Source organism: Pseudophryne corroboree, chromosome 8 (genome assembly GCF_028390025.1).
Source record: "Pseudophryne corroboree isolate aPseCor3 chromosome 8, aPseCor3.hap2, whole genome shotgun sequence".
Classification (NCBI taxonomy): domain Eukaryota; kingdom Metazoa; phylum Chordata; class Amphibia; order Anura; family Myobatrachidae; genus Pseudophryne; species Pseudophryne corroboree.
Genome location: NC_086451.1, coordinates 31,977,555 through 32,049,643, shown reverse-complemented (window position 1 = coordinate 32,049,643; position 72,089 = coordinate 31,977,555). Strand labels below are relative to the sequence as shown.

The 72,089-nt window shown below is 48.0% G+C and overlaps 2 protein-coding genes and 1 long non-coding RNA gene across 5 annotated transcripts in view; 2 read left to right on the top strand and 1 right to left on the bottom strand.

Moving 5' to 3' along the window:
- PNPLA7 (patatin like phospholipase domain containing 7) overlaps nt 1-25,463 on the top strand; it is a 258,686-nt gene extending 233,223 nt beyond the window's left edge. For all 3 annotated transcript variants that reach the window (XM_063936182.1, XM_063936180.1, XM_063936181.1), the window contains 4 exons: nt 3,945-4,055; nt 6,683-6,770; nt 21,924-22,033; nt 23,325-25,463. In XM_063936182.1, coding sequence (XP_063792252.1) covers nt 3,945-4,055; nt 6,683-6,770; nt 21,924-22,033; nt 23,325-23,408 — 393 coding nt within the window. In that variant the 3' untranslated portion in view covers nt 23,409-25,463. The remainder of the gene's footprint in view (nt 1-3,944; nt 4,056-6,682; nt 6,771-21,923; nt 22,034-23,324) is intronic.
- A 25,510-nt stretch (nt 25,464-50,973) lies between these two features.
- LOC134947450 (uncharacterized) lies at nt 50,974-51,978 on the top strand. The gene is made up of 3 exons (XR_010182558.1): nt 50,974-51,221; nt 51,316-51,687; nt 51,769-51,978. It is a non-coding gene; the product is annotated as an uncharacterized LOC134947450 (long non-coding RNA).
- A 2,606-nt stretch (nt 51,979-54,584) lies between these two features.
- Nucleotides 54,585-59,658, bottom strand: LOC134948284 (serine/arginine repetitive matrix protein 1-like). Its single transcript, XM_063936179.1, has 6 exons — nt 59,310-59,658; nt 57,245-57,423; nt 56,558-57,077; nt 55,939-56,478; nt 55,725-55,850; nt 54,585-55,649 (listed from the first exon to the last, which is right to left on the bottom strand). The coding sequence occupies exons 2-6, from the start codon at nt 57,419-57,421 to the stop codon at nt 54,964-54,966; spliced, it is 2,049 nt and encodes a 682-aa protein (XP_063792249.1). The 5' UTR covers nt 57,422-57,423; nt 59,310-59,658; the 3' UTR covers nt 54,585-54,963.
- Between the last annotated feature and the right edge of the window lie 12,431 nt (nt 59,659-72,089).

Below are 72,089 nucleotides of genomic sequence, written 5' to 3'. Positions count from 1 at the left end.
AAGGAAGAAGTAATGGGATAAGGACTTATAATGAAGAAGAGGCGTGTCTTGGGGCATGAGCGCCGCCAGTGGGCTACTGAGGACTAGAAGGAGGTCTTACGGCCGCTGGATCAAAATTTTAAATCATTGGTTCATCAGTTAGGGTCTCTGTGCACCAGAGAACGGATCTTGGGGGTCATTCCGAGTTGTTCGCTCGTTGTTATTTTTTTTCCGCTACGGAGCGATTAGTCGCAAACTGCGCATGCGCAATGTACGCAGGGCGCCTGCGCCAAGTAAATTAGCACAAAAGTTTGGTATTTTACTCACGGCGTAACAAAGTTTTTTCATCGTTCTGCTGATCGTAGTGTGATTGACAGGAAGTGGGTGTTTCTGGGCGGAAACTGACCGTTTTCTGGGAGTGTGCGGAAAAACGCAGGCGTTTCAGGGAAAAACGTGGGAATGTCTGGAGAAACGGGGGAGTGGCTAGCCGAACGCTGGGCGTGTGTGTGACGTCAAACCAGGAACGAAACTGACTGAACTGATTGCTATTTGTGAGTAGGTCTCGAGCTACTCAGAAACTGCTAAGAAATTTCTATTCGCAATTCTGCTAATCTTTCGTTCGCAATTCTGCTAAGCTAAAATACACTCCCAGAGGGCGGCGGCTTAGCGTGTGCAATGCTGCTAAAAGCAGCTAGCGAGCGAACAACTCGGAATCACCCCCCTTGTTCAAGCATATTTACTAAGTGGCACCTTGCAAAACCAGTCACATCCTGGCGTGTTTAAGCACCAGATCTTAAAAGTGCAATGCTTTCAACTGCAAAACCCTCGTCACCTCAACTTTCACACAGGGGGGCGGAAGTGTGATAGTTTGGGGATCTTTTGCTGGATCCCAAGTCAGCAGCTTGCACAGAGTGACTGGCTGCACAGTCCCCAGACTTACACCCCAGCCAGCTGGTTAGGGGTGAACTGGACAGAAGAGTGACAGCAGAACGACATACGGTAAACATGCAGCACACCTGATGACTCAAACAGTAACATTCAAATTTATTCTGATCTTCAAATATATATAAATAGTATTATGCCTGACGACGGTTGAAATAAAATTACCGAAACGTTGCAAACTATTGATGGGCTGAGGACCCATTCTTTATTATAGTCCTGAGAGTGCCGCTCAATTCTACGTGTATATACAGTGGTTTATTCTGCACGAGAAGGCACCAGGCGTTACATTTAATCTGGAGTGCCGACTGCTTGGACATCTATATATATATATATATATATATATATATATATATATATATATATATATATATATATATATATATATATATATATATACACATATATATACAATAGGAAAGAACAGGTGGCACTCAGTCTTGTAAATGGTGAAAAACGACCTCCACGCCGTGGAGTCTTTATTGAAACAAACAGGTGACGTTTCGGGGACGTGTCCCCTTCCTCAGACACGTCCCCGAAACGTCACCTGTTTGTTTCAATAAAGACTCCACGGCGTGGAGGTCGTTTTTCACCATTTACAAGACTGTGAGTGCCACCTGTTCTTTCCTATTGCATGTGGGTGGACCAGCATGTCCACAAGGAAGGGCACCTCAGCAAGTTATTAGGAGGAGTGCCGGGGCAAAATTTTGGATATATATATATATATATAATATATTTGTTTTTTTGGAAGTGGGGCATACAGATGGAGCCCTCATCTGTCCCTTTAATGGGATTAATTGAGCCAGGGCAGTCAGACTTAATCCCCTGCTGTATTGTGCTCTCTGTATTGTATTGCAGCTGAGAACAATAGATGAAAGGCTTATGCTAATAAGCCTTGGTGCACCTAGGTGCAGCAGAGAAGGCTAGAGAAGCGTAGCTCTATCTGTATATAATGTGTGTTTTACAGAAAGAGATTAATAGTCATGTCCCCGCCGTTACTTGATAGCGGGGTTTGGGGCGGTGTATCGGGCATTGCCCGCATTAAGCGCTGTTGCGCGTTGCTTCGTGTGATCTGTACACATGTTTGATCAGACGTTTAGTGATGTGCCAGCCTTTGATCTAGTGAAATCTTCTGGCTCTTCAGCCGAGTGGATGTGACAGTCTTCCCTCCCCTCATTATTATAACAATGTCTGGCTTATTGCATGAGGAAGCTTAATTACAGTTTTAGGCAATACGAAGGCTAATGACCATCATCCGTTTTACAGCCCAGACAGTTACGGTTGTCAACGACTACGGATCCTGAAGCGACGTATTCCTCAGCTCTCTGTAACCCACAAAGCACTTAATACAATCACTTTGCCGGCTCGAGTGGTATTTGAATTTCCAATGAGAGTTGTGCAGCCATTTATCAGCCCGGGGGTCTGTGCATTATGCCTGTGTCTTCCCACATAGAATCCTTATACAGTGTCTTATGCGGAATGACTTCCCAAAATCTCAATTAGCATAAAATACATATTGTCCTTGGACGACCGACCCCCGTCGTCACCCGCGGCAGCAACAGCCTCATCCCTGACAGCGGCCATTGCCCTCCCATAACTCAGAGCAGCCAGGACATAGCCTGTAGTACAGCTGTCTGTATTAATTACACTTTGCCTGTAATGTCAGGGATACAGCACACAGTATTTCAGCAGTAGTGAGACACACCTGTCACCACAAATATACCTGTTTTTATTTTTAGGGTTCATAATTATGTAAGAAATGCCCGATATATGACTTTATTCACGTTCTGACCAGTTTCTCCCTGAAGTGCAGTAAGTTGGGGCAAAGAAGAAAGAGACTGCGAGTAATATGACCTAGAACGATTAGGGGGGGGTGCACAAAACAGGGCCAGAATCTCAGTATTCGCTGTTCAGGCCACTGTTATAGACCGACAAGATGGAAAACACTCGTTTTGGCAAATACAGACAAAAAAAATTCACCAAAACCCTGCAGCTTACGCCAGCCGGTAACCGGATGGTAGGTCGACAGCTAATAGAACGACCCCATATGGCTGACCATGCGTGCGGTCGACAGGTTCAAAAGGTCAACATGTAAAAGGTAGACGGTGTTTAAGGTCGACAGATTCAAATGGTCGACATGACAATGATCAACACATATATGGTTGACACAATTTTTTTTATTATTACCTTTTCCGTCATTTCCCATCCATGTGGACAACGATTGGGAACCTGTGGTGACGCAGCAGTAGTGGAGCGAGGGACCTTTGCCCGCGAGGGTACACGTTTCCACTAGTTTGGCTTGTACTTGGTTCAACATACAAAATGACACCCAAAAAAAAAAATGTGTTGACCATTTCCATGTCGGCCTGTTCACTATGTTGACCTTTTGTACACGTCAATCTTTTCAGGCGTCTACCTTTTACATGTCGCCCAATTGACACTGTTGACCTTTTGACCCTCTCCATCATGTGCATGTCAACCGTATGATGATTTACACCCAAGCCATCCGCCTGTGTTTGCTCATTGCAGTCTCCCCCAGGCTGTATTTATTGGGTGGTATTCATGTGACCGGCGGTCTGCTGACCGACAGTCACATGACCTCCTCCATCGTCCCGAAGGCTCACTATCCCGATGGTCGGCATGCCGGCCAACAGGGACTATTTCCACTCGTGGGTGTCCACGACACCCATAGAGTGGGAATAGAACCCGTGGCGACAGCAGGTCGCCACCGAGCCCGCAGCGTGGCGAGCGCAGCGAGCACGCAAGGGGCTTGCTGCACTCGCCCCTCCCCGCCGGGATCCCGGCGTCGGTATGCTGCCGGGATCCTGGCGTCGGTAAGCTGACCGGCGGTCAGGAGACCGCTGGTCAGCCATACTACACCCGTATTTATTATACGTTTAATATATGAATGTCTCATTGTATTTGTTCCAAGATCTGATCTGGAGAAGCGCCAGTGCAGACCGGTAACATACTCTCGCTATGCTTGGCCGTCATTAACCCCTTTTCTCCCTCCCCCCTGACTGCAGGATGTGGGCTACCAGCACGGTAAGACCGTATTCAACGTCTGGGGCCGCAGCGGTGTCATTGAGAAGATGCTGAAGGACCGCCAAGACACGGGCAAGTCCAAAACCTCTGATGTAAGTACCTGCTTGCACATTGCATTGTTCCTGATGTTGGCTGTGATTCCAGCTTATTCCTCTGCTGTAAAACTGTATGATATGTATGAATGTATCCTGTGATCCCAGATACAGAGTAGTGGTTTTGGGAGCTGTAGCAGAGGTCGGAAAGTCTCTGTGGTACTAGCCGTCAGCTTCCCCCCCAGCTCAGCAGCTGCATCCTCTGTACACGGCTGCTATAATCTACGTGGAGCGGTATAAACGCACAGGGAGATACTGGGATCACTGAGTGAGATAATTAGATGTCGGGCTGAGTGCGCTCGCATCCGCCTTCCCAGGGACGATCCTCCGGCAGTGCGCGCTGCTGTGACAATGCGAGGGTAATGACCCCTGTGACTGGTTTGGGATTATCTCTCTGCACTGTGTAATTATGAAGGAGATTGAATGTAAATGAAGGTCCCGCTGTACAATGTGTAACAGAGACGCCTTCCTAATGGTGAGATCTCTGATCCTAGATAGACTTCTCTCCCGACTGTGCTTGGGGACCGATGACTTCAGAGCTTCGTACGTTCACGGAATTCTGTGCTCCAAGCGCCGACGTCCTTTTATCCAGTACTAATATAGACGTGGCTCTGCCACCATATGTTTCTGTTCTGTACTGGTTGCTCCAATGGAGGTTCTGCACCAGTATGTGCGAGATTGCAGTTGGTCGGCTCACTAGGAACCAGTGACATGACTGAGGCTTCTCCGCACCCTGGCAGTGTGCCGCACAGGTACTGCTGGCCATTCATCGGAGTGGTGGGAGACTTCCATATTTGCTGTAAACAATTGTACGCTGCATGCAAAAGCCGGCAGCATATACCGTACGTGCCAACACAATAAGTATACGGTATCTGCACCCCTGGCATTACGGCATGGTTTATCCAGGTACAAAGTAAATTCCGGATTTCTTCAACAGGGTACATAGGGTTCCACAGGGAACATCGGGGTTGTAGTGATGGATATGGAATCTGGGCACCAAACAGTTAAAGCTTTTTTAAGCGTTAACCACATTGGGAGGTATATATCCGGGGCTTATTCTATAAAAGTTTGTCATCTTTGAACGCCATACTCTGTAACCTTATTTTGCCATTTTCTTCCCACTTCTCCTACCGCTCATGTAGATTAGCTTCTACGTAATGATGATAAATGAGCCCTGTTGACTTCTACGTTGAGGGAGCAAAGTAAATTGTGCCTTGATGAAGTCACTGAAGGAATTGATAGTCTGCATTCTGGCACAGAGACTTCCTCCGCTGTGTGTGGGTGACAGGTGCCCTGTAACGCTCTATTTACAGCGCAGAGCGGGATATGAAAGCAGGTGGCAGAGTCCTGGGGGGTCCGAATCGTAACGGGAAACTCACTTCTGGTTTGGAACAGAGATCTTAATGCAGAGTTAAAAGCAAATCGATTTTCTGTGTGTTAGAGGATAAGAACGCAGGGAAAGGTTAAATAGAAGCCATTCTCCGCTTTGTAAGGAAGTGTATTTATTTTGGCTTCGCTTTAAAGGGGCCTCGTCAGTGCTTTAGCTGAGAGCTGCGGAACGGCATTTTGTATTTAGAAAGAAAATAGACTTGGAGACGAAATGTCAGGACTTGGCCCACCCGCAGCCTCCGTGTGCGGAACCAGGGACAGAGATATTGTGCTTGGTGGGCGTTCATGCTGCGTTTGTCACACGTGCTGCGCTTACAGCCTTGCCCCTAAAATAGGTCTATAGGACAGAGCGACCTTGATCTAGCGCAGTCCGTGTTTGCTTAAGAGACAGCCGTTCTGCAGGCTGAAACACTCTGCACTGTTCGTCGCTGGTGACTGATAGCCCACACGCAGCGATGTGGAACAAGCAAAGATCGGAAGGGAAACTAAATCCTCAGTCTAAAACTTTTTACTGAACCAGATGGCTGATTAGGAGTCTCGCACCCCTGCGCCCGCTTTAGCGTCTTTTGCTGTAGTTTTGGCTGTGACTTTATGCAAATGCTAATATTAGCCCTTACCTAAAATATTCCAACTCCTATACATTTATTTTGTGTAGCATTTCATAGGAGCAATGGCTCCCAATCCATCTGAGGAATAGGGGGGGACACAGGTTACCCTAATCTTAGGACCCTTGGCTATTATTGCAAGAACTTAACACTATGACAAAAAAAACTTCATTAATGGGGGGATGCCGTGACTCGCCTTTAGCCAGATGTATCCTGAAGCGTGGCAGCCGCACGTCACCTGACCATCGTCATGGCCTGCCTGCGGCTCATAGAGAACGTACCATTGCTCCTGTTGCGTGCTTGGCGCACCAAACCAAAAAACTGATTTGCCTGAGCCAGTGGGCGGGGATATATGGCCGAGCCCATTGCATCCCGGGAGGACTGAAAGCTTGTGATCGTTTGGTGCCAATCCGCTGCCGCTCCATCATATCCCATTGTTATCCTGTGGATAACCTGTGGACCCTGCCGGAGAATTTTTCCTACACCTGTTGGTCTCTTACTGGGAACTAGATGGTAGATGAACAGGCAAATCTCTACCCTCTCATTCACTGCCACACCGATGGTAAAACCGATGACGTTTGTCTTTCTTCCACAACCCAACCCTGTTACTCCTCTCTCTCTTCTTGCCCACAGCTGAACACTTGCCCTAATGCCTCTTTCACGGACCTGGCGGAAATCGTGTCCAGAATTGAACCCGTGAAAACAGCTGTTGTGGATGGAGGTAAGTGGCAAGTGCTGATGAATCTTTCAAGATTATGAATAACGAGCGTATGTCTGGCTCCGCCCATCTAGGGGCTGTATGTGCTATAAGGTGCATTGTGCATGTTTTAATGAGATCACAGACCAAATACTTAGATTGTACTGTTGGAAGGGAATGAGGTTTCTTATCTTTCATAGGGAAAACCCCAATTTCCAATTGGCAGAAAGAAGACGGACAAAAAACCTTCTAGAAGTTGGGGCTATAAAAATGGTCTACAGATGACATCAGGAAAGACGGGGGGTGGGGTCCCCAAAAATGACTGAGTCTTAACTAATAGAGATGATGAGAACAGATTAGCGGTGTTGCACTTCCATAGCCAGTGATATCACAGCAATTGAAATATATCTAACTGACATTTAGTGCTTTACTGTTTCAGCTTTTTATGCATGTATCAGCCCTATATTTCTTCTCCTGTGTCTCCGTACTCACTAATTCTCTACTTCACTAAGGAAATTGTTTTTCTCTGACGTCCTAGTGGATGCTGGGAACTCCGTAAGGACCATGGGGAATAGCGGCTCCGCAGGAGACTGGGCACAAAAAGTAAAAGCTTTAGACTAGCTGGTGTGCACTGGCTCCTCCCCCTATGACCCTCCTCCAAGCCTCAGTTAGATTTTTGTGCCCGAACGAGAAGGGTGCAAGCTAGGTGGCTCTCCTGAGCTGCTTAGAAGTAAAAGTTTAAATAGGTTTTTTATTTTCAGTGAGTCCTGCTGGCAACAGGCTCACTGCATCGTGGGACTAAGGGGAGAAGAAGTGAACTCACCTGACTGCAGAGTGGATTGGGCTTCTTGGCTACTGGACATTAGCTCCAGAGGGACGATCACAGGTTCAGCCTGGATGGGTCCCGGAGCCGCGCCGCCGGCCCCCTTACAGAGCCAGAAGAGCGAAGAGGTCCGGAGAAAGCGGCGGCAGAAGACGTTCCTGTCTTCAAATAAGGTAGCGCACAGCACTGCAGCTGTGCGCCATTGCTCTCAGCACACTTCACACTCCGGTCACTGAGGGTGCAGGGCGCTGGGGGGGAGCGCCCTGAGACGCAATAAAAACGATATAAAAACCTTATATGGCTAAAAAAAAAAAATGCATCACATATAGCTCCTGGGCTATATGGATGCATTTATCCCCTGCCAGTTTCCTGAAAAAAGCGGGAGAAAAGGCCGCCGTGAAGGGGGCGGAGCCTTTCTCCTCAGCACACAAGCGCCATTTTCTTTCACAGCTCCGCTGGAAGGACGGCTCCCTGACTCTCCCCTGCAGTCCTGCACTACAGAAACAGGGTAAAACAGAGAGGGGGGCACTATTGGCAGCTAATATATAAATACAGCAGCTATAACAGGGAGTAACACTTATATAAGGTTATCCCTGTATATATATAGCGCTCTGGTGTGTGCTGGCAAACTCTCCCTCTGTCTCCCCAAAGGGCTAGTTGGGTCCTGTCCTCTATCAGAGCATTCCCTGTGTGTGTGCTGGGTGTCGGTACGATTGTGTCGACATGTATGAGGAGGAAAATGATGTGGAAGCAGAGCAATTGCCTGTGTTAGTGATGTCACCCCCTAGGGAGTCGACACCTGACTGGATGGTGGTAATTAAAGAATCACGTGACAATGTCAGCACTTTGCAAAAAACTGTTGACGACATGAGACAGCCGACAAATCAATTAGTGCCTGTTCAGGCGTCTCAGACACCGTCAGGGGCGCTAAAACGCCCGTTACCTCAGATGGTCGACACAGACCCTGACACGGATACTGAATCCAGTGTCGACGGTGACGAGACAAACGTAATGTCCAGTAGGGCCACACGTTACATGATCACGGCAATGAAGGAGGCATTGAACATTTCTGACACTACAAGTACCACAAAAAAGGGTATTATGTGGGGTGTGAAAAAACTACCAGTGGTTTTTCCTGAGTCAGATGAATTAAATGAGGTGTGTGATAAAGCGTGGGTTTCCCCCGATAAAAAACTGCTGATTTCTAATAAATTATTGGCACTATACCCTTTCCCGCCAGAGGTTAGGGCACGTTGGGAAACACCCCCTAGGGTAGATAAGGCGCTCACACGCTTATCAAAACAAGTGGCGTTACCGTCTCCTGATACGGCCGCTCTCAAGGAACCAGCTGATAGAAGGCTGGAAAATATCTTAAAAGGTATATACACACATACCGGTGTTATACTGCGACCAGCGATCGCCTCAGCCTGGATGTGCAGCGCTGGAGTGGCTTGGTCGGATTCCCTGACTGAAAATATTGATACCCTGGATAGGGACAGTATATTATTAACTATAGAGCATTTAAAGGATGCATTACTATATATGCGAGATGCACAGAGGGATATTTGCACCCTGGCATCTAGAGTAAGTGCGATGTCCATTTCTGCCAGAAGAACGTTATGGACGCGACAGTGGTCAGGTGATGCGGATTCCAAACGACATATGGAAGTATTGTCGTATAAAGGGGAGGAGTTATTTGGGGTCGGTCTATCGGACCTGGTGGCCACGGCAACGGCTGGAAAATCCACCTTTTTACCCCAGGTCACCTCTCAGCAGAAAAAGACACCGTCTTTTCAAACCCAGTCCTTTCGTCCCTATAAGGGCAAGAGGGAAAAAGGCCGCTCGTTCCTGCCCCGGGGCAGAGGAAGGGGAAAAAGACTGCACCATGCAGCCTCTTCCCAAGAGCAGAAGCCCTCTCCCGCTTCTGCCAAGTCCTCAGCATGACGCTGGGGCTCTGCAAGCAGACTCGGGCACGGTGGGGGGCCGTCTCAAGAATTTCAGCGCGCAGTGGGCTCACTCGCAAGTCGACCCCTGGATCCTGCAGGTAGTATCACAGGGGTACAAATTGGAATTCGAGACGTCTCCCCCTCGCCGGTTCCTGAAGTCTGCTCTACCAACGTCTCCCTCCGACAGGGAGGCAGTATTGGAAGCTATTCACAAGCTGTATTCCCAGCACGTGATAATCAAGGTACCCCTCCTACAACAGGGAAAGGGGTATTATTCCACGCTGTTTGTGGTACCGAAGCCGGACGGCTCGGTGAGACCAATTTTAAATCTAAAATCTTTGAACACTTACATAAAAAGGTTCAAATTCAAGATGGAGTCACTCAGAGCAGTGATAGCGAACCTGGAAGAAGGGGACTATATGGTATCTCTAGACATCAAGGATGCTTATCTCCATGTCCCAATCTACCCTTCTCACCAAGGGTACCTCAGGTTTGTGATACAAAACTGTCATTATCAGTTTCAGACGCTGCCGTTTGGATTGTCCACGGCACCACGGGTCTTTACCAAGGTAATGGCCGAAATGATGATTCTTCTTCGAAGAAAAGGCGTATTAATTATCCCTTACTTGGACGATCTCCTGATAAGGGCAAGGTCCAGGGAACAGTTAGAAGTCGGAGTAGCACTATCTCAGGTAGTGCTACGTCAGCACGGGTGGATTCTAAATATCCCAAAATCACAGCTGATTCCAACAACACGTCTGCTGTTCCTAGGGATGATTCTGGACACAGTCCAGAAAAAGGTGTTTCTCCCGGAGGAGAAGGCCAGGGAGTTATCCGAGCTAGTCAGGAACCTCCTAAAACCAGGACAAGTGTCAGTGCATCAGTGCACGAGAGTCCTGGGAAAAATGGTGGCTTCTTACGAAGCGATTCCATTCGGAAGATTCCATGCAAGAACCTTTCAGTGGGATCTGCTGGACAAATGGTCTGGATCGCATCTTCAGATGCATCAGCGGATAACCCTATCTCCAAGGACAAGGGTATCTCTCCTGTGGTGGTTACAGAAGGCTCATCTTCTAGAGGGCCGCAGATTCGGCATTCAGGATTGGATGCTGGTAACCACGGATGCCAGCCTGAGAGGCTGGGGAGCAGTCACACAGGGAAGAAATTTCCAGGGCTTGTGGTCAAGCATGGAAACGTCTCTTCACATAAATATCCTAGAGCTAAGGGCCATTTACAATGCCCTAAGTCAAGCAAGGCCTCTGCTTCAGGGTCAATCGGTATTGATCCAGTCGGACAACATCACGGCGGTCGCCCACGTAAACAGACAGGGCGGCACAAGAAGCAGGAGGGCAATGGCAGAAGCTGCAAGGATTCTCCGCTGGGCGGAAAATCATGTGATAGCACTGTCAGCAGTGTTCATTCCGGGAGTGGACAACTGGGAAGCAGACTTCCTCAGCAGACACGACCTCCACCCGGGGGAGTGGGGACTTCATCCAGAAGTCTTCCAAGTGATTGTAAACCGTTGGGAAAAACCAAAGGTGGACATGATGGCGTCCCGTCTCAACAAGAAGCTGGACAGATATTGCGCCAGGTCAAGGGACCCTCAGGCAATAGCGGTGGACGCTCTGGTAACTCCGTGGGTGTTCCAGTCGGTATATGTGTTCCCTCCTCTTCCTCTCATACCAAAAGTACTGAGAATCATAAGAAGGAGAGGAGTAAGAACGATACTCGTGGCTCCGGATTGGCCAAGAAGAACTTGGTACCCGGAGCTGCAAGAGATGCTCACGGAGGACCCGTGGCCTCTACCTCTAAGGAAGGACCTGCTCCAGCAGGGACCTTGTCTGTTCCAAGACTTACCGCGGCTGCGTTTGACGGCATGGCGGTTGAACGCCGGATCCTGAAGGAAAAAGGCATTCCAGATGAAGTCATCCCTACCCTGATCAAGGCCAGGAAGGATGTAACTGCAAAACATTATCATCGCATTTGGCGAAAATATGTTGCGTGGTGTGAGGCCAAGAAGGCCCCTACGGAGGAATTTCAACTGGGTCGTTTCCTACATTTCCTGCAAGCAGGATTGTCTATGGGCCTAAAATTAGGATCCATTAAGGTTCAAATTTCGGCCCTCTCGATCTTCTTCCAGAAAGAACTGGCTTCAGTGCCTGAAGTTCAGACGTTTGTCAAAGGGGTACTGCATATACAGCCTCCTTTTGTGCCTCCAGTGGCACCTTGGGATCTCAATGTAGTTTTAGGGTTCCTAAAATCACATTGGTTTGAACCACTTGCCACAGTGGATTTGAAATATCTCACATGGAAAGTGGTAATGTTGTTGGCCCTGGCTTCAGCCAGGCGCGTATCAGAATTGGCGGCTTTATCCTATAAAAGCCCTTACCTGATATTTCATTCGGATAGGGCGGAATTGAGGACTCGTCCTCAATTTCTCCCTAAGGTGGTTTTCAGCGTTTCACATGAATCAACCTATTGTGGTACCTGTGGCTACTAGGGACTTGGAGGACTCCAAGTTGCTGGACGTAGTCAGGGCCCTAAAAATATGTTTCCAGGACGGCTGGAGTCAGAAAATCTGACTCGCTGTTTATACTGTATGCACCCAACAAGCTGGGTGCTCCTGCTTCTAAGCAGACGATTGCTCGTTGGATTTGTAGTACAATTCAACTTGCACATTCTGTGGCAGGCCTGCCACAGCCAAAATCTGTAAAAGCCCATTCCACAAGGAAGGTGGGCTTATCTTGGGCGGCTGCCCGAGGGGTCTCGGCTTTACAACTTTGCCGAGCAGCTACTTGGTCAGGGGCAAACACGTTTGCTAAATTCTACAAATTTGATACCCTGGCTGAGGAGGACCTGGAGTTCTCTCATTCGGTGCTGCAGAGTCATCCGCACTCTCCCGCCCGTTTGGGAGCTTTGGTATAATCCCCATGGTCCTTACGGAGTTCCCAGCATCCACTAGGAAGTCAGAGAAAATAAGAATTTACTTACCGATAATTCTATTTCTCATAGTCCGTAGTGGATGCTGGGCGCCCATCCCAAGTGCGGATTGTCTGCAATACTTGTATATAGTTATTGTTACAAACAAATCGGGTTGTTTATTGTTGGAAGCCATCTTTTCAGAGGCTCCTACGGTTATCATACTGTTAACTGGGTTCAGATCACGAGTTGTACGGTGTGATTGGTGTGGCTGGTATGAGTCTTACCCGGGATTCAAGATCCTTCCTTATTATGTACGCTCGTCCGGGCACAGTATCTTAACTGAGGCTTGGAGGAGGGTCATAGGGGGAGGAGCCAGTGCACACCAGCTAGTCTAAAGCTTTTACTTTTTGTGCCCAGTCCCCTGCGGAGCCGCTATTCCCCATGGTCCTTACGGAGTTCCCAGCATCCACTACGGACTATGAGAAATAGAATTATCGGTAAGTAAATTCTTATTTTTTTAACCTAATGTGGAAACAGTGGGGCAAGCAAGGCAGAGGTGCGCGTAAGTCTGACGCTATTACACGTGCGCACCATTAAATGCGAATTAGCTTCCACATGCAGAGCTGCCCCCATCTCTGCCACCTCACTGCCCGTCTGTACACTCGTCACTAGTGCCCATCGTTATCGGCGCGCACCAGCCCTATCCCTGGTGGAAGAGATTTCAGCCAGATATGTGCATTGCCCGCAACTCCCGTATACACGCCATCACTAAACCTAGGCCATTCATTGGAGCTTTCCCTGCACTTCCGAGCCCCAAAGCCAGGCCTGGATGGGGTATCCACCCCCCTCGTCCAGGTACCCCTTGGCCTAACTACCGTCATGCCAGCAATTGCGCCTCCTCAGATGCCGGAACCCTTCACATTTCAGATTATTTGAGCCGATTGTCCTATATCAGGAATTGTGGCATTTGTGATCACGAAAGAGCAGGGGAGGGGGGAGGGGGAGGGAGTGCTCCACCACACTATGGTTTTTGGCTTCATTAGAAAGCCAGGGGAAGGCTGAACGATGCATTGTACCTTTGTGCACATTTTGTGGGTTAAGTGTTGCAGAGATGGTAAGGAGTAGGGACTGTACAATTGGGGGAGGTCAGTTTCACCCCCCTGCTCTCTCTTCTGGCTCTAACTGAACATTCTGAGTTGTACATAACGGTTGTGCTCCCCGGCGAGATATCCGGCTGGGCCACGTTCTCCCATCAATATTACTAGATTCCAGTAAATGGCTACATGATTCTGTACACTCCCACTGAGAGCACGTAGCGTCCTCTTTATCCATTAATTCCTCCAGTGATTTCCATTGGTTATCTCATGTGCTCCGAGCTGCCCAGGGCTCAGCGTCGCAGCCGCTCTATTTCTCTTCCCAAAACCTATTAAACTCCGACGTCTGTTAAGCCAAACATATTCATTAAGCAATTGGAGGAGACCATCAATTAGTTTGTATGAAAGGAAGAGGGGACATCTGGAGCTGCGCTCATTGGCTCAGATCCATCTTATCCTGTAATAGAAATCTCTACTGTGAACGGTGTTCCAGCTCCGGTACCGCGTCCTGGCTGCAGAGTCGCCGGTGCACGGCACCACATGTGTTCCATCTGACTGTATATCCAGCGGTGTATGGAGATCTGCCGTAATGGGGTAACTCACCGCTGGGGGGACGGGGATGCATAAATCAGGGATAAGTCTTTTTAATTTAAACACACAGCTGTGATCTTTTTTAAAAGAGAAACATCATTTTGGGGGTAATTCAGACCTGATCGCTAGGCTGCGTTTTCTCACAGCCTGCGATCAGGTCCGAACTGCGCATGCGTGTGCACCGCAGTGCGCAGGGGCGTCGGACGACTGCACCGGGCATCGGTGCATAGCGACGGGATGGTGCGTAAAAAGCGATCGCAAGGAGAGTGACAGGAAGAGGGCCTTTGTGGGTGGCAACTGACCGTTTTAAAGGAGGGTCCGGGAAAACGCAGGAGGGACCAGCCGTTTGGAGGGAGGGTTTCTGACATCAGCTCCGGCCCCGATCATCGCAGCAGCTGAGTAAACTGATGTTTGTGCACTTCTGCTACACATGCGTTCGCACACCTGCACACAGCCAATACCCTCCCCCTGTAGGCGGCGACTACCTGATCGCAGGGACGTAAAAAATGCACCCTAGCGATCGGTCTGAATTAGGACCTTTATGTTTTATTTTTGCAATTTCAAATGACATTTTTTCCTGTTGTGTGTTTTTTGTTTTTTTTTTTAGATTTAATTTTTAATCCCTATGTTAATTAAGCCCTGCTTCCCTTTTCCTGCTGATTCCTGGCAGTGCTGCTCTGACGGAAAGAGCCGTTATGTCTCATATACGTGACTTCATTCAGCCCTAATCACCTCCGTCCTCCCACTGGGGAAGTGGGGGGAGTTCAGTGGGCAAAAGGGTAGAAGAGAAAAAAGTGTTCCCTGCAGGTACAGTAATTGTGCACAACCGTTAGGCCACGTTCTTGTGCCACTTTTAACTATCTACAATTTCTGTAGCAGGGTACATAGGGTTCCACAGGGAACAATGGGGTGTAGTGGTGCTTGTGATATGCTGCAAAGTAACAATTCATGGGTTGTAGCGCTCAACCTATGTGGGTATGTAAATGATGATGCTGTGAAACTAAAATTTCAGAAAAATAAATCAAAGTTTTATTGTTAGTAAAGGACACAAACGTATAGTTCGTGTACATGCATTGATAAATATATATATTAATGAAAAAATATGAAAAAGATTATAAATATATATATGTGTTGCTTGGGAAAACTGAATATATATATATATATATATATATATATATATATATCAGGGACGTGCAGTCAGGGGAGGCAGGGGAGGCAGTGCCTCCCCTGTCATTACTGAGTGAAACAATACAAGGAAGATACTTATGACACATATACTGTGTCATAAGTATCTTTGTTATATTTTTGTATTCATTTTTAGACATTTAAATCGTTTTGGAGGCACTGATAACAGTGCCTCCCGTTGTCAATGGGAATGGAGATAATGCGGGGGGCGGGGCCAAGCACTGGGCTCTAAAAGCCCATTGATAAAGTACATGAAAGCGGCACTAGAATAAGTGCCTCGTTGAGAGGGGCACATGTGATTGGACTAGCGGATCCAGCCCTGGATCCGCTGTCCAATCACACAGGCGCTGCGGTATGAGCGCTCACCTCCCGTCGCTGTAAGCTCCCGTCCCGTCGCTGTAAGCTCCGAGTCCTCGGTGATGTGATGCAGGCGCTTCCGCCCCCCCTCCAGTGTCACATTCTCCCTGCGCCGGACCGAGGCCGTGATGTGATGCGGGCGCTTCCGCCCCCCCTCCCGTGTCACACTCTCCCTGCACCGGACTGAGTGATGCCTCCTATGTCACATTCTCCCTGCGCCGGACCGAGGCCGTGATGTGATGCGGGAGCTTCCGCGCCCCCCTCCCCCCCCCCGCCTCCCGTCCTGTGGCACGCTCTCCCTGCGCCGGACCGATGCCTAAGTGAAGGAGCAGCTGGAGGCCGTGATGTCCCCCCCTCCTGTGGCACACTCTCCCTGCGCCGGGCAGATGCTAAAGAAAAGGAACAGCTGGAGGCCGGCTGCACCTTCATCCAGGTCAGTGTCAGTCTCCCCCCTCTCCCCCCCCCCCCCCCCCCCTCTGTATTTCTGTTGTTCTGATTCTCTCTATTTTTCTGTTTCCCTCTCTGTCAGTCTCTTAAGGTGGGTACACACTGGCCGATATATCGCGGGTCCGTCGGCCAGTGTGTACGGGCGATATTTCTGTGAACTCCGTTGTTCACAGACATATCGCGTCAGCCCTGGAACACAGCCGACGGCCAATAAATCTACCGATATATTGGCGCGTCGTTGTGTGTGTACGGGTGACCAGCCGGCTGCCCGTACACATGCTGCGGCAGCCGGCGGTGATTGACAGCCGAACTGGGCGGGCGTGTGTACACGTCCGCCCAGTTCATGACGTCAGTCCCCGCCGTATCGGGCAGTGTGTATGCACAGCACACTGCCCGATCCGTCCATAGATATATCTGACGATCAATTGATCGGCAGATATATCTATCAGTGTGTACCCACCTTATCGCCTGCTTAGTCTTTCTCTCAGTGTCACTCGGTGTGTGTTTTCTCTCTCTCTATTTTTTTTCTCTCTCTCTTCCCTACAGGTACCCCTATTGGATTCAAGTGGACGTGATTCTCGGCGTAGTATGTAGGTAAGTAATCTCTCTCTCTCTCTCTCTCTCTCTCTCTCTTTCTCTCTCTCATTTTTACAGGTACCCCTAATTGGATTCTACTGGACAAGTGGACGTGATTCTCGGCGTGGGATGTAGGTAAGTAATCTCTCTCATTTTTACAGGTATCGCTAAGTGGATTCTACTGGACAAGTGGACGTGATTCTCGGCGTTGGATGTAGGTAAGTATGTGTGAGTGTGTAAGTGTGTTTTAATAAAGTTTTACTTTCACGGTGTGTGTGTTGTGTTTTTATTTGGGTATTTTTGTTGTTGTAGAACTACGGGTATCAGCGGGCCCGTTATTTTCCCGCATGCTGGTACTTGTTGTTCTCCAAGTATCAGCAAGCGGGGGGGGCTTGCTGGGCCTTGTAGTTCCACAACAAAAAACAATATCTTTTTTTTAAACACTTATGGCTATCAGCCCGGCACCCACCGCCCAGGGGTGCTGGGGACAGCCCCGGGCTTCACCCCTGGCCCTTGGGTGCCTGGAGGGGGGGACCCCTTGATTTAAGGGGTCCCACTCCTCCAGGGAACCCCGGCCAGAGGTGACTAGTTGGGGGGGTAATGCCACGGCCGCAGGGACCAATATAAAAGTGTTCCCCGGCTGTGGCATTATCTCCCTGGCTAGTGGAGCCCGGTGCTGGTTTTAAAAATACGGGGGACCCCTACATCTTTTGTCCCCCATATTTTTGGAACCAGGACCGGACTAAGGGCCTGGTGCTGGTTGTCTAAATACGGGGAACCCTTGTCCAATTTTCTTCCCAGTATTTAAACAACCAGGACCGGCTCAAAGAGCCCGAGGCTGGTTATACTTAGGAGGGGGGACCCCACGCATTTCTTTTTTTTTAAATTTTAACACATTCACAGCCTTTTCCACAGATTCGCATGCACGGATCTCACTGATCCATGCATGACTATCACAACACGCCAGCAAAAAGCAGGTCTATTTGAAAGCTCCATTTTTTTTATGAATTCCATGCTTCCCTGGCAGTGTTTGGCTATTGTCGGCAGTGATTGAGAATACAAATCCTTAGTAAATTACCGAGTACTATTAAATAACAGCCGTGTTTGATCGATGGGTCTATTGATTCGTATTTGTGTGGTCGGCAGTGTATCTCAAGTCAATACGAATAGCCCCAATACTGCCGAGATTTGTGTTTATTAAATTCCTGAGATCACACTTAGAAAAAAAAGCCAACTCGAATGAAATCGGGACCTTAGTAAATATACCCCAGTGAGTTCAGTCTGGCCAGAGAGGGAGCGGGGCCACGATCCCCCGCTTCTCCCCTCTTCTCTCACTCTCTCTCTCTTCCGTCCCCGGATTCCTGTTCAGGCTGCTTTTGTCACCGTCGAGCCCCGCAGTTCTAGGCCCAGGCAGGTCCATGTAAGTAAATACCAATATAATTATCATTCACTGTCTGATCCCATCACCCTTTACTTCTCTCTTTTACACTCTCACCCGCTGCTACTGCTGTTACCCTTTTCCTGGCATCTCCCTGTCACCCACTACAGCCACCGTTTCTCCGGCGTCACCCACTGCTGCCACGCTCTCCCTGGCATCTCCCTCCCCGTCACCTTCTCCTTGGCATCACCCACTGCTGTCACCCTCTCCCTGGTGACTCTCTCCCTGGCATAACGCTTTTCCTGTCACCCTCTCCCTGGCGTCACCCACTCCCTGTCACCCACTGTTGTCACCCTCTCTCTGGCGTCACCCTCTCCCTGTCACCCACTGCTGGTTATTTTGTTGTCCAGGACTTCCATAAACTTAATAGCGCCGCATCCACGGTGCTGTTAAGTTAATGGAAGCCCTGAATAACAAAATTGCATTCATGTCCTCCTTCCACTCCCTTCCCAGTCCCAAACACTAATTTTTATTTATTTTTCTATAAAAATTTACAATATATCACAAGTATAATGAGCAGGCAGGCAGCGGGCAGTGGCGGCATCGGACTGAGATGCAAATTAGTGGCAGAGGGCTGGGTCAGTTGATGGTGGGCGAGTTTGTAGGCAATTGATGGTGGCAGTGGGCATCGGCTCAGGGGCAGTAGCGGGCAGTGGCTCGGCGGCGGTAGGGGTCATCGGCAGGATTCGGTGGACATTATGGCTGCAGTGCCTCACCAGCCACTGACCTCACCGCACGCCACTGATATATATATAAGTCAAGAAAAAATGAAAAAAAGTGAAAAAGATGAAAAAAATGAAAGAAATGGAAAGAAAAGTCTCTTTGGCTGTGACCCAGCTGATTATGTTACTCAAGTGGTTATGCAGCAATAAAAGTCATTTACAGAGTAGTCAGCGGCGTCCCGCTGACTAAACGGCTCGAGCAGCTGATGGTAACTTGCTTACGGTGATTGCGGTGTTTCCCCGGGGTTCAGGGTGCGCCTGGTGCGGGGAGGGTAAGGGGACAGGGAGCACTGGACTGCACAGGCCCCGTGGGAAGGGATGCACTCACCCCTGTCCTGGTTCGGACAGTGATGGGGGATCCAGCCGCCACAGGGACTGAACTAGCGGCGATTAGCAGTGTGGGCTTGTTTAGAGCCGTCACTGCACTTCGTCCGCCGGGACCGGAGCTGCTAACCTGTCTCTCCCCCCTCCTCCGCTGATCGACTCGGCAAAACACCCCACCGGCTTACCTCTCCTCCTTCGGGTATTTCTCCGTCGCTGATGTCTTCTTCCGGGTAGGGGAGTCACGTGACCCCCGCTCGGCAATGTCTTGCAGGATTTCCACGGCCCGTACTGTCAGTACGGTATCGGTGTGAGTGTGGTGGTTTGATAGTATAAGCCCAACGCGTTTCAACCCTCTAGGGGTCTTCTTCCAGGGATTTGTATGTAATGTTCACAGATCGTATCACCCTTAAAAAGGGGAAAGGTTCAGTCTCATTGGTTCACATGCCGGTATACGCCTCCTTGTGGTTTTGTCTGTTTCTTATTGGTCTATCTAGACCTCAATCACGTTGGATAGATATAGAGGGGAGCTTGAAGTGTAATCAATGTGTGGGATGGGAACGAAAATCCTTGGGTATTGTTCTTTGTTAATATGGAATGTTGGTGGTCGTATTATTAAACCTAACTTAGTTAGTGGTGTATTTTGATCTCCCCACTTATCATCATTTTAAAATGAATTTGTTAGTATCATAGGCTCAGGTGTTGATATGCTTCTGTATTGCTTTTTCTGACACATGTTGTATTTTCATAATGATGTCTTGAAAGAATGGGCGATGGGAGTAAAAACTTAATTTCCTGAGATTGGGGTGTGAAATAAATGGAATATATGGTATTGGATATGGTCAGTCTCCTATATCCGTATGTATTTAGTGGAGCTGACTCATGTAGGATTGATGTAGATACGTTGTTTCTAATGTTTTTTGGCCCATAGTGACGGTGTTGGGGGGGGGGGGGGGGGAAGGATGAATTGAGGGGGGGGGGGGGGTATGAGAGGAGTGGTTGTTGTCTAGTATATGTCAGTATGGTAGGGTGTGAATCTCATCACAAATGCGTCATTGATTGCAGATAATGGCCTTCACTTCATTATCTAGGTTATGTCCCTGTGGTGCAAAGGTCTTGAGTTCAAATATCCATCTCAACTCTGTTGTATTCATGTGATGTACAAAGTCTCCACCCCTCCAATTTTGTTGTACTCCTTGTATGCCCATGAATTTCAGAGTATCTGGTTCACTATTGTGTATTTCTTTATAATGTCGTGACAGACTATGATCCTCATAGCCCTTTTTAATGTTCCTTATATGCTCATTTATTCGTATCTTGAGTGGTCTTGTTGTCCTCCCTACATACTGTTTTTTACATGGACATTCTAAGAGATAAATGACCCCTTTGCTGGTGCAGGTCAATCTTTCTTTCACTTGGTACTTCTTGTTAGTGGTATATGATGTGAATTCTGAAATGGGTTTTGTACTTCGCATTTTCGCGTTCCTGCATCCTTGGCAGAACCCGCAAAAATAGAAGCCGCTCTTGGGAATGCTTCCATCTATACTAGTTTGTTTCAAAGCTTGTGGTGGTATGTGGTTGTGAACTAGATTTTTCTTAATGTCTGGTGCTTTTCTGAATACGCAAAGTAAGATCCAGCAGAGGTGTAGCAAGCAGCGCTCGAATGTAGCGCGAGCGCTAAACAGGTCTGCTCATAACAAATTATAAATTTGCCATGTGTAGCTATTGCATTGGGGTCCAGTCAAGTATGGGACAAGAATCCGGGGGGCACCTTCGCATTGTATGACAAGTGGAAGCTATGGCGTCTGACAGGACAGGGCAGGGGGTGGGGGATTTAGAAGCATGGTTGTATTTCTTCTTCAGGGTCCATAGTCTCCACAGGGTTACCATGGGGTGTAGGTGGTTGAAGAGGACCGGGCACCAAACAGTTAAGATGACCACGTTTTGTTGTAGGGGAGGTCTGATAAAGTAATCATTTGGGATTTTGAAGTAAAGAATATACTGTAGGGCCACCGTGAGCTTTCCAAGCCATCCAATCTGATTTGCTTTGACTGGTGGGAACCAGATTCTCTCCTGAGGACAATCATCTATAGGTCAGTTCCTCTGCTACAGATTACCAGTGTACCCACGACACCATGGTTTACACTGGAAGTGGGTTACGTGAGGTGGTTTATGTGAAGTGTGATGGGAATAATTGACATCGGCCATTATTCTTCCAATGGACGCAAGATGGGCAGCTGTGGGGGTGTTCCCTGGTCAGTCGGCGCGGCTGCCATGTCTCTCAATGCACAATGTCTGTTTTATTTATTATTGTGCATTATGCCACGTGATCATACAGGAAGCGGAAGTCACCTTTTTACTGTTGTTGTCATGATCACTTTAAGGTATAGGGGGAGATGTCTCAAGCCTTCTAAAGAATGGAGAAGAGGGGAAACTTCTTTTTTTTTTTTTTTAGAAGGCTTGAGATATCTCCCCCATAATAAATACAACATATTCTAGGATAGAAACTGAAAAGTATAATTTAATGGGGGTGATCCTAAAGTCTATGAAGAAAATAGCAATAGTCCTCCAACAAATGTATGCCCCCCCCCCCCCCCCCCCCATCCCTATTTTCTGGGGCCTCTCCAAGCTGTCGGATTGCTACATAAATGCATTATGTGCCCTCTCACAAGTGTCTGCCCTGCGTTCTGCTGGTGAGATTGCCTGTGACCTATATAACCTGCCTGATATAAGTGAATGTCTCTTTCTCTGACAGATGAGTCGGATTATCAGACTGAATATGAAGAGGAAGATATTTCAGACTTGAAGAAAGAGGATTATCTCAATTTCTTGAGTACCCAAAGTAATGACAACGTCTCGGATAGTGTAAGTAGATGGATCTCTGAACCCAGACAATCAGCCGCCAGGGATCCTGCGGACGTACAAAAGGGTGCAAGGACGATATTAATCGTCTGATGCGTGTGCGTCACAGTCGCATCAATTCACTAATGATGCCGCTCGCAGAGGATTTGCAAAGTAATTGACAGTCGGAGAGCGTTTGTGGGAGGTCTTCTTGTCTGGGCCACATTTCCCCTTTTAGCCCAGCCGTAACCTTGTTATTTGTCCTATTATCACATCGCTCAGTCTGATCGTTTTCTTTTATTTAATTATTGCAAACTCAGCGCATCAAGGTTCCTTCCACGCTGTGGACTAGGAGCGGCTGTGTCCGTCGGCGAGGGGATGAAGCTGTGTGAGCGTCTGCACTGTAATCTCGCGGTTCATGTCAGACAATACCACAGCTGCCCTACATCGCGCACACGCTGCAATTATCCTCCTAGTAGCTATGTGATCAGTCTGATTAAACATGATTGAATTTATTATGTGTGTAGCAGAGCCGTTTACTGAGGACGACTGGACAGAAGCCCAATCGCTCGTGCAGAGATGAAAACAAAATTGTTCTGTAGCCAGATTCAAGGGAGACGATTGGTGGCAGATACAAATGTGTACTTTATCTAGAAATAAATGACTGTTTTTTATAATTAAGACTGCAAAAGATATTCTTGTTGACCTTATGTACATGTCGGCACTCAGAACCTGCCATCTTTCTGACGGGATTCTGTATGGTGTTAGTGTACTGAAATCCTTATTTATTTTATAGGTTCCATAGGGCTACACAGGGATACTATGAGGATATCCTTTCCAACCACCTACACCCCATGGTAGCCCTGTGGACCCTATGGACCTCTAAGTAAGGTAAGTTTTACCCTAGCTCTTCTTTGGGTTCCATAGGGCCCCACAGGGATACCATGGAGTGTAGGTGGTTGAAGAGGACATCCCTATGGTAGCTCTGTGGACCCTATGAACCTCGAAATAAAGGTACGTTTTACCATAACTCTGTTTCCTCTTCGGGTTCCATAGGGCCCCACAGGCTCCCTGTGGACCCTATGGACCTTGAAGACAGAGTTTACAAAGGTAAGTTTTACCATAACTCTCATTTTTCTCTCTGCGGCATATACATCGTCCTTTTTAGGTTATAGCTGTATCCCAGTTCCCGTGTTCCGATGTAGTTGCAAGCAAAACACTTCATTTCATGCAGCATATTGCACCTGTCCCATTCATACAGTATTGATTCAGTACTGAGCCAGCTACTAACAAGATTGTGTTTCCAAATCCACAGGACGAGGAGGCAGATATGGACCTGCGGCAGCGGCTTTCAGTGGCCAGACGCCGCGGCGGAGACAGGACGCAGGAGAACAGCTGAGCCGATTGAGAAACTGGAGAGGTGGTCCGCCTTTACCGTCTGTGCTCCGGGTCCCTCCTCCTCGTACGGTCCTGGCTGTAGTTCTTGTGGGCGCTAACCTCTCCATAGCATGCGGTGACTGGTCGGGGGCCAATAACCGTAGTGGTCAGGTGACCTCTATGCTCGCTTTGTACGGAGGTCACGGAGAACCAAACAAGATAACAAAACTATAAAGCCTTAACTACATTTCATGTTTTGTTTATGGCAGTGGTTTGAGATGATCAATCTATTTCTAAGTTATAATACAAAGGGAGTCATTACATAAGAATAACCAATATGGCTACATTATATTAGGCTTCCGGTGCAGTCACTGTTGGCCATCAATGATCACTGTAGGAGAACACTCATATATTGCTCGTTAGATAATAGAGATCTGTGTTCATTTGTTCGGCTTCCGTTCATTTGTTACCAGGAGTGAGTCTATTGAATAGAAGTGACACCAAATTGGGCTTTTAATCTGAGTGCTTTTGTTAGATGCCGAGTATAAACCAGGAACCCACATGCACCATTAGTAATGGAGTCAGCTCTATTCTGAAGGTGTGCCTAACCCTGTACTCGGTCATGAAAAGGGGCTGAAGTGAGGTCCGTTGTGCTTGGAAGAGAAAAACCGATTTGTGGAACTGGAAAACAGAACAGAATTAGTAAATGTGATTAAGTTGTAGCAGAAACAACCCCTGATGTCTCTCCAAGAACCTGGAACGCCAGCTAGAAAGGCAAGACTTACTTGTAGCGGGGCAAACCCAGGGATGAACACCATTCGGGCTATATAATATAGACATGGATAAACCATTAGCAGCCCGTTACAGAATTTGCAGGAATTTCAGATAAAGTAAAAAACTTTTTAAAAATGTTCACTCTCGGGCTATTTTTTTTTTTTTTTCCAAACTTTATTAACAAAGTTGAAACAGGGCTGATAATACTGGAACTAACAGACACTGGGCCTTATGTAATAGAGAAAGTACAGTAAAGTTGCTGTAACCGGTAGCAGCCAATAAGATTATAGCTTTTTGGGCGTGACCAGACTAGACTGCCAAGTATTGATATCTGATTGGCTGCTGCACATTTGTCTTCACGCCACTTCAGTTGTAGCTAAATTTGGGGGGTTCCTTATGCAATAAAATGATCAGGAAATTACAATACAGTCTCCTCATCTACTAAGCCGTAGGCCAAGCCAATCAACGGGAAGGGAAGTATATAGTTTTCCAGGTTTTCTCCGGCATAGAATTCTAGGTTAAGGTCTTCCTATCATAGAGTGTAAGAAATTATTAATATAGATTGGACCAGTCTCTCGCATACCAACCCCGAATCCTGATCTGCTGATTTGCACACAAAGTCTAAGCGGGTGGCTGATTATAGACAGTAATATTTATTTCTGATAAAAGAGACAGCCCTCCGCCTAATGTGAGTTTTTGCCCAGCCAACCTGTACGTGCCTGCACTTTACCCAGCTGTCTAGCATGGTGGCTGCCATCTTGTTTCAGTCGTTGCCAAAATTTAAGTTTTTTTTGTCCCTGCTCAGCAGTGAACTGTAGAACAGAGTACCTCCCACACACACACACACACACACACACACACACACACACACACACACACACACACACACACACTTCCCCTCCAGCAGTTGTGGAACCACAAGTACCAGAATGCCCTCCCAACACTAGTTGTGCTAGGACTTGTAGTTCAACAACAGTTGGAGAGCCACTGGTGCACATGGCTTGTGCTGCAAATTCTCCACCCTCCTAACCCAACGGCGCGTTTCTCCTAGACAATGGTTCGCGTTCTTTTTGTGCCTTTTTATAGATGGTTTATTGGCTTCCAGATTCCAACGCTGACCCTACTACTGGCCAAATACGGATCTGCCTGACCGGGGAGCTGTAGAGATCACGTGTGGGTGACGCGTCTGGCTGAGTGAGCAGGGTATTTGGCTGTGTAATAGCAGGGGTGTACTGTATATAAGGAATGTGTGTGTCACCTGTGTACAAACACATTTTATAAATAAAAGGCTGTTGGAGATTGATTAACCTTGTCGTGTCACAAATTATTATTAATTGAAGCTGACGTGAGGAACATCCAGTGAGGGAAAGTTTTGTATCTATATACAGTATCTACCTCTCTATATAATATCTCACACATGCTCCGCATTCGCCTGATTACACTCCACGCTGTACTTCATTTCAATTAGGGAATGTTGGGGCAAATGTATTAAGCCTGGAGAAGTGTAAAGCAGTGATAAGTGCCAGGTGATAATGCACCAGCCAATCAGCTCCAGTATGTATATCGACAGTTAAGAGCTGATTGGCTGGTGCGTTATCTCCTTCCTCTTATCACTGGTTTATCACTTCTCCAGGCTTATTACATCTGCCTCATTGTTTCCAATTTATCGCAGTCATTTGTCAAGCCAACCTTCCCTTCCGGCCAGTCCTACAAAGGCATGAGACTTGCCCTGCATTCTTTACCATCAGGTATCAGATCTTATACATGAAGTATTCTCTTTTTCATGGGTTTAGGTCTGCTAACTGATAGGCTTAAAGAGACAGAACCTCCGTCGGGCACCTGGGGAATTCTATGATAAGAATTGGCTTAGATCTGGTAAGATGGGGTGCAAGAGAAAGTGTGACCACAACATGTTATTCTAAACAACAGGCTTTAATCTGCCATCTGCGGTGCCTGAGGTACAGTATGTGGCCGCACCATTTTAAAAAATATATATATACTGTTTATATAGATATAAAATAAAAGGCTAACACTGCTGCTCACCTTTATGATGGGAATTCAGGTGTTTTACGCATTGGCGGCCACTAGATGACGCCCAACAGAGCAATTCAAGTGTTCCTGCGTTCAGATATAATATATATATCTATATATAGATCATGTCCATAGTGGCACTGCTTGCTGGGATGTATAGTTCCACACCCCTAAATAATTGTACATCATCATCAATTCTGCTACACTTATTTTTTAGCATCAACTGAACATTTTATCCTTATGCTACGATATCATTTATTACTTCTTGTTACATTTTATTGACTCTCATTCAGGAGTGTCTGCTTTTTCCTGAAAATAATTAGCATAAACCATTACAATTTACAGACTGTATATTCTGCAAATGTATCCTTTCTCAGAAATCTTTAGGCTGTGATGGAAATAGACGGTCTGCAGGAAAAAAAATGGGCTATCTTTCCTTCTTAAGTAGGAAAAAACACCAATAACCCCTTTATTTTTCAGTAAAAGACAATGCAAAAAGGGGTGATCGGTGCTCAATTAATAGATCCCATGCTATAAGTCGATATATATACGTTTGAACTGAGACTCTATAAAGCCAAATATTGGGAGGAATGACGGGAAAACACATCTAGCGTATAAGAAGAGGGATCAGTACTGTTCTCTGCCACTGAGACATAATATAAAAAGTATGTGCTCTATTTTCAGCACATTTTTGCAGTTCAGACGGGCTGTCTCATCGATAGGATAAATCGTTGATATCAGAGGCTGCTGCTACTTTAAATACCGCCTTGATCTGTCTGGTGGTGTGAAGCGCAGACACTCTGCTGGATATATGAGTAATATGTCCTTTCTCAGCTCCTTAGTGGCTTTGTGTTCAGACCGAATGGGCTGCTCAGTACTTTCATGAAGATCTATAAAACCCTTGCTTAGAGCTATAGGGTCTGGGATGTTGGTGTGTTCGTTTAGCTATTGGCGATCCAGCCAGGTTCTCCATCAAATTATTATTTAGTAAAAAGATACTGAAAATGATTCAATATTTGGTTTCCTGGTCAAAAACTACTACCCATGTACTAAAAGTGGGATATCAGGCTTCCCGTGTTTATTTTTATGGGAATTTGGCAATATTCTTTTCATGTGGCATTAATACAATTAATTACTCTTGAAGAAAATTAAAAAAGTTATGTAAATTTGAAGGAATAAATGGTATGTTCCCAGGAAACAGGGGAGAGGATGGCAGAGGTAAGGGTAAGATGAATTCAGTGCTAATGAGTCTCTATGGACAAATCAGCTCTCACACTCTCCCGGAGTCTTTCTCATTCCTTCTACAAGGACATGTTTTCAAGACTTCAGTCTGTGGAAATTACGAACCCATTCAAATGGAAGACTCATCTGTGCATTTGCATCCTGAAAACATGACCTGTGGGGGCAACCTGATTATTGGATTCACAGCGCTGGTTCCTGTAAGTATGGCAGCACTGGAGTGGGAATTCTCTCTGTAATGTACTTTGGTCCCCAGCATGCTCTCTGTATTGTTTATCGGTCACTAGAAAGTTCTATGTACTGTACAGACACACACTCTTATATCTACAGTCCTGTGACCTTCAGCCTGACCTCTACAAAGCAACCACCTCTATGACTTGGCATCCTGGCATTGACAATGCCAACAGGGGACGGGGTAATTGTTTTACCCCTCCGCTGTCCTCTATCCCTAACCTGCCTGGGGTGGCAGCTAGTGCTAAGACTCCAGGGGTGGAAGCTAGGGCAAAGACTCCGGGGGTGGAAACTAGGGCTGAATCGGAGGGTGGTGGCTATGGTTAACCCCCTCCCCCTTCCTGGGCCCTAACTGTAACCCCAGTACTTACCTTCGGTATGTCTGCATTCTGTTTTTCCGGCACTGGGATTCCGGTGTTGCGATATCTCGACTGCCAGGATGGTAAACGCATACCCTAACAGGAGCAGCAAGAACTTTCAAGAAGACAGTGCTTCAAAACTGTAAAGCTCTCAGGGCATGCTGGGACTGGTAGTTCTGCAACAGCGGGAGAGCCACATGACGCCTGACTCGTATATGAATGTGTCTCCGCAGCCAGTTGGTATCTTGGCATTAGCGTACAGACGCTGCGGAGAAAGACATGTCTGCAGGCACCTCTGGACCAGGCCCATAACGGTTCCTCACCCTTTTGGACTTTTAAGAAGTTTTCAACTCAGACCAGAGATTGTTGCGGTTCTCAGTAAGAGGCTATGAATAAGCAATGAGGTCATTTTCCAATCAGAATTCTCATTCTATACTTTTCAAAGCCATTTACCAATATCCCCTAATTCTATTCCAAAGATAAATACCAAGCCTGAATCTATTCCCAGCCCAGAGCACTTTAATCAGGGCTGAGGCGTGTATGCATACATTAAATATATCTGTGATTACACCACAATCACAGTTTAATTGCCAATACCACTGACGCAGAAACCATTTTACATTTAATTAAAGTATTTAAAGAAGCCTTATGTAATGTGCCAGAACTTATACTACAATATATAATAAAAGTGAACTTATTTCATCCACTGAGCTAAAAAGGGGGTGAACGGGGGACAATTTAATGTGAACTTCTCAAATCTATTAAATAGCTTTTATATTGCTGGGACTTAAAGGACCGTATGAGCTATTTAGATAACATAGAATGTCCAGCGTTAAGTCGACGTTCGGCTGCTCTGTTGTAAAACTGACGTTTCCTCCCCACTCCATTACTGATACCTGAAGCTCCTCCCACATTGCCCTAACACACAGGTTCTCAAACTCGACCCACACAGTGCATGTTTTGCAGGTAACCCAGCAGGTGCACAGGTGTAGTCATTACTCACTGGCACATTTTAAAAGGTCCGCAGGTGGAGCTAATGAATTCACTTGTGATTCTGTGAGGAGACCTGCAAAACATGCACCGTGTGGGGTCCTGAGGATCGAGTTTGAGAACCTGTGCCCTAACAGGATCTATTATAGCCTAGGACAGAAGTTCCCAAACATGGTCCTCAAGGCACCCCCAACAGTCCAGGTTTTAGGTATATCCATGACTCAACACAGATGGTTAAATCAAATTGACTGAGGTGCTAATTACATCACCTGTTGCCAAGAATGGATCAACTAAAAACCTGGACCGTTGGGGTGCCTTGAGGAACGCGTTTGAGAACCTCTGTCTAAGGTCGATTTAAAAACACAGGTTCTCAAGCTCGTTTCTTAGGACACCACACAGTGCATGTTTTCCAGGTATCCTCACTAGTGAAACAATTAGCTCCACCGGTGGATTTTTTAAGTAATTAATACACCTGTGCACCTGCTGGGTGACCTGGCATACGTGAACTGTTTGGGGTACTGAGGATAGAGTTTGAGAACCTCTGACCTAAAAGATCAATTGGACCCTTCGTTCGTCCCTCCCACTATAGCTCACAAATATGAGGCTGCAGTTATTTGAGCTGCTGTGGCATCACTGACCCCGCCCCTGGGGATGCATCAACCAATCCACACAGTGCATTTCTGCAAACCAAGTCTGCCTCGCATGATTTCTGTACATACCTCCTCCCTCTCTCCATTTACTAAGTCAGGAAGTGTAAGATGCAAAGTTCATCGGAACGAGGAATTTATGGCGCCAAAAAAATACCATCGAGGCTGCTAAAATAAATCAGCTTTTACTTTAATTACTGAGGTCTTTGGGTATCTGGAAGATTATTATTGTGCAAAAGAAACCAATGAGTCATTAGCACCTACACTGTTCTCTCAGATGATGGAAAATCTGATGGTAGTGGGTCTATTTATTAAAGAGAGGGTGGTAAATCGCACTCCCTTGCAAATTATGGAAACCTATTCAACAATCACAGTGGAACGTCTCACGAGTTACTTTTTTTGCAATTTAGAAATCTTTGTTTTTATGATTTTTCTAAACTTGTTTCTCTTTTTGGTAGGGACGGGGGGGTGACGGGGGTCTCCTGGGCTTTCAGTTCCACCACGCAGGCGGGCACCGGCGCAAATGCTCAGTGACTGGCCTTACTGTTTCAATATCACAAACTGATAGCTGAGTATCTGGCGATATTGTATTGATAAACCATGGCGATAGCTGGTTCTCTGCCGCTACGGTAAGCGGTGATAGAAAACCAACCCCGTCGCCGTGTCTAATACCGCTTTCACGTCGCAGATGCCGGGTCGAACCCAGGAATTGGAAACGGGTCCTTCCCGGCATTCAACCATTTTCAACTGGCTTCCCGCCCTGGCATATTGAGGGCGTGGTCTGCGGCGGCTTCGGTAATGGAGGTCGTGCTGCGAGATGAGATCAGACGCTAACCCTAACTGGATGGATGCACTATAAGTATAGGACTGTGTAGATCGATATATATCCGTCTAATTATGTAGATTTGTGCCTGCGTATTTCTGTCGTGTAAGAACCAAACAGCCGGCTCTTCCATCTGTCACTCCATTAACTCCTAGTGTACCAAACTGCTGCCATACTTACAGCACAAAGCAAATCTGCCCCCCAAATTCCTGGTATCAATAGCCCCCTGTAAGACCAAACTGTAGGCCTGGTATTTTGTAGTGCAGATTTTCATTATTGGGAATAAAGATTATAAAATAACAGGATGTAAAACTATGTAGACTGATCAACAACAGGCAGGAACTGCCCGGACATGCAGACAAACACACATCAGTATTTATTCATACGATAATAGGATATCTCTATAATGCCCAACACTGAAGAGGGGGCAACATTAGGAAAGCATCGGAACTATACTGAGGGAGGGAAGGAAGTTACGGATGAAAGGGAAAACCAGGTTTGGGGGGGGGGGGGGGGGGGTAGTAGGGGTCAGTGACCGGTCTATCTATGACAGAGGAAGACTTGAAGATACAACTGTGAGAATGGTGACTCCATTCCTAGTATGAGAGATGAGACATCCATGGATCCCGGTTGCTGAGGGCGTGTGGCCAAATCTAGGAGGTATGGGCCCCCCTTCCTTTTAAAACAACCACAGTAAAATACTTTGTGCGGTGCTGCAAAGTGATTCTGTGAGCTGCAATGGGGGACATTTATTCCCCTCTGCAGCTGGCATGGGCCTCCAACAGGACCGGGCCTGAATAATTAGCAACCGGACCACCCTCCTCTCAGTGCTCCTGTGGACAGATAAGGGTCAAGTGTCGGCCTAGCGACATTACGGCTGAAAGAGGCAGACTCATTAAAGTGAAGCCAGCAGAACCAAGTATCCTGAAAGGATTGATAAGTCAGGGGACGTCACATCTTCCATAGCCATAAACAAATCCATTTTGGAGAACCACTCCAATACGGCTGGAGTGGAGAAGGTGTTAGTGGACAGGGATAATCGCCATTTCTCCAGAGACATTTTCTTAGTACTTTGAGGTAGGTATTGTTGACCAATGGAAAAGCCAGAGCAGGGGATCAGACGGGACCTCTTCTCCAAGAATCTCAGCGGATAAGATCATTGCAAAGACAGTAAGATCTGTGAGCAAATTTCCCACTAATTCGCACAAGACACAACTCCCAAGTCTACTGCATGCTGGGAAATATGGTCAGGTGGTCAGAAGAAGATGGATGGATGGGGCTGGTCAGAAATTGTGGTTCACTAGTCCTGAGGTGGGAATACCCCTCCACCTCCCCCATGGAATCAACGCCCAGCACACAGTATAGGGTTGTGGCCTGTGAAAGGGTAGTGACCAAGGTGTTGTCTGGCGGTGTGGTCTGTGAAAGGAAAGTGTCCAGTTCTGGCCAAGCTGTGGCTTGTGTTGTGAAAGGGGAGCAGGGTTGGACTGGCCCACAGTGGCACAGGGGAAACCCCTGGTGGGCCCCATTGCTTGGGGAAGGGGGGTCAGATTCCAGACTGTGCACTTTAATTATGCATATGTTACCTGACAGTGCACAGGACTATGGTATATTTTCTAGAGTGCACTATTGTTATTAATCTGGTACACTATCATGCATGCACTAGCAGTTTTTACTATAAATATTTGTCAAGGGGTCCAGACCATGCACTCAGTATGGTTTGCCAAGTCTCTGTGGCAGCTGGCCACACCCCCTCTGGAGACTGCCACACCCCTAAATAGGGACCCCCACCACTGACCACTACCCCGGTTGGCCCTTCCTGCCCCACTCCGACACTGAAGGGGAGTGAAGAATTCTGACCAATGTGTGGTTTGGGGGTGTTTCCTTGGAAAGGGGAGGGACCAGTTCTGACCAATGTGTGGTTTGGGGGGTGTTTCTTGAGAAAGGGGAGGGGCCAGTTCTGACCAATGTGTGGTTTGGGGGTATTTCCTTAGAAAGGGGAGGGACCAGTTCTGAACAATGTGTGATTTGGGGGTGTTCCTTAGAAAGGGGAGTGACCAGTTCTGACCAAGGTGTGGTTTGGGGGTGTTTCCTGAGAAAGGGAAGTGACCAGTTCTGACCAAGGTGTGGTTTGGGGGTGTTTCCTGAGAAAGGGGAGTGACCAGTTCTGACCAAGGTGTGGATTTGCGTGTGGCCTGCTAAAGGTGAGTGACCAGTTGTGATCACGTTGTGTTGTGGTATGGGAATGTGTAGCCTGGTTTATCCTAGCTCCACATTTTGGAATGTTGTGAGATATAAAACATTGACTTAGGTGGAACATTTCTAGGATTGGCAGAGATGAGGTTCCCGTAGTCCCAGAACCCAACCTTACCTCCCCTTGTAGAATCGTGAGGATTCAGGATTCCCTCCTAAAAACATATAGTTAATTTCATTCTATTTCATTTCTTCTTGGAATAGCACCTTCAGTGTACTAGGAGAAGCTGTTTAATTTCCTACATATAGCAACGGTTCGGCTGACCACTAGAGGAAGACATCTTTTTGGCTTAACCTTGTATTTGGTACTTCATGCCTCAGTAATGTAAATTGATAAGATTGATTGATTGATTGATTGATTAATGTAAATTGATAAGATGCATTCTCATGAATATTGGCCCTCATTCCGAGTTGTTCGCTCGGTAAAAATCTTCGCATCACAGCGATTTTCTGCTTAATGCGCATGCGCAATGTCCGCACTGCGACTGCGCCAAGTAAATTTGCTATGCAGTTAGGAATTTTACTCACGGCTTTTTCATCGTTCTGGCGATCGTAATGTGATTGACAGGAAATGGGTGTTACTGGGCGGAAACAGGCCGTTTTATGGGCGTGTGGGAAAAAACGCTACCGTTTCCGGAAAAAACGCAGGAGTGGCCGGAGAAACGGGGGAGTGTCTGGGCGAACGCTGGGTGTGTTTGTGACGTCAAACCAGGAACGACAAGCACTGAACTGATCGCAGATGCCGAGTAAGTCTGGAGCTACTCAGAAACTGCTACGAGGTGTGTAATCGCAATATTGCGAATACATCGTTCGCAATTTTAAGATGCTAAGATTCAATCCCAGTAGGCGGCGGCTTAGCATGAGCAAATCTGCTAAAATCCGCTTGCGAGCGAACAACTCGGAATGACCCCCATTGGCTCAAACCACACAATACAACATTACAGAAAAGTTAACAAATAAAATGTATAAAGATATAGGATATGTGAAAATGTTATTCACCAGCAATCAACAATTGTTTTATTCCAAGCCATCTCCCACCACAGAGAATCCCCCCAGTGCCACGGCGCCACCTCCCCTACCCCACACTCACCCACCCACACCGGCTCCCTCCATCTTCTGGGAATCAACACCTTGGTTCCAGCACAGTGTGTATCATTTATCTACTGTGTAACTATCACAGGAGGAAACCCACACAATGCCTCCTATTGTGCCCGCAGATACTGACTCAACAATAGTGAATTATTTATTATGTATAAGTGGCGTCCAGGAATCGAACATCGCGTTCTAACCTCCCAGACTGCGCAATCACATGGGTGCAAGCAAATAATGATCTTCCGAGCCCCATCAGCCCCATGAAGTCTGTGGGTACTAATTATTTTCCCCAATTCTAAGATGCTACATATATTAACAGTTATTTATATAGCGCACACATATTCTGTAGCGCTGTACAGAGAATATTTCATTCATTCATTCACCAGTCCCTCCGTAAACTGCAGGGGGAAGTTAGGATTAGGATGTCGGGGGGGGGGGGGGGGGGGTTAGGGTTAGGCTGTGGGAACGGGATTTAGGGTTAGGCACCCCTGGGGAAAGATAGGGTTAGGCTGTGGGGGGGAGTGTTAGATTTAGGCTTAAGGGGGGTACTCATGGAGCGATCACTGCTTAAAATCTAAGCAATCTGACTAGTTTGCTTAGATTTTAAGCAGCGATCACTCCGTGTGTACCCCTCACAGTGATAGCGATGCGCAGCCCCGCGCATCGCTATCGCTGGTGCTAGATTTTCCTGCATGCAGGCCAATCTAGCAGGTCGCTCACTTCACCCGCTGGGTGAAACGAGCGCCCCCCCCCCCCCCCGTCTCCCCCTGCACGCTCAGCACACATCTCTCCCCAAATCGGCCCGTGAATATGGGCCTTTAGGATAAACCATGCTGCAATGTGAGAGGGGCAAACAGTTTTTTGCATGCAGGGTAAATACTGGCTGCTTCTGCATGTAGCCCACAAATGCTGGTCAGATTTATTGTTACACTGCGGTTTAGATTTAAGTTTGGACACGCAGGGTCCCAGCAAGACGGAGTATATAATCCCTGATAGTGAAAGGTTTGCAGTTTACAACACACGTGGAACGGTCCTAAAATATACTGCAGAACATTGAATTCTCTGATTATTGGCTCGGGTGAGGTACACAAACCTTCAGTAGTAACCAATATGTAACAGGGCTGACACAGAAGAGAAACCGCTAATGAACAACCTGTTCCTATGAATGCTATGTACTGCCAGCCAGGCGCTGCCAACAGAGCTTCATGCCAGATTACAGAACGGCTTATTATGGCATTACCAGTAGAATCATTATTCTCATAATATACAAATTTATCAGGTTTACTGTATTGGCGCTGAACCCACAAAACAGTATAACTGAGGCTCCGGAGGGTCATTTATGTTTTCTAACACAGCGTGTGATATGACAGAAGCTGATTGGTTTGTACTTTGGGGGTAATTCAGTTACGGGCGATATCTTCGCCCGGCTCATTCAGCACGGCAATAGCTGCACTTTACGGCAGCCCGATCTTGCACAAATCTGCTCGGCCCCCCGTAGGTTTGCAGGCAGTTTTGTGCGGGTGAGTGGTGCGGCAACAGCAACTCGCACCCTTCGCCCACAACTGACTTCCCACTGTATCTCTGGCAACTTTATCTCTCTCCAAGGTTTGAGACATCTACCCTGGGTCATTTCTGTGCCATACATGCCGACTTTCTGGCTGCCCCCTCCGCCTCACCGCTTTGATAGAGGTGGCGGGCGACCTGATGCTGAATGGGACCGGAACCAGGGGCGTGACAGCTTGGACACATCATCATGGCCCCGCATAATAGGTTATAATATAACAGGAGGTTACCGCTATTGCTAGGCAGAGTCCGGGGCCACAGTGACGCAAACCACGTTAACGGACCACTTGGACCGCGACAGCTACGGGAGTATGTGCTGGGTAATGCAGTGGGTTGCGACAGGCTGCAGGTGGGGGGGGCAAAATTGTTTCAACTGGAAATATGAATTCTTCCTATTTATCAATCCCCACAGACGGGTAATGCCGCGGTAGCCTTTGTCTGGGACCCCAAGCAATGACTTCCCCATGCAAAGCAGCACAGCAGCGGTACCTGTAAATGTATTAATATCTCAGACTGGCAATAGCAGATGTGGGGAAAATAAAATGCTTTTATTCAAATAAAAGTATTATTTTAACTGTACTCAAATATTGATTTTATTTTTTATATATATATATATATATATATAATTTATTTATTTATTTTACAATTCTGCACCTGGAAGCCCGGTATATCACACTGACTAACTGTCCTGGTTTTTCGGGAACTGTCCGCACATTGGGGGTCATTCTGACCCGTACGCACGCAGCGGTTTGTCGCTGCGGTGCGAATGGGTCTGGAATGCGCATGCGCGGCGGCCACAATGCACGTGCACCCCATTGCTCGGCGACAGGGGCGCCGGGTTACGTTGTGACCTATGAAGGAAGCGGTCGCAGAGCCAACCGCAAAGAAGATTGACAGAAAGAAGGTGTACCTGGGCGGATCCGGAGCGTTGTAGACCGTTTTCGGGGAGTGGAGAAGAAAATGCAGGCGTGTCCAGCAGAACGGAGGGCGGATGTCGGACGTCAAAGCCGGCCCCAGCATCGCAGAGATCGTCGCACAGGGTAAGTATGTCCAGGGCTAGTCTAGTTTCGCTTGAATTTTTTTTTAGCTTAGCAGGGCTGCACAAGCGATCGCAGCCCTGCTAAGATAAAATAAACTCCCCCATAGGCGTGGACTAGTTGATCAAAGCAGCAGCAAAAATGTTGCTGGCTGCGATCAACTCAGAATGACCACCATTGAGATTTTTGTCCCAACAGCTAGGGCAGTCAGGGGGGGTGTCCCGCCTAACACAGAGTGACGTAAAGTGGGCATCCTGCCCACCTAACACTGGGGCGAGCAGAATTTCCAGTCTAAACAGATGGGGTGGGAGTCGGACAGTAGACCACCATTCCGTGTCGCTGCCCCTCCGGAGCAGTGTTAATTTTGACTATGAAAATGTTGACTAAAAGTAAAAGTTGTCAACAGTTTTATTTCAGGAATAGAATTAGACTAAAATGAAAACTGACATTCACTGACTAAATCTTGACTAAAACAAAGCAACAACAACAAAAAAGTGACTAAAACTAAATTTAAAATCCTTGTCAAACACCAGCAGTCGGGTTGTACATTTTTAAAGAACAATTATGTGTTCTAGATATTTGCAGAAAATAAAAATGACCTGCTGTGAGGGAAATAGTATTGTGTACTGTACTTATTTGTTCTAACAAACCTAAGGCATTGATTTGTATATGCTATGGGAGTACTACGTTAAGTAAGACACAGTATGTAACACATTCTCAGCCTACTGAGCCTAGATTACTAATGATATATGGGAGCACTATGGTAAGTCAGACTCAGTATGTAACACATTCTCAATCTCAGTCTACTGAGACTAGATTACTAATGATATATGGGATCACTATGGTAAGTCAGACTCTGTATGTAACACATTCTCAATCTCAGTCTACTGAGCCTAGATTACTAAGTAATGATATATGGGAGCACTATGGTAAGTCTGACTCAGTATGTAACATATTCTCAGCCTACTGAGCCTAAATTACTAAACACATACTTAAAGGTATGCAAACTTCTCAAAGGAATCCTATATAATAAAAGGCTAAGTGTTCCTTACCTCTATGGGGGGAATAGAAGTGTTTTGTGTGGCGACGGCCACTAGATGGCGACAATTGAGCAATTCAAGTGTTGCTTCATTCGGGTGCGCACAGCCGCTGGTTCTGACATTACTGTTATGTTGTTCCGTCATTTTGACGGGCTGGTAACTAGTTTTAGAGAAATGTTCTTCAGCAAAATCCATTACAGTATCATTAAACTGTTTGCAAAAGTTATGACTAAAACATTGACTAAAATTAGACTAAAATGAAAACTGAGATTCACTGACTAAAACTTGACTTAAACAAAGCAAAAAAAAAAAAAGAGACTAAAACTTGACTTTAAACTAACTACAATTTTAATTTAGCGACTAAGATTAAAACTAAATTTAAAATCCTTGTTTAAATGAACACTGCTCCGGCGGCATGGTGTGGGGGTTTCGATGGAAGCCTCTCCCCGTGGCGCTGTATCAGGCGTGGAATGATGAGGCTATATGGGTCTGTGAGGGCTTACATTATATAAAGATGCAGAAAATGGGACGCGTGCTGCAAGATTTAAGGCATTAAGCCTGGGAACAAGGGCGATGCACAGTGAGATCAGGCTACGTTACACCACCTTGTTACTAGATAAATTTGTGTCTGAAATCCACCAAAAAAAGCAATGAAATGTTATAGGTACCCCCAGCACAGATAGTTATCCGAGCACTGAGCGCAAAATCTCATCGTTTATCCTGCATGTTAAATAAGCCATAATCTCTCTAGCAATAATGTAATTATACACCCATCACTGCCGGATGTGGCAGAAGCCGGATGTTTGGCCTGATGCACCGGAATGTCTGACAAATGGAAGTCGGATTACGAGCAACAGAGCAAAGCGAGAAGCAATATCAAGTTTCAATAGAGCAATCGCAGTTGTTTAACAGTAACGTATTTTCCATCTACAGAAAGCGACCATAAAACTATTTATATCTTCAGTTACTTACAGGCCCGTTAAGCACCGCAGATCCCTGGCCCTCCTTATTGACAATCCACTCTTTAATTACCTTGCACTTTTTATAACACCTTCAGCAGATTGTAAACTCTTTGGGCAACAACAGTTACACTTGATAACGATAAATAAGATTAAAAAAACAACAAAAACACAGAAGGAAGATGGCTTACAGTAACCACGGTTGTTGCCGTGTTAACGTTGCAATGTAAACATCAGTGTCTGTAAACGTGTGTAAAAAAAGATTTATTTCCTAAGAATATTCTCAGATAGACAGGTACTTATCTATCATGCGATACCATCATGCAAGCGTCTGATTGGCTCCAAATTTATTCTGCAGTAGGACAACGACCCCAAACATACAGCCAATGTCATTAAGAACTATCTTAAGCTTAAAGAAGAACAAGGAGTCCTGGAAGTGATGATATGGCCCCCACAGAGCCCTGATCTCAACATCATGGAGTCTGTCAGGGATGACATGAAGAGACAGAAGGATCTGAGCAAAGCTACATCCAAAGAAGATCTGTTGTTAGTTCTCCAAGATGTTTGGAACAACTTCCCTGCCGAGTTCCTTCAAAAACTGTGCGCAAGTGTACCTAGAAGAACTGATGCTTTTTTGAAGGCTAAGGGCGGTCACCCCAAATATTGATTTCGTTTAGATTTCTCTTCTTTTCATTTGCTTTGCATTTTGTTAATTGATAAAAATTAATCTATTAACACTTATTTATGAAAGCATTCTTACTTTGCAACATCTTTTCCACACCTGCCTAAAACTTTTGCACAGTACTGTGTATATCTTTTTTTAAATGTCTCATTGGAAATACCTGTGGGCTTTCAGCTTTTCTAAAGTGGATCATTCTTATCATGGAGATCCTGGGATAATCGGCAGCCAGGCGGAAAGGGACATCCACTGACCGAGGCTTAATCTTTCCCCGCCCCATACTGCACAGTGGCTGCGCTGATCTCTCACCGTACAGCCAGGCGGCACAGGGCTGGGGGGAGGGGGAGGAGGATTCTGTACTCTGGAATATGATGAGACGCCTGTACAGTGCTTTCTGTATGACACACATACAGTGATTCCATCCGGCAGCTTAGGTAACCTGCAGGGGTGATGCTGCTAGTCTGTGGGGGTATGCAGGCCGCATAACGGTCGCCGGGCTCCCGGCTGTCACAGTACCGACGCCAAGATGCCGACTGGGGCACCATACCGCCACCGGTATACCGGTGAGGTAGGTGATTCCCCATCTATGGGTGTTCACGACACCCATGAGGGAGAATAGAACCTGTGGCGAGCGTAGCTCACCACCGAGCTCACAGCGCGGCAATCGCTGGCCCCCCTTCCGGCATTCCACGGCTCGGGATGCCAATGTCGATATACTAACCTTTGGCATCCCGTGCGGCGGGATACCATACCGATCCCGTCTGTGGATGTGATCTCTACAGGTTACTAACGATAATAATTATTTCACCGGGTTGTAACACTGAACACCCGCAGGGACTGGAGCTCCGAAAGGATCCCGACCCGGTGATGCGTTCAGAGTGGTTGCGGGACTCATGCGCGGTTAGCCGATTGCCTGGTATGGTTCCGGGTTACCTTTACGGTTAGTTTTACTTTTACGATCTGTAGCCCATAGGATACAATGGGCTAATGCTATCTTCAGATGGCGTCAGCTGCGGGGGCCAAGCTTAGTAAATCTGTCAGGATCGCAGCCCCTGTAGAAATGTATGGGGGTTGCTGTAGCTGGCAGGAATGGGGGGGATCACAGCCCATATCGGTCCCTCAGTGATACATGGCGGTGTTACTAAATATTATGCAGTTATCCCCCATTTATTATGTATCAGATTTGTCATTCAATAAATAATGAGAGATTGCACATGTGTGAGTTTCCCGTTTATTACACTCTCTTTGATATCTCCTGCACTAGGACCAGTTTGTATGGTGAGGTGTGGGGAGGAAGCGGAAATGACAAGGGCATAAAGGCCCTCATTCCAAGTTGATCGCACGTAGCCACTTTTTGCAGCCCGTGCGATCAACTAGTCGCCGCCTAATGGGGAGTGTATATCTGCATAGCAGGGCTGTGATCGCTTGTGCAGCCCTGCTATGCTAAAAAAGTTTTGTACAGAACTAGACTAGGGTAAGAGTTACATACCCTGTGCGATGAATCCAGCGTTGCAGGTCCCAGTATTGACGTCAGACATCCGCCCTCCAAACGCCTCGACACACCTGCGTTCGGATCTCCACGCTCCGAAAACAGTGAGTTGACACCTGGATCCGCCTTCCTCCTGTCAATCTTCTTGCGGTCCCCACTTCGACCGCTTTCTTTGTTGGAGACAATGCACCTGCACAATGTGGACACCGCGCATGCGCAGTTCCGACCCGATCGCACGGCTGCGAAGAAGTGCAGCGTGCGATCGGGTTGGAATGACCCCCAAGGTACGGTGTGAAGACGCTCAGTGGCGACGCATCTTTGTTCCTTATTCCTCGTACGAGCAACGGATTCCTTAGTGTAATAAGCGCGGATGTGTGTAGCTGGACAGTGCGATTATGTCTGGCGGCACATTGACCTGCGCTGACCCCCTGATATGTGTAATGCATACAGGTTTAAACGCCACATTTGGGCCTTGTGATTGGGCCTGCTGTTGGGGCTTGAATGGCTCAGCCTGTCACTAGACTGGACGTCTAAGAGTTGAGATGCACCAATTATTCCAAAAAATGTTCTCAGACTAGTTTTTGAAACAATAAATTCTAGAGCCTCTGAAAGATAGTCACCAGGACTTACGCCTGGAGTGCGATTCAACATACTGGCAGGAAGCACATACATCGAAAGCAATTATTAGATGGAACAAACTAGATCAATGATGCCTGGTGTGCACAGGCGGACGTCCAGCACATTCTGCTAACGCAGCTGGATTCCTGGTAATGTAGGCCGGACCTTGAACACACCTATTTTAACCTCAAGTGAACCACACACAACTGTGGTCATGGAACCAGCAGCCGGTAGCCCGGGACACTAACACTGACCAAACAGTGACCCGCGTCCTGACCTAGAACAGCGTACAAGCCACAAAGGGCATTATTCCGGTTCAGTAAATGAGCTAATTCGCAAAGCCGATTATCGGTCGTCTGCGCATGCACTGCGAACGCACTACACCTGCACGACCCATGATTTGCGATTCTTCTGCAGTCGCATCTTGCTGGGATGCAATCGCAGGTTGATTGACAAGCGGCGGGCTTTCATTGGCATACACTTGCCGTTTTCAGGGCGTGCATCTGATGTCAGCTGCGATTGCTGCGACTTAAAACATGGCCCCCGATGCGACTGCATTCTCATCATTCTGAGTAGCCCCGGGTCATCTGCAACTGTCGGTGCATGATTTTTGCTATGCATCCGCCATTCTGCGGCTGCATTTGCAGAATGGGCGGCTTGTCCTGTGCTGGGCGGACTTTTAATATGCCGGGCGGCTCTTGCAGGGCGAATCTCAGCAGTTGCAGTGGTATCCGGTCTCTAGGTCGACAGTGTCTAGGTCAACAACTATTGGTCGACAGTAACTAGGTCGGCAGGGTTTCTAGGTCAAAAGGTTGATATGAGTTTTTCACATTTATTGTTCTTTTTTTTTTTACTTTTTCATACTTTACGATCCACGTGGACTATGATTGGGAACGGTAACCTGTGCCGAGTGCCGCGGTAGTCGCGAGCCATGTGAGGGGACACGGTCACTGGGGGTCATTCTGACCGGATCACACGCTGCAGTTGGTCGCAGCGGTGCGATCGGGTCAGAACTGCACATGCGCTGGCACTGCAGTGCGCCGGCGCATGCCAGAGGGCCGAAGGCTGTTGTTGCCTAGCAATCGCCTCTGCCTGATTGACTGGCAAAGGCGGTCACTGGGCGGGAGCGGTCGGCACAGCGGCGTTTGGCTGCTGTTTTTGGGGCGCAGTCCGATCAAAACAGAGGTGTGGCCGGACCATTTGGGGGGTGGGCTGCAGCGGCTGCATGACATCACACGCAGCCGCTGCGAGCCGGGCAGTGACGAGTATCTCCCGGCCAGCTGCAGGAGCTACGCTGGCCGGGAGTTACCCTTCAAGTATAAAAGCATCACCGCTGTGTTATGCTTGTGTGTGCGCGCGGGGAGGGGGGGGGGGGGGGCAGACATGCGAGGCGGACTGGCCCTATGCTAGGCCTCCCCCCCCCCGCATGTCTGTGTCAGTGATCTTAGCTGTGCTAAATTTAGCACAGCTACGATGGGGTCGGAATGACCCACACTGTACGGAGAAAACGACACCAAGAAAACATTACAAAACTCACGTCGACCTTTTGACCTGTTGACCTAGACCCTGTCGACCTAGAATCCCTGTCAACCAATAGTGGTCGACCTACCATACCACACCCAGTTGCAGCTGTGCTACAATCGCAGAACTGCAGCTGAAGCTGAATGGGGCCCAATGTCCAGTATTCAGTGGGTAACAGAAAAGGACCACTTTGCAGTGAGCCAGGCAGGTGCGTATATCCCTTTAACCCTTTGTCACCAGCGCCAGGCTTCCGGTGAGAGGAGAACCATTACTGAGCAGCGGGATTTTCACCAGGGCTCTTGTTAAATGGCATCAGTACGACATTACACTTTGCCGCCGGATACCGCAGGGTCTTGTTATAGAGCCCCCTGACTGAGCTCTCTTAAAGGATGCACAGTATTTCTGTCTACCTATAACAGGCATAAATCCAGGTAATTTGCTCCTGCCGGTAATGCAGGGTGGTGCCGACACAGCGACTGCCTGAAAACTGCATTGTTCCATAGCAAGTTTGTCAGGCAATAGTCATGCATAATACAACAGATTGGATCCCTTGTGGCAGGAGGCGGCAGAGATGCACCGCGTACAGACCCAGCCTGTTATTTTTATCTGCCTTGTGATATCACTGTGACTGAGCTGTAACATGTGCCAGCCCTGAGCCCGGGCTTTCAGTCAGGCAGCTGGGGGGGATTTCATATGACAGAGCGAAATCAGAGAGAGACGCTTGTGGCAACTGCACAAATATGCCAGGCTCTCACATCAGACGCCGCTACAAAATGGCAGCTGCGTCAACTCACTGCGCCCAACCCTTCAGACATCTGTATTTCATCATCTCGATGTGGGCACAACGGCGTGAAAATCGCAGACCGACAAAATTGGGAGCAAAGATTCATAAGTTAACGGCCGGCACTCTGGTCATATATTGGGGCCCATTTATCAATGAGTGATAAAACTCCGTGCGTATGATAAATGGCGCTTCAGCCAATCAGCTTCCAACTGTCATTTTTCAAACACATGACAGGAGCTGAACCATTGGCATATCTGTTATGGGTGTAAGTTGTTCGGTGCACACGGGCCCTTGGGTCCGGGGGGGGGGGGGTGGGGGGGGGATGGGGGAGGGGCCAACACACAGCACGCCTTGCACCCATTTAAGTATACTTATCGCACCATCGGCCCGTCGCTGTCTGCAGAGCTGCGGAAAACTCTCGGAAAATGGCTGCGGCAGGGCATCGGTGGCAACAGCGCCCCCTACCTGTAGCGCTATATGCGGTGCACTCTCCACACACACCTATTTACGCCCCAGGTACTCAGTACGGGTACCAGCTCGCCAGGCAACGACACTGACAGCGGAAAAAGCGATCGCAGCGGCGAACGCAAGAAGATTGACTGCAGGAAGGCATTCTGGGGCGTCAACTGACCGTTGGAGGCCATATTTCGGGGAGTGGTAAGAAAAATGCAGGCGTGTCCAGGCGAACGGAGGGCAGATGTCTGACGTCAAAGCTGAGCCCATCACCGCTGGATCCGTCGTACAGGGTAAGTATGTCTAGGGCTGGTCTTGTTTTGCGGGAAACTTTTTTAGCATAGCAGGGCTGCACAAGAGATCGCAGCCCTGCCATGCAGAAATACACTCCCCCAAAGGCGGGGATTAGTTGATCGCAGCAGCAGCAAAAAGTTGCTACGTGTGATCAACTCGGAATGAGGGCCAGGATGCAAAACACGGCTAAGCTGTTTTTCACAAGTAGCGAGTGGATGGATTTTAAAAATTTTGTTTGCCGTAATAGAATATGTATAAAGTAACATATTAAAGGAGCAAATTAAGAAAAATCACAAGGTACGGCTAAATCTCTGAGTCTATAGCATGCAACACTGTGCCATACATGGCGGGATATAGCAAAGATGTATGTGGACACATCTATTTGCTATTACTACTTTTGCAAGGTTCCACATGTGCTCTGCTATATAATACATATACACATTACAGAAGGAGCAGATATGGGCCAAAGAGTGAGAGTTTCAAAAAGTGAGAGATTTGGGGGGTCATTCCGAGTTGTTCGCTCGCTAGCTAGTTTTAGCAGTCGTGCAAACGCTATGCCGCCGCCCACTGGGAGTGTATTTTAGCTTAGCAGAAGTGAGAACGGTTGTATCGCAGAGCACCTGCAAAAATGTTTTCTGTCGTTTCAGAGTAGCTCTGAACCTACTCAGCGCTTGCAATCACTTCAGACTATTCAGTTCCTGATTTGACGTCACAAACACGCCCTGCGTTCGCCCAGCCATGCCTGCGCTTTTCCTGGCACGCCTGCGTTTTTCCGCACACTCCCTGAAAACGGTCATTTGCCACCCAGAAACGCCCTCTTCCTGTCAATCACTCTGCGGCCAGCAGTGTGACTGAAATGCATCGTTAGACCCTGTGCAAAACGACATCGTTTGTTGTGCCCGTACGTCACGCGTGTGCATTGCGCCGCATACGCATGTGCAGAACTGACGTTTTTTAGCCTGATCGCTGCACTGCAAACAAATTCAGCTAGCGATCAACTCTAAATGAACCCCATGGTAAGGTTTTGCTGGGTTTTTTTTTAAATGGCAATCATTTACGCAGCAAGATCAACCTGTTTTTGCAGTGTAAATGATTGTCACTTAAAAAAAAAAACTGAAAAACCTTACCAAATCTCTCACTTTCTGAAACTCTCACTCTATTACATTTGGCCCATGATGTCATGTGAACAGACATGATGCAACGAATATGTATGTGTATTATTGTCTACCCAGGAGGCCATACAGAGGTTCTGCACCTACTGTAGCATGGGTTCCATCTAAAGACACACCAAACGATATATAAGCAGCTAGCGAAGCTGAAAGTGGGCGCCTCAGTCCTTGCACGTGTAGGCGGACGGCTGTACACCAGGGATCGGATATGTCGGAGCATTTGCAGAAAGTCACAGGCACAATACCGGCAATAGAATTGCACACACGGATGCTGCAGCGCCTGTATGTAACAATGGCGCATAGGACAGTTACTTGCTAAATGCAGGTCTTAGTATTCATGCCCCACATAGAAAAAATGTTAGCACGAGGTTCTTTAAAATAAATTAAATGCGTAATCCCTATTCCGCCATTCTGAAATCATTTAGCAGCGAAAACACAAATTTACCGCGAATCACGAAACGCGCCTCTTCAGGTGTCCCTGAAAACAGATTTGCGGTAATTTTACCACAAATTTCAATTCACCACCTCCGAGCGGGTGAAAAGTTGGGACAGGTATATTGGGGTGCTTATGAGTGGGACAAGTGTTTTTAGACTTGTAGGTGGGAGTAATCGGTCTGTTTCCACTTTTTTTTTTCTTTTACAGTCCCCTAGAATGACGCAAATATATATACGTATACCCATTTTTATTTATCTCCAAATTAATTTTTAGCACTTGTTTGAATGAGAAACAATTGTTTTCTATCATTTTTTCACACACACACAAAAATGCATATAACAGCCATTTGACCCAATTTAAATACCCAAAATACTTTTATTATAACCAATAATAACCTTCAATAGAAGGAAGCTCTAAAGTATGAATGAATGATTGGGCTGGTGCCTCAGTAGTAGCAGGATGGGCAACAAAGTGACCATTTAACCCTTTATACCCCGGGCACTCGCCGCTGTTCAGCACTTCCACAAAATTAGACGCTGATGTACGATCCGAGGTTCCCAAAATCAGGATGTGGCCGTATATTGACGTGCACCAATAACCCTATTTTGAGAGTGTGATGGGTCACCATATTCCGATATGAAGTGGACGCAGCGGCAAGTTTTTTTTTTTTTGCAATTTGCTGTTTACAGATTTGCGCCACTGTAGAGCAGCGTCGTGCAGGTGTAGACAAGAAGCGTTTCAGAAAATGGGGCGTGTCTACCCCATTTTTCTGGGCGTGCGCCGAAGCCAGCGGCTGCGTCTTCTGATGCAGCGTCACTGGCCCCAACAGCGATATTTCTCTGGATGTCCTGCGTAGCCTGTTTACTCAGATGCCCGATGGTCGTGCTGTTTATCCAATGCTGCGTCCTTGGAACGTAGCGGCGGATCTCAGAAGCCGGCAGTCGGTCTCTATAAATTTCAGACGCCTCCTGTGGCTTTTGCATATTGGGGGGTCATTCCGAGTTGATCGCTAGCTGCATCCGTTCGCTGTGCAGCGATGAGGCAAAAAAGGTACTTCTGCGCATGCGGCGCAATGTGCACGCGCGTCGTACTATTACAACGAACGATGTCATTTCACACAGGGTCTAGCGAAGCATTTCAGTCGCACCGCTGACCGCAGAGTGATGGACAGGAAGAGGGCGTTTCTGGGTGGCAACTGACCGTTTTCAGGGAGTGTTCGAAAAAACGCAGGCGTGCCAGGAAAAACGCAGGCGTGGCTGGCCGAATGTAGGGCGTGTTAGTGACGTCAACTCAAAACAGGAACTGAAGTGATCGCAAGCGCTGAGTAGATTTTGAGCTACTCTAAAACTGCACTAAAAAATTTTGCTGCCGCTCTGCGATCCTTTCGTTCGCACTTCTGCTAAGCTAAAATACACTCCCAGTGGGAGGCGGCATAGCGTTTGCACGGCTGCTAAAAACAGCTAGCGAGCGAACAACTCGGAATGACCTCCATTGTCACACTGTCGCTGCTTACCAAGATGCAACGGCGGCGCAGTTAGCGTCGACGTCCCCCCCCCCCCCCCCCCGCCACTGAATCAGCCCCCGAGACACCAGGAGCCTGTACCGTAAGCCACTGACATTGGCTCTCAGCAAGAAAATAATATTCCTCTTCTGACCGTTCTCCACATAGCTATCTTCATCTGTACGAAACTTAATATATTGCTTGAGAAGCTTTGCCATGCTGAACAGAGGCTTCCAAGTGAGCTGCGGCTTAATAAACAATTTTATTTCCGAGAGATGCTGAGCCAGAGAATTCACTCAAGATTAAAACGCAAGGGTCAACCGGAGCACAGCGTCTGTGACAGAAGCTCGCACTGCGGTGTCAGGGGATGTAAATATCTTTACAGAAGATCGTTCGCCTGAACGCTGTACGGTACAGCTCTACCGGTATATGAAAATCCAGTGATACTGCCACTATACCCTCACAAGGACTGGATTAAGATTTATGGGGGAACCAGGGAAACTAATTTGAGGTGTCTCCTACCAATAAAAATTGTAATATGTTATACTGACGATGTTATTACAGGGGGAGATGTATCAAAGCTTGCAGAGAGATAAAGTGGAGATAGATAAAGTTGCAATCTGTGCTCATACATTAACCCAATTATCTGACGTCAGGGTCAGAAGACCCATTCGCCCTGCAAATGGATTCCAGCTCCTCTGTGTTACTGTACGCTGGCACCATTACAGATACAGTACACTGTGTGACGGGAATCCTGGTGGTTTCTAGTTTTGAAGCAATTACCCATATGAGGAATAACATTGATGTTTGACGATGGATCTTAGTGTCCCCTGGAAAGCATGGCAGGGAGGGGCACCACAGAATGCCACCCCCACACTAGTATGCCTGAGGGTAAGACCGGGAAACTATGACAAACACACAATGCCAGCTGTCACCCTGATGGCTGAGAACACCCTCCAGAATATCGTGCTGCCACCTCGGCCCTTCCTGGCAGATAGAATTGCTTCAGATCCCTGGCACAGACTCCTGAGCAGGGCCGTCTTTTCGTATGGGCTCAATGGGCTCTTGCCCAAGGGCCCCAGGAGTATAAGGGCCCTAGGCTGATAGCTGAGAGTCCCCTCTTTCCAGAGGTATCAAATGTTTGAAAATCGGCCATAGGGAACCAGAGATATCCGACTTCAAAGCAGTGGTCTACATCCAAGCCTGTTAATTGCTCTTGCCAGCCAGATATCTCGGGCTCTGTATGATGTAGAGTGTTTCTGAGGGTATACTCCAAAAGCTGGGACTCTCTCCTTTCGGTGGACACTGGCAGCTTGTCTCTACTATGCCCAGAACCAGAGATATCAGCCTTCAAGCAGCTGCTCCCTGCTCCAGCTCCACACGCCTAATATGCAGTTTTATATATTCGTTGTTGGATTGCTCTGGCTCCTGAACTCTGATCCCCAAGTCCCCAGAACCTCCTGAAAGGTGAGACGCTCTAGTTTTTTATCCCATTCAAAGCTAAGAAATCTTTTTCCAGGAACTTGAGATATCTGCAGTCACGCGAGCTGCCTTCTCACCAGAAAACGATGAATATTAAGCCCACTCCACTATCCACCCCTCCCCTGTGTATTAAACACCCCCTACCACCCTGGAAGTGATGTACCAGGGCCCCTTCATTCATCCCAATGCTCTCTTCTACAGTTTAGTGTTCTCCTTCCTTCCCCATCTGTGCAGTAAAGGAGTAATTAGCAGAAATTACTGCTCCAGGTCCTACATGCTGAGCAGAAGATGGTACACCCCCTACCCCACGCGGGACATCAAAGCTGCCGCTGATAGCACCCTCCCTGGAGGATGGGTAGGGGTCCCAGTGCATTGCTGTGCCCAGGGGCCCACACTGCTGTTAAGACGGCCCTGCTCCTGAGACCAGCATACTACCTTGTGTGTTATGCATGCATGAAGCGGGCACCCCCAAACACCCGCCTTACACAGTGCAGGCCGACAGGAACATGGGAACGTGTAAGGAGAAACAGTAATAACCATTAATCACACAGGGAAATCTGCTCCCAGGAATTATATGATGCACAGCGTAACGCAACCAGGTGGTATTGTTTTTGGCATGGGAAACGTGTCAGACTGCTAATTATTCCATAGATGGTGGAGATTGTACAGCTGGCTGCGCGCTTCACTGTCTGTTACATGTTCCTTACCTGAGCCGCACACATCCGTGGCCACCTCCCGGCCCAGCCGCAGCAGCCCTTATGCTAAAGCCAGTTTCTCTAACGTCCTAGTGGATGCTGGGGACTTTGAAAGGACCATGGGGAATAGCGGCTCCGCAGGAGACTGGGCACAAAAGTAAAAAGCTTTAGGACTACCTGGTGTGCACTGGCCCCTCCCCCTATGACCCTCCTCCAAGCCTCAGTTAGATTTTTGTGCCCGAACGAGACGGGTGCAGGCTAAGGGGCTCTCCTGAGCTGCTTAGGGGTATATGCAATTGCGGTCGAATTCCAGAAAAAGTCGAATTCCGGAACGAATTCGCCTCAAAAAAACAATTCGCCTATGCAGTACAGTACTTTATCGCAAAAAAACGGACATTCAAAATTCGACTTTTGGCAATTCGACTTTTTTCGCATTCGACTTTTCTGCAATGGTATAGATGCTGCAATTCGCCCAAAGCATATTCAATTCAAGTTTGGAAATTCGCCTGCAGTGCTTTTCGACCGCAAATTCGCCTATTTTAGTCCGCCTCAGTTGACTGGCGGGATCTAAAAAAAAATTTTTAGTACATGTTTTTTTTGGATATTTGAGGATTGCTAGTAGCATATCTATTTATATTTGAAAGGATTATCTACTTGGTTTGTCTTTTTTTGCTTCACAAGTATTATTTAATTGATTTTTTAAAGGAATATTTTTTTCTTCAATCTCCTGAGGGAAATTTACCCATGATTCCACAGTTTTTCCCAGGATACACTTCTGCAAAGCCCCTCCTATCTCCTCACTCCCAGGTTTGAGACTACAGGGAGAAGGAGCCATTTTACAGTCAGCTCTGTGGAATCGTTTTTTTAGGAAAATTCCTGCGTTTTAAAACACATTCCTATTTTTGTACTGACTACAATGATGGAGCCTTTTTCTGACCAGATTGTGATGTTCATGCTGGCTGCAAGCATGATGGAGGAAGAAAGTGCTGATGAACATCAGGATCCAGGTCAGCAAATGTCTGCATTGGGTGAGCCAGTATTGCGGGTTTCATTTCCACGTCCACGCCAGTATCGCACTAGGCGTGAACTGGAGGATCTCAGCGAGTTCGAGGTGATACAAAATTATCGCTTATCGACTCGCGACATATATTCGCTGTACGCTCTGTTGGAGGCCGACTTGGAACCTCGGGCACGGACAAATCGTGCAATCAGCGGTTTTCAGAAACTGCTGGGGACGTTACATTTTTTGGCGTCAGGCACATTCCAGCCTACACTGTCTCAAACATGCGGTTTTTCACAGTCGACACTGTCGCGCTGTATAACCCAGGTCATTAGGGCTTTCCGCAAATTGACGATCCAGTACATCACATTTCCAGAGACGGACAGCGAATGTCGTGAGATCAAATTAGGCTTTTTCAACAAATACAAATTTCCCAATGTGCTGGGCGCGATTGACTGTACCCACGTGCAGATCAGACCGCCACGGAATTCAGAGGAATGTTTTCGGAACCGAAAACAGTTCCATTCCCTGAACGTGCAGGCGGTCTGTGATGTAAACATGAGATTTTTGAACATTTTTGTGGGATTTCCTGGATCATCTCACGACTCCTTCATCCTAAGCCAGTCATCGCTGTTTGACAAGTTTGAAACAGGAAACATGCCTGGTGGCTGGCTGTTAGGTATGTATTTTCATTTTTTTATTTTTTTATTATTTTATTATTTTTTTTTATTATTTTTTACAAGTACCTAACATTTTTTTTATATTTTCTATAGGCGATGCGGGTTATCCAAACAAACCGTGGCTGTTGACCCCATTGTCTAATCCTGTTGGTAGAGCAGAAAAACGTTACCAAGAGACACACATTGCATCGAGGGGAGTAATTGAGCGTGCCTTCGGTGTACTTAAAAGCCGGTTTCGATGTTTAGACACTTCCGGCGGTGCTCTTTTGTACTCACCGTCGAAGGTTTGCGGCATGGTAAATGCATGTTGTATTTTACACAACATATGTGTCGCAAACCGTTTGCCGGTGACTCTTCGTCGCAGTGCTTTCCGACGCGGGAACCGGTCTTCTGCTCTACCGGTGGGTATGGACGAAGGAGAGGATTCCCGGCGGACATTGATCCAAAATTATTTTGCAGTTGCCTGTGAGTATACTGACATTTGTATTATCGTGTAAACTGACATTGGAATATTTTTAAAAAAACCTCTTCATTTATGTATTTCAGAGTTTTACATCCTGTTGATGTATATCCCCAGGCCATGTTTGTACAGTTCGTTACCCCGTTTTATCCTGTTGTTGGGTTCCCGCAAATATTTGATCCTTTTATCCAACTCTACCATGGGTGAACCTACTGGTGATGTGGACCTGACCCTCCGCCATGTAGCAGACAACCCCCCCTCAGGTGAGATGTATTGCCCAAAACTCCCTTGTCCAAAATCACCCCGGCATGTCCAAAGTGCAGCCCTCCGGCATTTGCAAGACTGCACATCCAAGCATTCCCTGAAACAGCAATGCTAGGGAATGTTTGGATGTGTAGTGATGCAAGTGCAGGAGGGTTGAATTTGGGCCGCTGCAACCCGCTTGTGTTGTGTGGACTGTTGTATGTACCTCTTTTTCCAGCCCCAGGGTGACACTATCACCCATATCTGGATGCTCAAACTTTTCTCTTCCACAGGTCCTGCGATGTATCTTCCCAAGTGGCGTGGATGTGAGGAGACACGACATTTCACCTGATGTTCCATGGGTGACCCTACTGGTGATGTGGACCTGACCCTCCGCCATGTAGCAGACAACCCCCCCTCAGGTGAGATGTATTGCCCAAAACTCCCTTGTCCAAAATCACCCCGGCATGTCCAAAGTGCAGCCCTCCGGCATTTGCAAGACTGCACATCCAAGCATTCCCTGAAACAGCAATGCTAGGGAATGTTTGGATGTGTAGTGATGCAAGTGCAGGAGGGTTGAATTTGGGCCGCTGCAACCCGCTTGTGTTGTGTGGACTGTTGTATGTACCTCTTTTTCCAGCCCCAGGGTGACACTATCACCCATATCTGGATGCTCAAACTTTTCTCTTCCACAGGTCCTGCGATGTATCTTCCCAAGTGGCGTGGATGTGAGGAGACACGACATTTCACCTGATGTTCCATGGGTGACCCTACTGGTGATGTGGACCTGACCCTCCGCCATGTAGCAGACAACCCCCCCTCAGGTGAGATGTATTGCCCAAAACTCCCTTGTCCAAAATCACCCCGGCATGTCCAAAGTGCAGCCCTCCGGCATTTGCAAGACTGCACATCCAAGCATTCCCTGAAACAGCAATGCTAGGGAATGTTTGGATGTGTAGTGACGCAAGTGCAGGAGGGTTGCATTTGGGCCGCTGCAACCCGCTTGTGTTGTGTGGACTGTTGTATGTACCTCTTTTTCCAGCCCCAGGGTGACACTATCACCCATATCTGGAAGCTCATACTTTTCTCTTCCACAGGTCTTCCGGTGTATCCTTCCTAAGTGGTGTGGATGTGAAGAGACAGTTCCCTTGATGTTCCCTGGGCAATCTACTTACGTACAATTCAAATGCATTACAAATTTTAATAAAAACCACAGGAAACTTCTATTTTTAAAAGTTTATTGAAGAAAAAATTTTAATAAAGTTTGAAAGTCAATTAAAACAAAAAAGTAGTTTGTTCTTCTTTACATTCTTTTCTTGTGTATATAGATATCTGTGGGGAAAAGAAAAAAAAGTATATTAAAGTAAAGATACACTAAACTCATGTTCATTTATTTTCACTAAAAATTGGTGGAACAACACAGCCCAGCATGACCCATTGCTGGACTGTGTGGTTCTACAGAGGCATGCGGTTCAAAGTGAAAGAGTGGCGTCAGTGGTCAGCACTTTGACACGCTAACATTTGTGGAACAACACAGCCCAGCATGACCCATTGCTGGACTGTGTGGTTCTACAGAGGCATGCGGTTCAAAGTGAAAGAGTGGCGTCAGTGGTCAGCACTTTGACACGCTAACATTTGTGGAACAACACAGCCCAGCATGACCCATTGCTGGACTGTGTGGTTCTACAGAGGCATGCGGTTCAAAGTGAAAGAGTGGCGTCAGTGGTCAGCACTTTGACACGCTAACATTTGTGGAACAACACAGCCCAGCATGACCCATTGCTGGACTGTGTGGTTCTACAGAGGCATGCGGTTCAAAGTGAAAGAGTGGCGTCAGTGGTCAGCACTTTGACACGCTAACATTTGTGGAACAACACAGCCCAGCATGACCCATTGCTGGACTGTGTGGTTCTACAGAGGCATGCGGTTCAAAGTGAAAGAGTGGCGTCAGTGGTCAGCACTTTGACACGCTAACATTTGTGGAACAACACAGCCCAGCATGACCCATTGCTGGACTGTGTGGTTCTACAGAGGCATGCGGTTCAAAGTGAAAGAGTGGCGTCAGTGGTCAGCACTTTGACACGCTAACATTTGTGGAACAACACAGCCCAGCATGACCCATTGCTGGACTGTGTGGTTCTACAGAGGCATGCGGTTCAAAGTGAAAGAGTGGCGTCAGTGGTCAGCACTTTGACACGCTAACATTTGTGGAACAACACAGCCCAGCATGACCCATTGCTGGACTGTGTGGTTCTACAGAGGCATGCGGTTCAAAGTGAAAGAGTGGCGTAAGTGGTCAGCACTTTGACACGCTAACATTTGTGGAACAACACAGCCCAGCATGACCCATTGCTGGACTGTGTGGTTCTACAGAGGCATGCGGTTCAAAGTGAAAGAGTGGCGTCAGTGGTCAGCACTTTGACACGCTAACATTTGTGGAACAACACAGCCCAGCATGACCCATTGCTGGACTGTGTGGTTCTACAGAGGCATGCGGTTCAAAGTGAAAGAGTGGCGTCAGTGGTCAGCACTTTGACACGCTAACATTTGTGGAACAACACAGCCCAGCATGACCCATTGCTGGACTGTGTGGTTCTACAGAGGCATGCGGTTCAAATTTTCTTGAATGAAACATGGTTCTACTCACCTTGGTACACACAACACAAACTTATGCCGTCCACTTCATTTTTCCCCACCAATCCTATGAAGAAGACAAAAACACAGACTAGTGAATAGTAAATTCACACAATTAAAGCCTACTGTACACCATTACAAAAAGGATTTTTGGAAGAAAAAAGTGGTATCAGAATAGCTCTTTGGCCCATCATACACGTAGCCACAAGGAGCTTTCATCCGTTACCACACGCGCCCGCATACATGCCCGCGCATGTATGCCTACACAAAGCTCCTTGGTAGTACCCGGTCACGGGTGGGGAAGCCCAACACAGAAAACAATAGTAAGAAAAAAAACAAACTAATGGGAGGGGAAGAAAGGGATACACGAAAAACATTTGTAAATAAATAAAATACGACCGGGTTTATGGTGGAAGTCTGTCCGGATCCTCTTCTTCCCCCTGATAGGGCGTGGATGTCCTGGGAGGCTGGGGAGTATGTTGACTGGTCCTCTGTGCCCATGCTGCTGAAGATTGTGTGGCCGGTGGTGGAGGCATCTGGGGGGTGGGGTACATCCCTGTATATCCCTGGTACATCTGTGACTGTCTGTACTGGGATGGGACTTGAGGAAGGGTACGAGGCGTCCTTGTGGCTTGCGACGGCGGATATGGTGGATCACCAGCGTGTTGATTAGCTGTTCCTGGGAGCTTATCATAGATCATCTGCAGTGTGGTTGCGATGACCTGTTGGCTGGATGAGGAGTGTCGATGACTCTCCGACATGTTTTGATTGCTTGCTACCAGACATGCAGTGTTGTCCACGAGCCGGGTCATGGATTCGGCCAGAATGTTAAGTACGGTCATACTCTCCCTATGATCTTGCATTCTGACCTGTAGTATTGTGGCCGTGCTGTCGGAAAGAGTCTTTTGCAGTTCAAGCAGACTGTTTGCCATTTTCTCCATTGTCCTCTCAATGTTGTCCAGTCTGCTTCCCACGACATTTGTGTATGTATCCTGGCGTGTCCCAATCTCTGATGCCAGGGTGTGAACCCTCTGAACAGTTGAGGGATTCTGCCCTTCCTGGATGTCTGCCACAACTTGGATTTGGGCAGCTGAAAAGAAAATTAGACAATATTATACACATTCATCATACATTTTTTTGAAGGCTCACAATTCAATTTACTCACGCAGGGATGTAGTAACTGGAGCCTCCTGCACTTCCACCTCGTCATCCTCTGACGACTCCTGTAGGAGATCCGGCCTGAAGTAGGAACCAATCCCCGAAGCTAGTCCGCTGCTGGTCCGTGGCACCACTGTTTGCAAAATAATTTTTTGGGGAAAGTTAATAAAATTTACACAACTGCTGCCCCCCCCCCCCCCTCCCACAAAATAAATACAAACCTTCTCCATCCTGTGATGCCGCTGCTCCAGGAGCTCCACTTGTCCTCGTTTCGGAAGACTTTTCAAGGGTCTGGCTGGATACGTCTGCACGGCTGTCCTCAAACCCAAGAAAAGTTTCGTCTGTTAACCCTGTAGACTCAAACAGATCGGGTGATGGGTCCACAAGGGTTGTGTCTTGAGGCTCTTCAGTCACAGTCCCAGAGCTCCTGGAGAGACGACGATCTGGTGATGGCCTGCGCGCAGGAGCTGATGTTTGGCGCCCATCTTGTGGTGTGGTCGCCGACGGTGTCTGGCACACAGGTGAAGTTCTGTGCGCTGATGTCTGGCGCACAGGTGATAGTCTGTGCGCTGACGTCGTCTGGTGCACAGGTGACAAACTGCGCGATGACGAACTGTGGCGCACAGGTGACGATCTGCGCGCTCCCGATGCTTGCGGCGCAGGTGATGGTCCGCGCGCTGCTGCCGATGCCTGCTGCACAGGTGATGGTCCGTGCGCTGGCGATGTCCTGCGCGCAGGTGATGTCCTCTGGGCAGGCCTGTCTGAAAAAAAAAAAACAACTCACATTAGCACATACAAAAATTTTAAAGGGAAGTACAGTTCATGTGAATGTATTCTTACCATCAGACCTCCTTTTGGACGGCTTATCTCCCGCCTTCTTCCGTCTTCTGGGCGGTTCTTCCTCCTCGGGAAAGCCAGCAGGACGGCTAGAGTCCACACCTCCGCGAACTCCTTCGACCATGGCAGGGTTCATGCGCCTTCTAATAACATCCTCCCAGGGTAGCCACTTCAGGTTGAGAGCCGGGCCACCTCCCGTAGCTGTCTCATGTCGGCGCTGAATCCCCATCTTCTTCTTGGTCTGTCTGCGGCAATCACTGTACCGCTTCAAGCAATTTCTGGTGCTCCGGCGGTTTCCAGATATTGCAGTGACTTGACTCGCAATGGATTCCCAGATGCTTCGCTTTGTCCTAGCTGCTGTTGTCTGTGCCCTTGGTCCATACAAAACGTCGTAGGACCTGTCGACGCAATCCACTAGGGTACAGTTTTCCGCCTCAGTATATCTGGGTCCACGCGGCTTTTTCGGTCCTGCATCTTCACCAGAGGCTTCCTCCTCCGACTGCTCCTCTGGCTGGCTTCTTGCCTTTAGGGATTAAAAAAAATAAAAAAAAATAATAATAAGATCGGTATGTACCTGTGAGTGTCAGTATCCCTGGCATTGCGCACATATTCCAGTAGGTGTGCATGGCATTGCGCAAACTACAGTAAAGAAAGTTTGATGCTATTTGTGTCTGCAGGTGTGGTTAGTACCTTTCTACTAGGCTTTTTCTTGGACTTCTCATGGGCCCTTGACGACCGCGGCTGGTCACTACATGCCTGGCCGGTCGTATCCGCCTCCTGGGTTGGCTCCCACTCCTCGTTGCTATGAAGGGATAGATCCGAGGGGGTGGGGGAAGGGGCGGATCGGGTCTGCTTGTCCTTTGACATCTCTGTTATAAAATAAAATAAAATAAAAATAAAAAAACATACATACATACATACATGTATAAATGGCTGACCCACACAAAATGGCTGACCCACACAAAATGGCTGACCCACACAAAATGGCTGACCCACACTGTCGACTAAACTTGCTCCAAATCACCCCAAAATGGCCAGAAAGCATCCCAGCACACTCAGGAGGAACACCACAGCAAAATTAGGCGGGAAAACACATGTTTGCCAAACTGCCGACAGCACAGGTCGACCAGGCTGTCGACTAAACTTGCTCCAAATCACCCCAAAATGGCCAGAAAGCATCCCAGCACACTCAGGAGGAACACCACAGCAAAATTAGGCGGGAAAACACATGTTTGCCAAACAGTCTACAGCACAGGTCGACCAGGCTGTCGACTAAACTTGCTCCAAATCACCCCAAAATGGCCAGAAAGCATCCCAGCACACTCAGGAGGAACACCACAGCAAAATTAGGCGGGAAAACACATGTTTGCCAAACAGTCTACAGCACAGGTCGACCAGGCTGTCGACTAAACTTGCTCCAAATCACCCCAAAATGGCCAGAAAGCATCCCAGCACACTCAGGAGGAACACCACAGCAAAATTAGGCGGGAAAACACATGTTTGCCAAACAGTCTACAGCACAGGTCGACCAGGCTGTCGACTAAACTTGCTCCAAATCACCCCAAAATGGCCAGAAAGCATCCCAGCACACTCAGGAGAAACACCACAGCAAAATTAGGCGGGAAAACACATGTTTGCCAAACTGCCGGCAGCACAGGTCGACCAGGCTGTCGACTAAACTTGCTCCAAATCACCCCAAAATGGCCAGAAAGCATCCCAGCATACTCAGGAGGAACACCACAGCAAAATTAGGCGGGAAAACACATGTTTGCCAAACAGTCTACAGCACAGGTCGACCAGGCTGTCGACTAAACTTGCTCCAAATCACCCCAAAATGGCCAGAAAGCATCCCAGCATACTCAGGAGGAACACCACAGCAAAATTAGGCGGGAAAACACGTTTGCCAAACAGTCTACAGCACAGGTCGACCAGGCTGTCGACTAAACTTGCTCCAAATCACCCCAAAATGGCCAGAAAGCATCCCAGCACACTCAGGAGGAACACCACAGCAAAATTAGGCGGGAAAACACATGTTTGCCAAACAGTCTACAGCACAGGTCGACCAGGCTGTCGACTAAACTTGCTCCAAATCACCCCAAAATGGCCAGAAAGCATCCCAGCACACTCAGGAGAAACACCACAGCAAAATTAGGCGGGAAAACACATGTTTGCCAAACTGCCGACAGCACAGGTCGACCAGGCTGTCGACTAAACTTGCTCCAAATCACCCCAAAATGGCCAGAAAGCATCCCAGCATACTCAGGAGGAACACCACAGCAAAATTAGGCGGGAAAACACATGTTTGCCAAACAGTCTACAGCACAGGTCGACCAGGCTGTCGACTAAACTTGCTCCAAATCACCCCAAAATGGCCAGAAAGCATCCCAGCACACTCAGGAGAAACACCACAGCAAAATTAGGCGGGAAAACACATGTTTGCCAAACAGTCTACAGCACAGGTCGACCAGGCTGTCGACTAAACTTGCTCCAAATCACCCCAAAATGGCCAGAAAGCATCCCAACACACTCAGGAGGTACACCAATGCTAATAGAAGACCCAAAAAAGTCAATTTAAGAATAAAAAAAAAACGTGAAAACTACCCCAAAACACAAGTCTCCCCCAAAAAATGCAGCAACACAAGCAAGGGGCTATACACATACCTGCACACATACACAAACACCCCATGTACACCTCATGGCAACCCCCACTACACAAACACATACATGCAACACCAGACACACATGTGGTACTTACCTACAAATGTAGTAAAAGCTCCTAAAATGGCTCTCCTCCGGGTAACAGGAATCCTCCTGACTGTCCTGGAATAAAGCCTGCTGGGGTGTCCAAACGATATCCACAGCAAACAACCAAATTGCTAGCTCTGCACCTCCTCACACCTCTCTGCAGGTTCACAAAATGGCTGCAGAGCACGCAGCAAACAAGCCCTAATAAAGGGCTGCTTTCGGCGGGAAGGCGAATTCAGTACTCCCACTACTCGCCGATTGGCCGTAATCCGCCTGGGGGTGGGTCGAATCAGTTATACATTGAATATGGTGAATTCAGGGTCCCGGCGACAGGGCTGCGGCTGGCGATAGCGGGCGAATTATACAGGGGCGGATTAAATGACGCGATTCGCCCGCTATTGCATATACCCCTTAGTGTAAAAGTTTAAAGTAGGTTTTTTATTTTCAGTGAGACCTGCTGGCAACAGGCTCACTGCACCGAGGGACTAAGGGGAGAAGAAGCGAACTCACCTGCGTGCAGAGTGGATTGGGCTTCTTAGGCTACTGGACATTAGCTCCAGAGGGACGATCACAGGCCCAGCCATGGATGGGTCCCAGAGCCGCGCCGCCGGCCCCCTTACAGAGCCAGAAGACTGAAGAGGTCCGGAAAATCGGCGGCAGAAGACATCCTGTCTTCAATAAGGTAGCGCACAGCACCGCAGCTGTGCGCCATTGCTCTCAGCACACTTCACACTCCGGTCACTGAGGGTGCAGGGCGCTGGGGGGGGCGCCCTGAGATGCAATAAAACACCTTTTTTTGGCAAAAAATACATCACATATAGCTCCTGGGCTATATGGATGCATTTAACCCCTGCCAATTTTTCCATAAAAAAGCGGGAGAAAGGCCGCCGAGAAGGGGGCGGAGCCTATCTCCTCAGCACACTGGCGCCATTTTTTCCTCACAGCTCCGTTGGAGGAAGGCTCCCTGACTCTCCCCTGCAGTCCTGCACTACAGAAACAGGGTAAAACAAGAGAGGGGGGGCACTAAATTGGCATATAAATATATACAGCAGCTATATTAGGGAAAAACACTTATATAAGGTTATCCCTGTATATATATAGCGCTCTGGTGTGTGCTGGCAAACTCTCCCTCTGTCTCCCCAAAGGGCTAGTGGGGTCCTGTCCTCTATCAGAGCATTCCCTGTGTGTGTGCTGTGTGTCGGTACGTTGTGTCGACATGTATGAGGAGGAAAATGGTGTGGAGGCGGAGCAATTGCCTGTGTTAGTGATGTCACCCCCTAGGGAGTCGACACCTGACTGGATGGTCTTATGGAAAGAATTACGTGATAGTGTCGGCACTTTACAAAAGACTGTTGACGACATGAGACAGCCGGCAAATCAGTTAATACCTGTACAGGCGTCTCAAACACCGTCAGGGGCTATAAAACGCCCGTTACCTCAGGTCGATACAGACACTGACACGGACTCCAGTGTCGACGGTGAGGAAACAAACGTATTTTCCAGTAGGGCCACACGTTACATGATCACGGCAATGAAGGAGGTTTTGAACATTTCTGATACTACAAGTACCACAAAAAAGGGTATTATGTGGGGTGTGAAAAAACTACCCGTAGTTTTTCCTGAATCAGATGAATTAAATGAGGTGTGTGATGAAGCGTGGGTTTCCCCCGATAAAAAACTGCTAATTTCTAAAAAATTATTGGCATTATACCCTTTCCCGCCAGAGGTTAGGGCGCGTTGGGAAACACCCCCTAGGGTGGATAAGGCGCTCACACGCTTATCAAAACAAGTGGCGTTACCGTCTCCTGATACGGCCGCCCTCAAGGAACCAGCTGATAGGAAGCTGGAAAATATCCTAAAAAGTATATACACACATACTGGTATTATACTGCGACCAGCAATCGCCTCAGCCTGGATGTGCAGTGCTGGGGTGGCTTGGTCGGATTCCCTGACTGAAAATATTGATACCCTGGACAGGGACAATATATTATTGACTATAGAGCATTTAAAGGATGCATTTCTATATATGCGTGATGCACAGAGGGATATTTGCACTCTGGCATCAAGAGTAAGTGCGATGTCCATTTCTGCCAGAAGAGGGTTATGGACGCGGCAGTGGTCAGGTGATGCGGATTCCAAACGGCATATGGAAGTATTGCCGTATAAAGGGGAGGAGTTATTTGGGGTCGGTCTATCGGACCTGGTGGCCACGGCAACGGCTGGGAAATCCACCTTTTTACCCCAAGTCACCTCACAGCAGAAAAATATACCGTCTTTTCAGGCTCAGTCCTTTCGTCCCCATAAGGGCAAGCGGGCAAAAGGCCACTCATATCTGCCCCGGGGCAGAGGAAGGGGAAAAAGACTGCAGCAGACAGCCTCTTCCCACGAACAGAAGCCCTCCCCCGCTTCTGCCAAGTCCTCAGCATGACGCTGGGGCCTTACAAGCGGACTCAGGCACGGTGGGGGCCCGTCTCAAGAATTTCAGCGCGCAGTGGGCTCACTCGCAAGTGGACCCCTGGATCCTGCAGGTAGTATCTCAGGGGTACAAATTGGAATTCGAGACGTCTCCCCCTCGCCGGTTCCTGAAGTCTGCTTTACCAACGTCTCCCCCCGACAGGGAGGCGGTATTGGAAGCCATTCACAAGCTGTATTCCCAGCAAGTGATAATCAAGGTACCCCTCCTACAACAGGGAAAGGGGTATTATTCCACGCTGTTTGTGGTACCGAAGCCGGACGGCTCGGTGAGACCCATTTTAAATCTGAAATCCTTGAACACTTACATAAAAAGGTTCAAGTTCAAGATGGAGTCACTCAGAGCAGTGATAGCGAACCTGGAAGAAGGGGACTATATGGTGTCTCTGGACATCAAGGATGCTTACCTCCATGTCCCAATTTGCCCTTCTCACCAAGGGTACCTCAGGTTTGTGGTACAGAACTGTCACTATCAGTTTCAGACGCTGCCGTTTGGATTGTCCACGGCACCCCGGGTCTTTACCAAGGTAATGGCCGAAATGATGATTCTTCTTCGAAGAAAAGGCGTCTTAATTATCCCTTACTTGGACGATCTCCTGATAAGGGCAAGGTCCAGAGAACAGTTAGAGGTCGGAGTAGCCCTATCTCAAGTAGTACTACGACAGCACGGATGGATTCTAAATATTCCAAAATCACAGCTGATTCCGACGACACGTCTGCTGTTCCTAGGAATGATTCTGGACACAGTACAGAAAAAGGTGTTTCTCCCGGAAGAGAAAGCCAGGGAGCTATCCGACCTAGTCAGGAACCTCCTAAGACCAGGCCAAGTGTCAGTACATCAATGCACAAGGGTCCTGGGAAAGATGGTGGCTTCTTACGAAGCGATTCCATTCGGCAGATTCCACGCAAGAACTTTTCAGTGGGATCTGCGGGACAAATGGTCCGGATCGCATCTTCAAATGCATCAGCGGATAACCCTGTCTCCAAGGACAAGGGTGTCTCTCCTGTGGTGGTTACAGAGTGCTCATCTCCTAGAGGGCCGCAGATTTGGCATTCAGGATTGAGTCCTGGTGACCACGGATGCCAGCCTGAGAGGCTGGGGAGCAGTCACACAGGGAAGAAATTTCCAGGGCTTGTGGTCAAGCATGGAAACGTCACTTCACATAAATATCCTGGAACTAAGGGCCATTTACAATGCCCTAAGTCAGGCAAGACCTCTGCTTCAGGGTCAGCCGGTGTTGATCCAGTCGGACAACATCACGGCAGTCGCCCACGTAAACAGACAGGGCGGCACAAGAAGCAGGAGGGCAATGACGGAAGTGGCAAGGATTCTTCGCTGGGCGGAAAATCATGTGATAGCACTGTCAGCAGTGTTCATTCCGGGAGTGGACAACTGGGAAGCAGACTTCCTCAGCAGACACGATCTTCACCCGGGGGAGTGGGGACTTCACCCAGAAGTCTTCCACATGATTGTGAACCGTTGGGAAAAACCAAAGGTGGACATGATGGCGTCCCGCCTCAACAAAAAAATGGACAGATATTGCGCCAGGTCAAGGGACCCTCAGGCAATAGCTGTGGACGCTCTGGTAACACCATGGGTGTACCAGTCAGTGTATGTGTTCCCTCCTCTTCCTCTCATACCAAAAGTACTGAGAATCATAAGAAGGAGAGGAGTAAAGACTATACTCGTGGCTCCGGATTGGCCAAGAAGGACTTGGTACCCGGAAATTCAAGAGATGCTCACGGAAGACCCGTGGCCTCTACCTCTAAGAAAGGACCTGCTCCAGCAGGGACCATGTCTGTTCCAAGACTTACCGCGGCTGCGTTTGACGGCATGGCGGTTGAACGCCGGATCCTGAAGGAAAAAGGCATTCCGGATGAAGTCATCCCTACCCTGATCAAAGCCAGGAAGGATGTGACCGTACAACATTATCACCGTATTTGGCGTAAATATGTTGCGTGGTGCGAGGCCAGGAAGGCCCCTACAGAGGAATTTCAACTGGGTCGATTCCTGCATTTCCTGCAAACAGGACTGTCTATGGGCCTCAAATTAGGGTCCATTAAGGTTCAAATTTTGGCCCTGTCAATATTCTTCCAAAAAGAACTAGCTTCTGTTCCTGAAGTTCAGACGTTTGTCAAGGGAGTACTGCATATACAGCCTCCTTTTGTGCCTCCAGTGGCACCTTGGGATCTCAATGTAGTTTTGGGATTCCTAAAATCACATTGGTTTGAACCACTCACCACTGTGGACTTAAAATATCTCACATGGAAAGTGGTAATGCTGTTAGCCCTGGCTTCAGCCAGGCGTGTTTCAGAATTGGCGGCTTTATCCTATAAAAGCCCTTACCTTATTTTTCATACGGACAGGGCAGAATTGAGGACTCGTCCTCAATTTCTCCCTAAGGTGGTTTCAGCATTTCACTTAAACCAGCCTATTGTGGTGCCTGCGGCTACTAGGGACTTGGAGGATTCCAAGTTGCTGGACGTAGTCAGGGCCCTGAAAATATATGTTTCCAGGACGGCTGGAGTCAGAAAATCTGACTCGCTGTTTATCCTGTATGCACCCAACAAGCTGGGTGCTCCTGCTTCTAAGCAGACGATTGCTCGTTGGATTTGTAGTACAATTCAGCTTGCACATTCTGTGGCAGGCCTGCCACAGCCAAAATCTGTAAAAGCCCATTCCACACGGAAAGTGGGCTCATCTTGGGCGGCTGCCCGAGGGGTCTCGGCTTTACAACTTTGCCGAGCAGCTACTTGGTCAGGGGCAAACACGTTTGCTAAATTCTACAAATTTGATACCCTGGCTGAGGAGGACCTGGAGTTCTCTCATTCGGTGCTGCAGAGTCATCCGCACTCTCCCGCCCGTTTGGGAGCTTTGGTATAATCCCCATGGTCCTTTCGGAGTCCCCAGCATCCACTAGGACGTCAGAGAAAATAAGAATTTACTTACCGATAATTCTATTTCTCATAGTCTGTAGTGGATGCTGGGCGCCCATCCCAAGTGCGGATTGTCTGCATTACTTGTACATAGTTATTGTTACAAAAATCGGGTTATTGTTGTTGTGAGCCATCTTTTCAGAGGCTCCTTCTGTTATCATGCTGTTAACTGGGTTCAGATCACAGGTTGTACAGTGTGATTGGTGTGGCTGGTAAGAGTCTTACCCGGGATTCAAGATCCTTCCTTATTATGTACGCTCGTCCGGGCACAGTATCCTAACTGAGGCTTGGAGGAGGGTCATAGGGGGAGGGGCCAGTGCACACCAGGTAGTCCTAAAGCTTTTTACTTTTGTGCCCAGTCTCCTGCGGAGCCGCTATTCCCCATGGTCCTTTCGGAGTCCCCAGCATCCACTACGGACTATGAGAAATAGAATTATCGGTAAGTAAATTCTTATTTTACGATTATCTGCCCATCTTCAGGCGGATAACCGGCTCCCCCACTGTATTTCTGCCCGCAGCGGCAATCATTAGTATTGCATACCTCCCAGCCATCCCGCTTTCAGCGAGACAGTCCCACTTTTTGGATACTATACCACTGTCCCACCCCGGGATGCTGTGTTCTGCGTGCGAGGGAAAGGATGGGGGAGAATTACATCACCGCTGTTCTGCACAGCAGGTGAATCCTAAATAAATGCCATGCAACACAGTGCAGGGAGGAAAACATGGGGGCAGAGAGAGGGGGCAATTCATTTGTTTACTGTGCCCCCTGCTGTGCGACTATAGCAATGGGCGTTTATCAGAGCTATTCAAATGTTGCTCCGATCAGACGCCCATTACCAGTTAAGGCGCCTGGTAAACCGGGGTTAAGTAGGCTAAACCCGTCTAAAGCGCTTCCAAAGTTCGGGTTTGGGTGCCTAAACTATAATGGAGAGATGTACTAAGCAGTGAAAATAGTGGAGAAGTGAGTCAGCGGAGAAGTTGCCCAAGGCAACCAATCAGCTGCTACTTATCATTTTATAGACTTCACTTGAAAAATGTTACCTCAGTGTTGATTGGTTGCCATGGGTCACTTCCCCAATGGCTCACGTCTCCACTCTTTTCACTGCTTAGTACATCTCCCCCTAAGGACTTTTTGGCACATTTTTTCTCGCACCTCCCGAAGCTGTGAGATAAAAAATGTGACTACCATGACTAGTGGGCGTCTATCAGAGAAACAACTGAATAGCTCCGATACACCGCCATTCCATTAGATGGCCAGCAGGTGGAGCGCTCCACAATCAAATTGGCCCTAGGGTGACTAAAATAGGGAATGTGCCACATGGCCACACCCTTCCATCTGAGGCCACGCCCACTCCGCCTAGTAACAAGCCATTTGTTGTTCGTTATGAGTATGGCCTACAAACACCCCATATGTGCAAAACATCCAACAGAAACCGGCGTCCCATCTCCATAACAACATCCAAACAAGCATTTATGTCGGCCTACCCTCCCATAAGACTGATCTGTTCCATGGATCCACCCGTTACCCGCCCACTGAGGGGAATTTATACTATACAAACTAATATTAATGAGATAATAATCACATTGCATACTGAAACCAAGATACCTCGAATATGGAAATATTGGATTCTGTGGCGATTTAGGAACTTTACAGTAGCGTATTTGCACCCATGTTCTTCAATAATTGGTGATGTTGCCCATAGCAACCAATCAGCTGCTGTTTATAATGTTCTAAAAAGGCAATAGAGAAATGAGAGACGGCATCTGATTGGTTCATACTTACAGACTTTCTGGCTGCTCTCTCCGGGAGCAGAGGGGGCAGGGCACAGGCGGAACAGGGGCGTGGTTGCTGCCTCACATCATTTAAGCCACGCCCCCACTCTGTAATGCTGATATTACTGGCAGATACTACAGGGGGCGTGGCTATGATGACGCGATTCAACAAGAATTGCGTCATCGACTGCCTAGACCACTCATTTTACTCACTAATGGGCCGCTGGGCGGGGGGGAACCACAGAAATCAGGAAACTTGCCTGCTCTTCCGGGGGGGCCCGGAGGGTCACCCGATTTTCAGGAGCCTCCCGGCCATTCCGGGAGAGTAGGAAAGTATGGATTGGTTGCTATGGACAACATCACCAATTCTCTGGTTTAGAAGCTTAAGTAAAGTTACCCCTTATTGTTTATGTTTTGAAGACCCTTTAATAAAGATAAATTATAAGAATTATAACCGTCCATAAACACACCAAGAATGACAAGTCTGTTCACTGTAAAAGGATTTGATTAGCGCGCCTCGGACATCTCCTATTGATCCAGTGTCATCCAGTTCCTTCTCGCCGTCATGTAGCGAAGATCTGTCATTGCGCTGCCTGACAGGACGGCTGCGACGACAACACCAGCCCTGAATTCGGCCCTTTGACGTTGTCAGCTAGAAGAATATATTTTCCCATCACATGAGCCACGACCGGTATAATAAACAAGGTGTTGTGTGGAAGATTAATCTCCTCAGATGTCTGTCCTAATGGGCAGATTATAAATGCCCACTGTGTCCCCCGAAATTGGATTTCACCACTATCAATCGTCAGCTCTGTAACAAGACCCGCTGACTAGAAGTCCAACCGTGGTTCTGGCTGAGGCCTCTAAGTCAGACCTGGTCGCTCCTCTGCGAATGTGCAGAGATTTGTGATCAGATAGTTGCCGGCCAGACAGAGTGAATAACCGCCCCGTGCCAGTCTGCGTACGCCGTGCGAAAAGATGTGCAAACACCGGTCAGCTGCAAATCCGTCCGCAACTCACTCACCATCTAATGATTATTCCAGTCTGTGCGCAGCCCAGGACTTACTCCTACAGTGTGATACAGACAGGCCGATCAGTACGATCTGTATGCATTCGCATTCATTCGATAATCGTCCGCCTTGCGAATTGGCAGAACAGAGATCTGGTATGAATTAGGCCCTGAATACCATGGTCTGCATCTACCTGGTCGTGATAACTGAGAGTACTATCCAGTATCATCATGCTGAATTAATACCGGGAAGGTGGAAACGTGGCCTTTGGCACCCGTACACTTACGTTATCTAACAATACAATTGCAGCTTTAAATCTAGTGTATAGACCGATCCAGCTCACAGATCTATCTCTTGTCCCAGGTCTCTGGGAGGAAGATACCGCCTATAAGGTGCATCTTAGAGGTGTGGATGAGTTCAGCAGCGGAGCATGGCTTACCGCCGGCCCCGTCACAGAACATGTGATGTCACGCGATGGGACAGGGCCACCAACAGCAGAAGGTGGAGAGCTGCCCAGACGTTCCAGGTGGCTCTACTCACTGCAGGCTGCAACAGTGACAACCCCAGGTACCTGCACCCTGAGAGACAGCACCGCTCACACATCCCCCTCTGTTGCCCTGGTTCCTATATTGCACTGTACAGTTGTGTCAGCAAAACCAGACAAGTAATAATAAAACAGCCTAGCCCATGGGTATGGCACTGACACACTGCTTGGACCCAGGGCTGCCACCCTGGGGCCCGGGACTGAAGAAATAGGCAGCCCCCCCCCCCCCCCCTCCCTCCCATAAAGTAGAAAAAAATTCTTACAGGCACTGTGTTGGCGCACGCGCCAAAAAATAGGTGTGGCCAAATGCCACATGGGGTGTGGCCAATGAAAATGGGGGTGTGATACACATGGGGGAGGGGCAGATACACATGACCCCAATAGTGCCAGATACACGTTGCCCCACAATGCCAGATACACGTTGCCCCCACAGTGCCAGATATACATTGCCCCCACAGTGCCAGATACACATTGCCCCTAGTGCCAGATACACATTGCCCCCAGTGCCAGATACACATTGCCCCCAGTGCCAGATATACATTTCCCCCCAGTGCCAGATATACATTGCCCCACAATGCCAGATATACATTGCCCCACAGTGCCAGATACACATTGCCCCCAGTGCCAGATACAGAAATGCCCCCACAGTGCCAGATATGCCCCCAGTGCCAGATACAGAAATGCCCCCAGTGCAGATACACATGCCCTCACAGTGCCAGATATGCCCCCAGTGCTGATACTACACATGCCCCCACAGTGCCAGATATGCCCCCAGTGCTGATACACATGCCCCCACCGTGCCTCCCACAGTGCCAGATTTACCCCCAGTGCTGACACACGTGCCTCCACAGTGCCAGATATGCCCCCAGTGCCGATACACATGCCCCCACAGTGCCTCCCCCCCTCCGCTTCTCACCTGCTGGCTGCTGCTGTAAGGGCCCTAAGGGGAGGAGAGCGCAGCGTGCGCCTCTCCTACCCCTCCGTCTCCAGCGGCGGTGTCTATCTTAATTACGGCGCCGGCCCGTGAGCCAATCAGAGCTCGTGGTCCGGCAGCCAATCAGGAGCCTCAGCTGCCGGTCCGCGAGCTCTGATTGGCTCACAGGCCGGTGCCGAATTTAAGATAGACACCGCCGCCGGAGACGTCAGTGCGCGCCGGGCAGCGGTGGCCGGGAGCGGATCGAGCCGCTTGCTGGCCACCGCTGCTGTAGACAGTGAGTCACTGTGACTCACTGTCTGCAGCGGCGGCTGCCGCCGGGGGAATATTGTGTGTGCAGCCCGGACCCTCCACTCTGTCAGAGAGGCCGGGCCCGAGACAGCTGTACACAGGGCACCCCCTTGATGGCGGCCCTGCTTGGACCTTCTCTATATGGGCAGTTAGTCTGCAACAAAGTTTCTCACAGTCTTGCCTGCTACCTGCAGAGTAACACAGGCTCCGGCCTGGCTCGGCTGGCTGCCACAGATTCATAAGTGCAGTTTATCCACAGAGCTTGGTAGCCCACCCTGCAGGTCTGTACTGGCCTCCTGGCCCTCTGTAGCCTCCAAGCACACTGAGTTCTGACTGTAGTCCCACTTGGACTGTGTATCTTCTCCAGACTCCAGCCCCACCTGAGCTCTGTCTCTGCAGGGCAGCCTCTGGGTGTGGTCACGCGCCCCTATTGTTCCCTGTGTGGGCGGATCCCCCCAGCTGCACACTGAATCCATGTGTCAGTAGTGCAATTTACCTTCATACTGCCACATATTACCTCCCAACTGTCCCGATTTTCGCGGGACAGACCCGTTTTTTTGTCCTGCGGTGAGGGGGGGGGAGTTGGGAGGCTCCTGCAATCGCTACCCTGCTTAGCAGACCAGCGGCGAATAGACGCTCTGCACATGCACACAGCGTCTATTCAGTGGAGACAGGAGAGGGGGCATGCCAGCAGCTCACAGAGCGCTGGGCATGCCCCCCCCAGTGACTAAATTGGGGGTGTGGCTCACGATCGTGGGCCCTCCCATTAAGCCCCCCCCCCCCCCCCCCCTTTCCACAGGCCACGCGTGCAGATGTCCCTCTTTCCCATGGACAAAAGTTTGGAGGTATGCCACAGTCATCTTTAAATGTAGAGCAAATTGACTGATGTCCAACTCTAACAAGACCCAATTATGGCTGAGCGCGTTACACTGCTACTGTAATCAGTATAATTATTGGTACCTTACAATGTTTTCCAGAAACACCGCTCCTAAATCAGGGAATAAATATTAACTCCGGACTCTGCAGCACGACCACCTCCGTCATTATTTCATTTGTATTCAGTTAGATTATAACAGACTTTTTCTTTGGCAGTTTCATTTAAATTCTCTTCTTTAGTGAATATGAAACATGCATAAATTTGAGTAAATACGAAACATTCTCTTCTTAAGTATTAAAAAAAATAGAGGAACATGCAGGACTGAAAGAAAATAAATGCAGAGACACCGCTGTAAAATGTGGAATAATCCTTGGGATTTAGGGACAGCCGGCAAATTTTCATTCACCGGTACTTCAGATTTTTGTTTTCTTTATTATTAAATTTAGCCGTCATTAGGCAGCAAAAACAATAAAAACTAAAAAGCAATTCCCCCCCCCCCCCTCCTCGACTGGCATTGATGTGTACACAACGGAGACCCGTAGCGCAGAGACTCGCGCTGTATGTCCAGGTTAAAGTCTTTTATCTACTAGGATGCTGCTCGATCTGTCCCTTTCCTTTCCTTTCCCAGGACTATTTGCCCAGTTTGGGAGACCCGTGGCCGTGGACCGTAGCGGGTTATGCTCTGCTGGTAGAATCGGACGCTGTGGGCATTGGGTGACGCTGACAGTGACAGAGAGAACTGGTGGCATAGTGGGAAGGCAATACTGATAGAATTCAGAAGCACTGACAATGTGATATGGGATCATATTATGGATGGAGTATGGAATATTGAAATATGGCAATGTAGTTATAGCACTGGGGGTACTATTGGTATAAGTCATTGGCACGGTTTTGGTGACATTTTATATGTAATATGTGGCAGTGCTGGTATAATATATAAATGGGCACATAGGGGCATTTGCGTCAGTCCTGCACCTGTGGCAAGAGATCTATCTGATATAAGGCGCATCTCTGCGTATGTTCATCTGTGACTAGGCCGCAATTCCGTCTAAGCGCCCGTGACCCACCCACGGAACACTCAGGGTAGATGAGAAGGCCCCACATGTCACCCAATTACACCCACAAGAACAGAAGCAGCTGTGGGGTGTGTGTCTCGGAATAACCCTTGGGGGTCTATTTACTAAGCTTTGGACGGAGATAAAGTACCAGCCAATCAGCTCCTAACTGTCATTTTTCAAACACAGCCTGTGACATGGCAGTTAGGATCTGATTGGCTGATACTTTATCTCCGTCCACTTTATCTCCACCCAAGGCTGAGTACATAGACCCCTTAGGGCAGGCATGTCCAAACTGCGGCCCTCCAGCTGTTGTGAAACTACATATTCCAGCATGCCCTGACACAGTCTTTCTGTCAGAGAATGCTAAAGTTGTGTCAGGGCATGCTGGGATGTGTAGTTTCTCAACAGCTGGAGGGACGCAGTTTGGATATGCCTGCCTTAGGGGGACATTTACTAAGCAGTGATAAGAGCGGAGAAGTGAGCCAGTGGAGAAGTTGCCCCATCAACCAATCAGCACTGACGTAACATCTATAATTTGCATACTATAAAATGATACAGAGCTGCTGATTGGTTGATGGGGAAATATCTCCACTGGCTCACTTCTCCGCTCTTATCACTGCTGTCAAAGTCAGAAAAATATCACGCTGCACATTGCCATATATGCACCTCATGCGTGTGCCCGCTGCACGTGCATGAGCCCTCCCGTGCGTGCGTATACTCGCGGTCGCGTGCACTCGCGGACGCGCGGTATGCGCATTTACGGTAGAGTTTGTGTGCGTCTAGCGGGCGACTCAATCGTAACATAATTTAGTCATATAATGTATTTTGTAGATTATGGTCCCTTTGATAGAATCTGAAAGTTTAGTTAATATAGCATGTTCATGGACAGAGAGA

What these genes read in the sequence shown, in the direction of transcription:
- LOC134948284 (XM_063936179.1), bottom strand. Translation starts at nt 57,421, where the DNA reads ATGTCAAAGGACAAGCAGACCCGATCCGCCCCTTCCCCCACCCCCTCG. An exon ending in AGAAAAAGCCTAGTAGAAAG is followed by an intron (nt 57,078 to 57,244) that starts GTACTAACCACA and finishes TAATCCCTAAAG; the next exon opens with GCAAGAAGCCAGCCAGAGGA. An exon ending in TCCAGTTACTACATCCCTGC is followed by an intron (nt 55,650 to 55,724) that starts GTGAGTAAATTG and finishes TTTTCTTTTCAG; the next exon opens with CTGCCCAAATCCAAGTTGTG.